Genomic DNA, 72,089 nt, shown 5'->3' with positions numbered 1-72,089 from the left:
TAGGAGAGAAAGGAGCATTTTAGCTCACAATGCCAGGTGCCAAGGCAGGAACTTGAAGAGCCACAACACAGTCAGAGCAAAGAAAAATGAATGTGTACATGCTTAACACTCAGCTAACTTTCTCTGCTCTTTACTAATTCAAGGCCCAATACCAGGGACCAGTGCAGTCACATTTAAGCTGAGTCTTCCCACAGTCAAGACAATCCCCCACAGACAAACCACAGGCCAAACTGATCCAGACAGTCTCTTGCTGAGACCCTCTCCCTACGTGATTCTAGGTTACATCAAGCTGAGAATTAAAACTCACCACCACAGAGTGTGACCACAGGGGGCAAGGATCAACTCTCTGCCCATGAAGTCTAACTCTGTCTGAGTTCTCAGAAACCTTCTGAAACCAAAATGTGCCATAGGTCCCCCTCCATGCAAACCCCTCAGTGTGTTAGCTTACAAAGAAGCCATCTGTCCTTCCCTCAGCTGGAATGATTTCATGTTCCGTCTACTTGGCCTAGAAATATGTCAAAAGCAGCGCTCAATCACCACTCTGCCCTCACCATGGGGTGAGCCCTTTAATTGCTTCCTGAAAGGAGCCCTTTTGGTGCTTTTCTGAGAGTCCTGATTAGAATTTGTAAAGAATTATAATTTCCCCAAGCAAGTTCTCATTAAAAGGCTGCAAATCTTACTGTTAGCACCTTAATATCCCCAAGGGCCTGGTCTCAGGGACCCTTTCCACATGACTTCCTGGGTATGTGGCCTTGACAAGGTCCTCATTTAATGCCTAAAGGTTGCTGCTTGGCTTGCAGGGGTGACATGGGAGGATGGACTTTTAGCTCTCAGACAATGTCTTGAAAAAATGAGTTCTTCACTTGAAGATAGCTGAGGCCCTAGGGACCAGCAGTCCAAACAGCAAATTTAGCATACATCGTAGGCACAGCCTGTAATTCAGAAGGAGAGGTCATAAGAACACAACCCCAGCTGAGGTCTTAAAGACTGCTCTAGGATCACAATATGTCATACTTTTCGAATTGGTATACTTTTTAAGAAAATTAATTAGTTTTTATTTAAAATTTTTATATAATATATTTTGATCACATTATTCCCCTCCCGCCAGTCCTCCCATATCTCTACCTTCCTACCCAAACAAACTTCGTGTTTGTTTCCTGTGTCTCTCTCAAAATAAAATAAAACTAGTAAGACCAAAATATGTGCACAGAAAGACATGGAATCGATGTTGTGTTGGCAAAGTCTTCCTGGGTGTGGGGCCTGCTGCGGAGTGTAGTTGATATGCCCAGTGTCACTCCACTGGAGAAAACTGGCTTTTCCCTTTTCCAGAAGGTCTCAGTTGCAAATAATATGTTGGTTAGGGGCGGGACCCAGCGTCTCCTTCCCCTTGTCAGGGCTAGAATTTTGTCTGCTTAGAACCTGTGCAGGTCTTGTGCATGCTGCCACAGTCTCCATGAGGTCATACGTGTACTAGACCTGTTGGGTCTGGAGGATGCTGTTCCCTTGGAGTCATCCACCACCCCTGGCTCTTACAGTCTTCCTGCCTCCTCTTCAGCGTAGATCTCTGGGCTTTGAGAGACATTTGATAGGCACCCCATTTAGGACTGAGTGCTCCAAAGTCTCTCACTCTCTGTGTGTTGTCCAGTTGTGGCTCTCTCTGATTTTTTACCATCTACTGCAAGAAACTTCTCTGGTGAGGGCCAAAGGATGCTCTGATCTATGGGTATAGCATTGTGTCATTAAGAGTTATTTTATCGCTATGTTATAAAATTGCTATATTATCCTTTAGCAGAATAATAGTAGTAGGCTCTCTCCTAGACCCATAATCTATCTAGTCTCAGGTTCTTGACCACTTTAGCAGTGCTGGGTATGGGTTCCATCTCATGGAGTGGCCCTTAAATCCAACCAGAAAGGGCCTGGCTACTCCTATGACATTTCTGCTACAATTACACTCATCTATCTGGCAAGCAGTTCAGTATGGTAGGTCACAGGGTTTATAGCTGGGTCATAGTATTTTCTCCTCCAGTAGCATGTGACGTACTTCCCATCACCATGAATGTTAGTCAGTGCGACAAAGCTTCTGGTTGGGCACCCGCTCAATTTCTCCACATTTGATGATTTAAGTAAGTGGTGGCATCAGCAGCAGGACCTTACCATCTGGTTATAGAGAGTAAACAGTAGACTTGGCAGTTCCTTGTGATTCTTATAGTGTGTGGGGGTGGGGGCAGGTCTAAGGCAGTCCTTGGCCAACACCTCAACAAGACGTAGCCCATTCCTGGCACTGGAAGTTCAGCAGAGGGCAGAAATCGGAGGCTGCTGCTGTACTTCATCCTGGGCACAGCACAGAACCTATTCCTTGCACCTCCACACAGGTGCCCCTCAGGTTTGACTATACACGAGAATACAAGGTGTGTGGTGGGGAGTTAGGCTGTGCACACATCCTGGCTATGTGATGGTGCTTGTTGCTTGTTGAGACATTGTCTATCCCATCATATGGTCACCCCATTTAAATTCACTTCATGTATGTATATATTTTAGGAAGCTCCTGTGGTAGGTTTCCTTATGACTTTTCAAAAGGCCTTTAATGTTAGTTGTCCCTCCCCATATTCCATTCTTTACATTGCCCTCCCACCCCCTCTCCATTTAATCCTCCTATGCTAGTCTCTCCTTTGTCTCTTTTTAACACTATATTTTAGTTCTCTTTCCTCAGAAGATCCCTCCTGTCACAACCCTGTCCCTTACTAGCTACCTAACTTCTGTGGTTCTTTGGATTGAAACACATCTATCTACAGCTTAAAAGCTAACAACCTCACATAAAAGAAAACACCCAATATCTGTGCTTTGGAGTATGGGGTATCTCACTCAGGATGATTGTTTCTATGTCCATCCATTTACCTGCAGATTTCATCTAAAGCCAACTGAGACCCTAGGGACCAGCAGTCCAAACAGCAAATTTAACATAAGCAGAACCTGTAATTTAGAAGGAGGAGGTAACTCACCTACGATCATAAGGTCATACAAACACAGTTGGATTCTTGAAAAGTATTCTTGTATCACAACATGTCAATACTTTCTGGTTTTGTGTGCTTTTTCTTTTTCTTTCTGGTTTATTTGTTTGTTCCTTGTAGCCCAGCCTGGCCTGGAACTAATTAGGTAGCCCTAGCTGACCTCTCCAAGTCATAACAAGACTCCAAGTCATTTGTTACTTCTGCCTCAGGCTTCCGAGGGCCGGGGTTGTGGGTAAACACCATCACTGTAGACTCCAGTACTTCTCCAAGCTTCCTTCTCCTCCCGTGATCTTCCACTGACTATAATGCAGACGGTGGAGTAGTATGTAGGACAGAAGAGGGGAAACCCAGAGAGCTTTCGCACTTACCATTAAGAAGACAGATAGCCGTTGCCCCATTTGAGAAATGAGAAAGCTGAAGCCTGAGAGCTTTTGGAACCTCAGTGGGGTCACAGTGCTCCAGGTGAGATCCCAGTCCACAACCACTAGACACTGAAGGCCACTGTTCTGTGAATCGGCATAGCCAACTTGGAGCTGTGTGTCCATGCATCCAGGACTCCAGGTATGTCTAAGATATAGTGCTAACTTGATGGATATGTGTAGCTAAATGTTTCAGTTCTCTGACTGAGGCTCTCTCGGTGAGTGTGATGGTCTTAAGACATGTCCACAAATCCTTAGGCACTCCTCCTTTCAAAAGATGGAGTTTCAGTCCTTCCTTTCCCACTTCTTTCTAATAGAGGCTGGACTTAAGGTCCTTTCTAATTGAAAGTTTGGAAAAACTGACAATCTCAAGACTAAATCATGTGCTTTCTTCTTTGATCTCTCTTGATCATTGACTCTGGAGAGAAGAGGCAGCCATGTTGTGCAAACACTCCAACAGTTCCCCACAAACACCTACATAGTGAGAAAAGAGCCCCTTGCTGATAAGCACATATAAGCCAACTTTGAAATGGACCTTCCAGCCTCTGTCATAACTTCAAACAGCCCTGAGACAGAGCCACCCAGTTAAACAACTTCCAAGTTTCCAATTCACAGGAATTGTGAGATAGTAAATAGTTGTTGTTTTTTTAGTTGTTTGTTTGTTGTTGTTTCTCTCTCTCTCTCTCTCTCTCTCTCTCTCTCTCTCTCTCTCTCTTTCTCTGTGTGTGTGTGTGTGTGTGTATGTGTGTGTGTGCATATGTGCCACAACTGCCATGTGCAGGTCAACTTTGTAGAACCAGTTCTCTCCTTCCATCTTTAAATAGGTTCCTGGTATCTAACTCGGGTCATGCATCTTGCAAGGCAAGCGTTTCCCCACTGGGCCATCTCACTCCAACAACTCTGTTATTTTAGAATAACCACAGATAATTAACTTATTAACACGGTTCACTTTCTCTACATAGTAACTATCCACGGTTCACCTTTTCTACATAGTAACTATCCACGGTTCACCTTTTCTACATAGTAACTATCCACGGTTCACCTTTTCTATGTAGTAACTATCCACGGTTCACCTTTTCTACGTAGTAGCCTTCCCAAACTGCCATGACTTTGGACAATAATCATTTATTTTGCAGAAATGCCAATGACTTAGCAATTTGGGGTGGGCTTGAAAGACTGGTTCCTCCATTCTCAGATGATTTTCTTCTCCCTTGCTGATGAAGTACAGGTAAACAGAGTAACTCTGTGTCTAGGGTTCCCTGGCCGTAACTTGACTATTGGGGAGAGGAACAACTGACTCTTCAGATGGGCTCGAGAGGCCAAAGAAGAAATTTCAAAGTCTTTTCGCTGGACTTCCTATGACTGAGAGTCATTTTTGATGTATCCCATTAGTCAAAAGAAGTCCCAGGGCCAGCCAGAATTCAAGGGACTGATAAAAAAAAATGTCTACCTCGTAGGGAGATAAACTGGACAGCTATGTTGCAGAGGAAGGTGTGGAGAAGTGGGGGCGAGTGTAATCTACCACAGAAGCTGGGAGTGTTTTAAACTTAGTAGCAGGTGCCACTGTTACCATTAAGGCAGATGCAGCCTATGGTCTTGTTCTCAGTTGACCATTGGAATAGACTGGAAATGAAACCGCACACACACAGGTCAGAGAAGGGATGTAAATTTTGCAGAACTGTTCTCAGCTCTGACTATGGATGGTGACAGACCCAAATGCTAATGGCTTCCAAGGAAAATACATCAGGAGACTATTCCAGGAACAGTATTTTGCTTCAGGCACTCATGGGTAAAATACAGAAGCAAATAAGAAAAAAAAAAATATAAAAAGTATAGAGGTGCTTTAGTTTTGGGCAGAGACGTTTGCAAAAAGCAAATATTCATGCAAATTCTCTTGATTGGCTGAAAATAGATAGTAAAGAACAGAACGTGATTTATATTAACAGCTGATGGAATAACTCCTGTTGAACTGCTATTTTCTTTTGTAACATGTATTTGACATCCATAAGAACTGATATTCAACTGAAAATTCTATTTTGTATCATATGCATAGTAAACATATATAGGTAAGTTTATATATGCATATATGCATGCTATCTATATCTATATGTATTTCATGTATGAACCATAGTTGTTTGTTATCTTTATATGCACGTGTGTATGTAAACGCATGTATGACACACAAATGTGTGAAAGTAAGAGGAAAATCTCAGTTTGAGACAGGGTTGTTGCTGCCTCCAATCTTACCACAGGAGTGCTGAAATTATAGACATCTGCGAATACATCAAGATTTATACAGACTCTGGGCATTTGAACCCAGGTCCTCAGACTTATGTGGCAATAATTTTATCAATTGAATCATATCTGTAGACAAAGAAATACTTTTGTATAAATATATGGCTGTATGCCATACAGGTGACCATATTTATTTTTCATATCACAGACATATGTGTTATAAATGTCATTACAACATAGATGTATTTGTATGAGAACTATGCATTACAGTCATATGAATAGGCATATACGTCCCTTTGGGAAATACCTACCATGCCACACACTCTTCTTCTGAACAGAATTGTCTTTTATGGTGCAGCCCTGTCCTTGCTACCAATAACTGTCAGCCTGACACGGTTTAGAATTACCTGGAAAAAGAGGTCTCAATTGAGTAATTGTCTTTATCAGTCTGGCCCATGGGCATGTCTGTGGGGATGGTTTTGATTAATAATGTGTGCTGGAGGGCCCAGTCCACTGCGCTGGTACCATTCCCTGGTCAGGTGGCTCTGGCTGTGTAAGGAAGCCAGCTACGCAGGAGCCGGTGAGTGAGCCAGTACAAGCAGCAGCTCCTCCACGGCTTCTGCTCTAGCTTCCTGCCTTGGGTTCTTTTTTGTTGTTGTTGTTGTTGTAATTTGTTCCTTTTTTTCTTTTTTTTTTTCATTTTTTAAATTTATTTATTAAATTTAATTTTACATATCAGCCATGGATTCCCTTGCCCACCCCCCATCCCCCCACCCCACCCCCTTTCCCCCAGCCCACCCTCCATTCCCATCTCCTCCAGGGCAAAGACTCCCCGAGGATTGAGTTCAACCTAGTAGATTCAGTCCAGGCAGGTCCAGTCCCCTCCTCCCAGGCTGAGCCAAGTGTCCCTGTATAAGCCCCAGGTTTCAGACTGCCAGTTCATGCACTGAGGACAGGACCTGGTCCCACTGTCTGGATGCCTCCCAAACAGATCAAGCTAATCAACTGTCTTATTTATCCAGAGGGCCTGATCCAGTTGGGGGTTCCTCAGCTATTGGTTCATAGTTCATGTGTTTCCTTTCGTTTGTATACTTCACACCATGGTAGATCGTGACCTGGAAGTGTGAGCAAAATAAACTCTCTCCTCCCCTACGTCGTTTTTGGTCAGAGTTTTTCATTACAACACCAGAAAGGCAATGAGGAAAAATGCTTTGTTTGTACCTGTGTTCCAAAAGTTAACACTGTGACATCTTGTGGCAGGTCATCTACCACAAGGTGTGTCAGTGCCTTGAGGACAGAGACAGACACTGTCTTCTGCTCCTTCACCCTAGGTCCTGGGAACTTACACACATGGGAAAAGTCTGGCAGTCTCAAATGTTCTTTCCACAGAAATACACCAGTGAAATGTAGGTCCACAAAAGTCTCAGTTTATTCTGTGTAGAGCTGTGTGTGTTTATAGGTGTGCATTTGTATACTTGTGTACAAGACACAGAAACACAGGACACCTCAGAGTCTTACACACATACCAAGGGTTGCAGGTGACACACAGCTTTGCTATGCTCCTGCAACTTGGGTACTTCAGAGCCTGTGCCCAGCAAGCAAAACATCCAAGCTGGGGGTGTGAAGGACAGACATGAGTCTCAGGAGACTTGAATCTGAGACCTGGCCTAGTCACTACACAGTTAAGAATTTCTGACCACATCTTTTCTGTATTCTGATTCTTTGACAGATAAGGGCTGGCTGCTCCTAGGGAGACTCCTCACTCCCAGACATAGAAAACAGTGCCTCTGGAATGGAATGCTTCAGAAGCAAACCTACCATGAAGAGCCCAATGCCCTCGACCACCCAGCATTGGGCTATCACTCTGGGTCAGTGCCTGTCCTAATCAGCCAGACTCACCAGAGGACTAAAGAGAGCTTGCACATACCAAATTTCACCAGAACCCTTCAAACTAGCCAGGTACAGGCCTCTTTATCCTAATTCTACTGCTGCTTCTTTGGAAACTCCAATAAAGACTAGTGTTCCTGGAGGATAGATTAGTTGATAACCTGCTTCTTGCACAAGCCTGAGAACTTGAGTTCCATTCCCAGAATCTATGTAAAATCCAGGGACAGTATCACTTGTACATGGTTGTATATTCCTGCACTGGGGAGGCAGAGATGGGTAGATTCTTGGAGCTTGCTGGCTAGCCAGCCTAGTCCAAACAATGAGCCCAAGGCCAATGAGAGACTCTGAAAAAAGGTAGGCCATAGTTGAACAATGAAATTCAAGGTTGTTGTCTTGCTTTCACACACATGCACACTCATGCATACACACACACACACACACACACACACACACACACACACACACACACACCTTCCACATGTGAATACTACTGCCCACAGATCTGGGTCTTTAAGCCCATCCCATTACCACTTCTGACCAACCCAGCCCTGGCCTGGGTGGCTTCTCCATGGTATACCATGTCCTCTTCTTTGGGAAAACTATGAGTAACCACTTATTTTTTATGACAGATATCACCTGACCTATAAGCCTGTTTGTACCTACCCTAGGCTCTCTGTTAGTACTCATTGGTGGTTATGTCCTCACCACAGGCTTCAGTCTCCTGACCTAAATAAATCATAGGCCATGGACAAGGCCAGCAGCTTTCTGGTTTTATTTATTTTCCTTGGTGGGAATTGAATCTAAGGCTATATGCATGCCTAGAAAGAGTTTTAGCACAAAGCTATGTTCAGCCCTCTTCTAACTTTTACTTTTGAGACAGACTGTCCCTAATTCACTCAGGCTGATGCTGGAGCTGAAAGCTTCCTGTCTCAGCTCCCTTGTGCACCTTGGCCACACTTTAATTTTGCTGATTTGAGTCAGACTCTACATATTCCTTTAAACAGACTCACTTTTTAAAAGAAAATAATGGACCTAAAAAGGAAGCCTTATCCAAATGCAAAATCACTACCACTTGCCATAAATAACAGGCAAACATAAAAACAAATGCAGAGGTTACAATAAATACAATGAGCAGGGGCTGATTGTCTTTTTTCCAGCTCAGTGCCTCCTGTGCCAAAGGGAAGTTGGGAAGCTTGGGAGAGGTTTAAGGCCACTTGTACCCATCTGGGCATTCTTTATGACAGGAGAAGAGAGGCAAAGGAAGTGGAGTGAGAGGATGTGGCACACATGAGTTCTGGTATCTTGGGTCATACTGTGTCCATATAAAACTACTGGGCAACCACCAGCACTCACAAACCTCATGATTGGAAACAATGAACACATTCATCTTTCAGTCTAAATGTCTGCTTTCTATTTCAGGACCGTGGGCAGGATGGGGGAAAAGGGAGGCAATGAACGCTTAAGTCTTGATTCATTATAATAATATAGCAATGTCTACTAAACACAAACCCTGCCCCCAGCAATTGCTTGGCTTCCCCAAATTGGACATTATCTCTGGTTTTCTGTGATTGTATCTCAGTCTATTTCTCCATTTCCCTATCAGAAAAAAAAGAATTTTTAGCTAGATACTCAGGAGGCTGAGGCAGGGGGATTGCAAGTTCAAAGCCTGTCTGAACTCCAGAGTGAGCTCAAGGCTAGCCTATGTAAGTTAATGAGACTCTGCTTTAAAATAAAATGTAGAAGAGGAGAGGGGCTGAGGGAAGAACTGGAGAGATAGTTTCATCAGTCAAGAGCTTGCCGTGCAAGTATGAGGACCTGGGTTCAATTCCTACCATACGGATTAGTGAGATGGTTCAATGGGTAAAACTTCTTGCCACACAAGGCTGATGATCTGAGTTCAGATCCCCAGAACACATGTTAAAGCTTGATACGGTAGTACAAAGTTTTGTAATGCCAGCACACCTATGTGAGAAAATAGGAGGCAGAGACATGAGAATATCCAGAAATTAACAGGCCAGCTAGTCTGTGTGCAGCATTTGAAGGGACCCTGTCTCAGAGAAAGCAGGAAGGTAAAAACTGGCAGTCGTTTGTCTTCTAACTTCCACCTGTACAACATGGCATGGATGAACCTGTACCAACCTCTCTCTCTCTCTCTCTCTCTCTCTGTCTCTCTCTCTCTCTCTCTCTCTCTCCCTCTCCCTCTCCCTCTCCCTCTCCCTCTCTCTCTCTCTCCCTCCCTCCCCTCACCCCACCCCTTGGGTGTGTATGTGTTTCATACGCACATACACCCACACATGAAAAGCCAGGCATGATGGCATGCATTTCTAATCAGAGCACTGGGAAGGCAGAGACAGTTCACACAGTACTCACACAGGCTAATTAGCTTCTTTGTAAAAGGATTGAAGATGTAACACAGTGGTAAAGTACCTGTCTAGCATGCTCAAGGCCCGAGATTAACAATCCCAGGACACCAAAAGGAAAATAAATAAGAGAGGAAAGGTCCCTATTAGTACCTGTTATCCAAAGAAGATACCCCAAACAGGTACGTGAAACAGATGCGTCCTAGCTGCTCTGTGAACACACATTCCCACACTCCCCCAGTGGCCTGTATTTGCCTCAGGGGACACCAAACAGGAATTGCATTTAGTAATCAATTGACTCCCCTTGACTTGGTTTGGTGCCTTTTCTAAATAATGAGCCTGGCAACATCAGAGCCTCACAGCCATCTTTATTAAGGAAGCGCCTGGCGCCATGCAGAGAAGACACGGGCAGCGTATGCAAACGTGGGAAGGGAATTATTTCCATCAGTACCAGCTATTTGAAAGCAATTGAAAAGTTTCCATTTGAAGAAAAAGTAATTTTCCTGATGTGAGTTTCGAGAGCTTGCTTGTCTGCCCCCACCTGACGCTGGCTTCTTCAGCTCCGGGCTTTCTGGATTTTATTAAACCACAGCTAAGTGGCATCATGCTGGTAAAATATTGTGTCGCCTTTTAAAGTGATATCATTACCTAATAATTTTGAGCGCTTTACTTTTTTTTTTTTTTCCTTTGCCAAGGAAGAGAAATGGACCAAATGGCTCGGCTGCAGCCTCACAACATTGGGAAGATGAGAAGAGCTTGATGTGGTGTGGTGTGGTGTGGTGTGGTGTGGCAAGGTGTGGCAAGGTGTGGTATGGTGTGGTGTGGTGTACCATGACACAGTGTGGCATGACATGATGTGGCATGGCACAGTAGGAGCCAAGGAGAACACACACACACACACACACACACACACACACACACACACACATACACCAAAACAAAACAAAACAAAAACAAAAACAAAAAAACAAACAAAAAACCCTAAGTTCCTTACAGAAAGAATTGAGCAGAATCTTCCCTGGTTCCTTACCATCCCATATTAATAGAAAATTGGGATATACATACCATGCAGCTTTTTCATCTGGACATAATCAGTGCCATCTTAAGTCAGAACAGCCATGGTCATCACATGAGGTCAGGCTCACAGACATTTCCCTGTGCACACTGGGCGATGCAGCTTCATTGGAGAGCCCTTGCCAAGCCCACATTAAGCCCTGGGTTCAATCCCCAGCACCTCATAAACTGGGTGTGGCTGAGCACACCTGGAACACCGGTAAACTCAACTCTGCTGATTTGGAAGCGATAGGACCAGAAATACAAGGTCATCTTTGGCTACACAGTGAGTTTGAGGCCATTCTGGGCTACATGGGTCGCTATCTCAAAAATCCTTATTCCATGAATGGAGGGAGGGGGCTCAGGAGGCTTGCATCCGAACAGGAGATCCTCAGGCAGCCCCTCTCCTCCTCAAGGTTACACAGACATTTTAAAAAGTGGAGGAGGTGGGCCTGAGGATGGATGCAGACCAGTGGGAGAGGACCTTCCTAGGATTCAATAGCCCTAGGTTTGATCCCCAACACTGCTAAAGAAACAGAATTGACAGTTGCCTGGGCTGGAGCCTTCTGGTAGAACCCTGCAGTTGGCTGCCTGCGAGTCATGCACGGTCCTGTAAGTAACCTCAATAACGAATTCACCAAGTCTGTCTGTCAACGCCGTCTATCCGGGGTGGAGAAACAATTCTTCACACCTCCCTGCAATAGCAGGACTTGTGTATACTCCCTGGGAGGAGGCAAAGCCCAGCCCTTTGCTTTCTCCCAGCTTTCCTATGCACCTCCCATCACAGAGCTTGGCCCACTGTTAGCACATACTTATTTTCTGTGTGTGCATATATTTGAATGGGGAAGGGTGGGTAGAGACATAAATCTATCATCATTCTCATTTTAATTTAAGAGTTCACAGAGATGCTATTGAGGCAATCAACACAGTCTTCATTGTTAACCCCTGAGAAGTCCCTCGCCTCATTACAATATCACTATTAAGGCTGTTATCTACTTAAATAGTGAAAACAACCACCCATTATCCAAAGGAGCCTGTGTCTTAGTGTGAAATAAGGAGTTCCTTTACATAGATTACCTCCTTCAACACACAAGGCAATCTTCAAAAGCAAGCGTTCAAGTGGATTGATTTTAGAGACAAGGGACCTGGTTAAAAAACAAAACAAAACAGAGAGGTTCCCTATTTACCCAGGGCCACACAGCTGGAATAGGAACCCAGTTCTCCTTGAGTCTTTGTTCTTGGTCATTGCATTCATAACACCACACACACACACACACACACACACACACACACACACACACACACACTTACTTAGGGGATAAGAGAGAGAAAAAGAGAGAGAATGAGGGAGAGAGAGGAGGAGGAGCCTTTTAAACTTGAACACGAACCTAAGCTATGGAGATCACTGGGAGCCTCAAAGACCTCATAGAGCAGGCCATGCCCAAGGAGGCAGCACCCTCCCAGACTCCATTTCCAAGAAGGTGGACCAAAGCAACTGCCTGGCCACAATCGCCATTTTCAATCACTCACGCCAGCCGGTTTGGACTGTATGTTTAAACGGGATTTTCTTTCTTCCTTTCCATTTTTTTTAAATTGGAAGGGAGCTTTAAACTCTTTGAATGTGGCCTCTGGGACCAGCTCACAGCATGGTCTGCACACCCTCCTTTTGAGGCAGGAGTCCCTGCAGCCACATTGCCAGCTCTGTTTTCAATTACAAAAGCTTGTTTGAACATGGGCTGTCACAGAGGCTGTTCAAACAGGCTTTTGTAATTGAAAAGGAGGAAAAAACAAAAGATTTCTAACCTTCTAAAGCCAGGGCGGGAAGGAGCTGGTTTGAGGACCATAGGAACAAAATGGCGCCTGTGATGAGAGGATTGAGGGCAGCCAGGGAGGCACCTGGGGAAACACAGCCAAGAGGGCAGCGAGAACCTCAGCCAGCATCTGTCTGGTGTAGAAGCCATGGGCCCTGGTGTAACTCTTCATTGTAGGACACAGGAACCTGGGAACTTGAGTGGGTGCCTCTGAACTCAGATCCGCCTAGAACAATCTGGCTGTTCTATTTCTGTTTTTATTTTTGAGGCACTTTCATGCCATTTTCCACAAAGACTACCTTCCTACCAAAGCTGTACAAGGTCTTGTCTCCACATCTTTACCAGTACCTTTTTAGAGTTTATCTATCTACCTACCTATCTATTTGTGTATGCAGGTAACGGCATAAACAGAAGTCAGAGGACAACTTGCAAGAGTCAGGAATCTCCTATCATGTGGGTTCTGAGACTTGAACTCAGGGTGTTAGGTTTGGCAGCAACCACTTTTACCCATTGACCTATCTTGCTGGACCCTCTAGTTGACTTTTCAATAACGTCTCATGCAACACTTCTAGATCACCATTCCCAATTTCATGCAGCATTCTGGGAAGCTAAGATGGCAGCCTCTGGACCTTCACATCTGGCAACAGTTGGAGATGAAAACCCAGTGGTGGCTGAAGTCAACAAGCCACCTTATACTCAGTTTGCTTACAGTGCTAATGGTAACGCTCCAGCAAAACTGTTCTCTACCTACACATCCTTAACCGCTATTACTTTCTTCTCTCCCTCTTCAACAAACACAGTGTGATGATGAATAAAGACTGTCAACTTGACAGGCTCTAGACTCACCAAAGGGATAAGCCTCTGGGCATGTCTGTGAGGGAGTTTCTAGACTTGGTTAATTGAAGTGGGAGGAGGCACTTGGGATGTGCAAAGTGCTTTTTGCTAGGCTGTGGTCCTAGACTCTAAAAAAGGAGAGAGAAAGCCAAGCACCAGAATTCATCTCTCTGCTTCCTGACTGAGGATGCATGTGACCATCTGCTTCCTGAGGCCACGATGGCCTCTGCCCTTGAGCTGTGGGCTGGCATCAACCCTTCCTCCTTCAGTGATTTCTCTCGGGTATTCTGTCGTCTTGGTAAGAAAAGTCAAAGCAATTCGGAGCAAGTCTCATGCTAGGAACTCTTAGGAATCTGCTTTGAATTTAGTAGCAGTTTTTGTTTCCACCGTGTGTTAAGGAAAACAGTCCCAGTTCCCAGTTTAAATGTTTGTTTAAACATGAAATGAGCAACAGGGCTGGAACATGAAGTGTGGCAAAAGTCACACTGGTATATGGATAGGACAAAAACAAAGCATGAGATCTTGAGAAAGTGGCCCAGGGACACTGGTTTGTTAGGACAGTTGCAGAGTGTGGATTGCTATTCCAGGTTGTTCACACCCCAACTCAAGCACTGCACAAATCTCAGTACCTAATCTACAAGGGGAGGGAGTGAGAAGACTCACCACAGAGGCTGCTCTGGGATTTACCCAGGAGCAATCAGTGATGACTGGCAGACTCTGATCATCATCCACAGAAGTCTACTATGCAATGCCTAAGATCTCAGTTATTCAGGATGCTGAGGCAGGAGGACCATTAATTTGAGAACAGGCTGGGCTACTGAATGAATTCAAGACCAGTCTGGGCAAGTTAGCATAACTCTGTTTTAAAAACGAAACGTGAAGCAGGGTCTGGGTGTACTCAATGGCAGAGCACTTGCCTAGCCTACAGGAGACCAGTACTGCCTGAGCGCTAGCTGTGTGTTCCTGAGCTTAAATAGTGTGCACACTTCCCCGGAGGTGGCTCAATGGTTAAAGTACTTGCCACACCAGTGTGAGGAATAGTTCTGAGTTCTCAGAACCCAGGCAAAGGCCAGGCACAGGAAAGCGCATCTCTAAGCACAGTACTCCTGTGTTGAAACTGGAGGCAGAAACAGAAGAATCTCTGAAATCCTGAGTCCAGCCAGTCTTACACATGCAGCAAGGATGCCTCAAACAAGATGCAAAGTCACATCTGGGGTTGTCCTCTGACCTCAGTGAGTCAGGTCTTCCCACCCCCCACACACCCACGCTACACAAAAAGAAAATATTAAAGTTAACGAGTGGGGCCTGGTGGTGCAGACGGACCTGTGGTCTGAGCTCCTCGGTCAGCTGATACAGGAAATTGTTAGTTTGAGGCCATCCTGGAATAGATGACTTCTGACTTCAAGGCCAGCCTGGAAAACTAATTTAGAAGATTCTGTCTCAAGATTAAAAGCAAAGACGGGACTGGGGCTGCAGTCTCATCGTGAGCACTTGCCTGGTGTGGAGAAAGCCCTGGGCTCTATCCCCAGAGCTGCAGGAAGGGCCAGGATTTACCAACTGCCCCATGAAAGAAGTAGCCCGTGGACCTGTATGTGAATGACCCTTATAGGACTTGATTTGTTAGCTGTAGGTCCAGGCCTTGCAAAATAAGGTAGTAACAGAGGTGGATACAAATCAGCCAGAGTCCCCCACACACTTTTGAGTCACAGTATTGCAGATTCTATGTTTACTTATCTTTCAGAAAAGGTTGAGGTGGGATAATGGCTATGGGGTCTGTCCTACTCTCCCCATTGCCTTCCCCCTACCCTCAAATTCCAAAATTCCCCCGCATTGATGTGATAATCCCAAATTCCAGCACACATTTCCAGGGATCCCCTAGGGAGGCAGTACCTGGTTCTAATACAATACATCTTTGTCCTCTTCCAAATTCCCACAGTAGTGCCAATAATATTTTAGAAGATTTCCATATAGAGGTGCAATATTCATGAGTGGATTCAGAAGGACCTGGGTTCTTTTTTGTATAGTTTTGAAGATATAAATTTTTAAAACTTTTTTAATTGATTCTTTATAGATTTCGCATCATGCATCCTGATCCCATTTGTCTTCCTATCCCTTTGTATCTGCCCTTTGCCCTTGCAACCTCCCCCCAAAAAATAAAATAAATTTTAAAAGAAAAACAAGACAAAACAAAAATTTCATCATGAAAGCTGTAGTGTGTGACACTGTGAGTCACACAGTGTATCCTTTAGTCCATATTATCTTTACTTGCAAATGTTCCTTGAATAAGTCATTGGTCTGGTTTGAGGCCTCTGGGATACTTGATCCTCGGCCCTCTCTGGGACTCCTCTTGGATATCCTGTTGTTGTCCTATGTCATGGAGATCCTGCAGATTTGGATTCTCCAGCAGTTCATAGATGAGGTAGATGTTGGGGTGGGCCAACTCATAACCCTCATTCTGAGCCTGGGTGGTAGCTGGGTCGGTCAGTCTGCCAGCTTTCCCTTATCATTACTTCCCGGGTGAGCTCTCCAGCACTGCCCAGGCTAGCTCACCCAGTGCAGCAGGCATCAAGGAGCGGGGCCAGTTCTCCTGCTCTCGTGGCCTTGGGTCTGGCTCACCTACAGCCACACCACCAGGGCTAGCTCTACTGTTTTGCCCAGGTAAGGTACAGGGCCCACTCTTCTGAGTGCTGCAGCTGAGGAGGGGCAGAGCCAGCTCTACAGCAACTGTGTTTCCCTGGGCAAGGTGCAGGGCCTGCTATCCTGAGTGCTGCAGCCAGTGAAGGGCAAGGTCGGCTTTCTCAACTACAATAGGTGTGGAGGGGTGAAGGGAGACAGGGGGCATCTCTCCCTTGCCCATGCCACCATGTGACAGACAGTGGAGCTGGCTATCCCAATTTCACACCTTCAGGACCAGCTCACCCTCAGTACCAGTCATTGGGGACAACTCGACTGTGCTGCCTAGGTGAGGTGCTGGCCCAGTTCTCTCTAGTGCTGCAGCCTGTGAGGGGCAGGGCCAACTCTGTACAGGCCTGTCCTCATTGCCCTCAGTGGTAGCAGGAGCAGTGGACATCAACACACCACAGTCACTGCAGGGCCATGGACCCAGGCATAGCCCTTGGTAGGAGCCTAGGCCCAGGAAATACCATGGCCTCTGGTGGCAATTCAGGCCACTCAGATATATATGGCCCCAGCAGTGGCATGGCCCTCAGACACTAACATGGCCCTAGGTGGTGGCCCACACCCCTGATATCCAAGTGGCCCTTGGTGGCAACACAAGCCATGGATATCAACACAGACCCTGGCTGCTATTGGACCACAGACTCAGACATGGTCCTTGGCAGCAGGCCAGGACCAGATGTCACCATGGCATAGGCTGGCAGTGCAGATGACTCAGATTGGCATGGGCCCAGTGGCAGCATGGCCCTCAAACACCAACATGGCTCCAAGTGGCGACCCAGATCCCAGGCATCCTCATGGCCCTCAATGGCAACATGAGCCTTAGACATCAATGCAGACCCTGGCTGTGGCCAAGGCCACAGATCCAGACATGGCCCTGGCCACAGCCAGAGTCGGCCACAGCTTGTGCCCATATGATGCCATGGCCCTGGGTAGCAGCATATGTCATTTATGGACCTTGTTTCTTTTAAATGTCACATGATTAATTATTAATTACACACAGATATCATTTCAAAGTGTAACATGCTTGAGTAGGATGACATCCACTCAAACTATTCCCTCCACCTTTGGAAAGATTACTAAGTTAGAATTCTGGTAGCTGTGATAGAATACCCTGGAAAAGGCACTTAAAGGAGAAAGGGTTTATTTGGTATACAATTCCAGGTTCCAGTTCATCACTGTGAGGAAGTAAAGGATTTGAAGCAGCTAATCATATCACATCTACAGTCAAGAGCATAGTGGAATGAACTGAGGCATGCATGCTTGCTTCCTTCACTCTTACATAGTTCAAGATCCCCTGCCCAGGGAATGGTGCCACTCACAATGGGCAGGTATTCCCACTTTGATTAATGTATTCAAGATAACCCTAATGATACACCTAGGGACTAGACTAATCTAGACAGTCCTTCACAGAGACTCCCTTTCTAGGTAATTCTAGATTGGGTCAGTTGACAAAACTAATCGTCACAATGACCCTCGACCTTTAAGTACCCTGATACTTGCATAATGGTTGATGTTTGTCCATCTACCTTGCAGCTTCTGAAGCTAAACCCTATCCCAGGAGGGCAAGGACCGAGCTTCCCTGCCTGACCCTGTTGTCAGAATATCACAAGTGGGGAAGGCCAGAAGGTCACTATGTGTTTGTTATGAAGTGAAATCAGAAAGGGGAACTGAGATTGTAGACTCTGGGTGTCCACGTGTGGCAGTGAACTCTGCCTGAGGAGCCAGTCCAAGAGGAGACAAGGCAGTCATGACAGGCTTGAAACTGCAGGTGATGCAGGGCGAGAAGATAGAAAGTGAGGTCTTTTCTCCCCACTATGAGGACCACAGCCAATACCCCTATAACCAGACAAGCTTAATCAATTCATCTGATTTTAGTTTTATGTAACATGGAGCCTTCAGAATGAAGACTCACAGACAAAGAAGGAAATATCTACTTTACACTTAGACTCCATGGATCAGGGTCATTTGCAAGAAATGTGAGTGGGCAGAGCGTGAGGTAGTGGGAGAGGCCTGAGGCAGAAACCAGTGAGCCTCTCAGACTGGAACTCTCTTGGTCTCTTGATGGAGGCATTGTTTCTTCTTGGGTACCAGGTAGAAGCTCTCTGCAGTGTGGGTCTTGTCACCATCTACCAGACAACACATAGGCCAGAGAATTTCTTTATGACCAGTTCCAAGACAAAAGGATGGGAGAAGAAAATGTGAGTGACTTTTTCCAAAAACGATTTTATTTTATTTTTTAAAGTTATGTGAATGTGTGTGTTTGTATGAGGGTGTGTGTTCATCAGTGCAAGCACTCTTAGTAGCCAGAAGAGGGTGTCAGATCCCCTGGATCTGTAATTACAGGTGGTTGTGAGCCATCCAGTGTGGTGCTGAGAACTGAATTCAGGTCCTTCAGGTCCTATGCAAGAGAAGTGTGTGCTCTTAACCACTGAGCCATCTCTACAGCCCTTAGAGTGACTTTTAAAGCCTAATTTGGTGGTAACATATGTAGCTAGAGTTTTCCTGCCTGGCCCATAGTCAGGACAAATCTCTCTCACCTGCCAGTCCCACAGCTGCTCAGACACAACCAAGTAAACACAGAGACTTATATTGCTTACAAACTGTATGGCCGTGGCAGGCTTCTTGCTAACTGTTCTTATATCTTAAATTAACCCAAATCTATACCTTGCCATGTGGCTCGTGGCTTACTGGCATCTTCACATGCTGCTTGTCATGGTGGCGGCTGGCAGTGTCTCTGACTCAGCCTTCCACTTCCCAGAATTCTTCTCCTCCTTGTCCCGCCTATACTTCCTCCTGCCTGACTACTGGCCAATCAGTGTTTTATTTACTAACCAATCAGAGCAACACATTTGCCATACAGAACATCCCACAGCAAACATATGCATAACATAAAATTTAGAGTTTCCACATGTGTGGCTCCAGGGCACTGAGTACGTTCACCAGGTTGCACAGCTACTACCACTGTATGCTTGCCGAGTAGGTGCTTCACCCAAAAGAAAGCCCCACACCCATCAACATCGGCCCCGCCCACACTTCCTCCAGCTCCTGGCAACCGCTCATCCACTTTACGTCTCTGCACTTTTCTGTTCTAGACATTTTATACAAATGGAAACCTATAGTAGATGACCTTCGGGTCCAGCTTTTCTACTAGCAACCTGTTTTCAAGGTTCATCCTCATTATTGTGCCTGGAACGGAACTTCATTCCTTTGTAAGATTGAATAATACCTCACTGTAGGACAGAGCCTGTTTTGTTCAGCCATTCACACATTGATGGACATTTGGGCTGCTTCCACATTTTGGCTTTTATGAATGGCACTGCTGTAGATCTTTGTGTTCAGGTAGTAGGAAGTGTGGGGAAACCTCATCTCAATGGCATACGGGCCTGAGGACCAGTGACTATGGGAGGTGACTTTTAACTTCAGTGGACTCAGTTGATGGGGATCAGAAAGCAAGGTGGCCCTGGACTCTAACTGGACAACCCAGTCAGTGCAGGAAAAAGACAAGGGCCCCTCACGCTGGCTTAGGGGTTTCCACCAGGGTTTTGCTTAGAAAGGGGTTCCTCTCTATGCCAGGCTGTTTGGCTGAGCAGACAGCTGCTCTGGCATTCCTGTGATTCACAGCATCATAGCAGCTCCAGGGATGCTAACTCAATGATAAAGATGGGAATAAAGAAAGATGAAAACAGAATTATAGGATCAGAGTAGTTCTTGGGATGGCAGGAAAGGTCTCTAGGCATCATTTAAGGCAAACAGCTGAAGACATGGAGGCTAGTGCAGCCTGACATCTTCATCTGCCCCCTGCCCTGGTGTGCCCTTGGCTAGATGCTGTGACCCCCTGAATGTCCCACCCCTGCTTGTGTGGGGGCTGACTCCTGGGGCTCTTATTACTCCCCAGTCCTAGGCTGCTTCCCCACCCACTGAGGACTTCCCGAGTCTCCTCACACCACAGTCAAGGCCACACACAGCCACTCCCATCCTCCCCGTTCTGGTTCTGTTCATTTAGAATTGATTATTTTTCTTATTTAAATTGTAAATTTTCCTTCCCTGGAAGCCTTGCCTAAACTGCCCCATTACCACTCCATTAGCAGCCCTGCTTCCCCTCTCCGTACAGATTTTTCTGGTGGCTCCAGGGCATCACTTGGTGGACAGTGAAATTACAGACTCCAGTGGGCGACCCTAGAGGGTCCTGGGGGACCTGGCGGGAAACTCTTTGGAAAGAGGTGAAAGGGGCTGAGGGCACTGGCTGAGCTGTCCCTGTCCCTGCTCAGGCTGCCAGAGCTGAAGAGGTAGGAAGAGCCAGCCTCCTCCACCCAGCTCGGAGCACATCCAGCTCAAAGGCTGGTGTCTGCCAAGCCCAGCGGTTGCAATCTTTCAAAGACTTGAACATTTTACAATTCCTCCTGTGGCCAGGCTTACATTCAGAATAGAGAGAGGAGAGCCATTCGCCCCTGAATTCCAAATCTACTTTAAGTAATTAAACTCATTTATTTCCATCTGAATACACGGTGGGGTTGGAGGAGTTTATGGACATCTGGTGAGGAGAATGCCTAGATAAATACACACTGTGGGGTGGGGTGGGGTGGGGTGGGGTGGGGTGGGGTGGTTCCTGGTGGGGGTGGGGGATGTTAATGGCCTAAACCAACAATAGATTTCTGCCAGAATGGTCTGGAAGCTCCACACCATGGGGACCTCTCTGCTGAGTCCTGTGTCCAGCGAGAGGGAGGCTGAGAAGCAGATACAGAGGCTGTGGAGTGAGGGAATGAGCGAAGGACTGCTAATGAGAACAGTGTTTCCGAGGGGGCTGTTAAAACTGTTCCAAAACTGAATCAAAGCTACAATTGCAAGTTGAGAATGCCCTACATAACTCCAAATCATACACTTTAAAATGGTGAATTGGGGCTGGGGCTGGGGCTGTAGCTCCGTTGACAGAGTGCTAGTCTAGCATGCACAAAGCCCTGGGTTCCATTCCCAGTACAGAATAAACCCAGCAGGATGACACATGCCCAGAATCCCAGGACTTAGGAGGTAGAGGCAGCAGGAGGATCAAGGTTACCCTTAGCTACATGTAAGTTCAAGGCCAGCCTAGAATACAGTAGCCTGTGAATGAACTAAGTAATTAGTTAATTAAATGGTGAATTTCATATCATTTTGAATTTCTCTTCAATTAACAACAACAAAAAATATTGTCTTAATCTTTGGCTATTGATGGAATTCTCATGTAATTTTTTGCACATGTAATTTATTTTCCAATCCGGGACACCATAGAATGGCTTCTATGCGAGGAGCATTACCGGAGTATGAGATTAACCCAACCTTCGGCAAAGTATCAAACATTCTCTAGAAGAGAGGAGGGAGTGCCTCAGTTACTCTCAGGCATCTGTGTAACATCAGTCACTGTTTGAAACTGCTACCATTCTCAGACACTAGAGAATGTGGTGGCCTGTGTCTCTGGGCCCCACAAACTGAGCATACAGTAGACACTGTCCCAGGTTCATATGGCTCTTCGTAATGGCTGTGTATCCTGCTTGGAAGGCTCTCCTTCTTCATCACTGGAAAAGTGTCATCCCTAAGAACTTCAGGTCAAAACACCCCTTTTCTGGGCTTCTCACTGCTGGTAAAAAATGCCTGGGCTTCTCACTGATGGTCAAGCCAAATTCCTTGAACCTATCACTGCACATGGACCCAGCTATGGTTTAAAACTAACACATCTTCAGGCACATGTTGTGAATGTGTGGTCCTGTGCTAAGGGTGCCTTTTGAGGGGAAGCCATGGAACCTTTAGAAGGTAGGGCCTCACTGGGAAAATCGCTATAGGCAGGCCCTGGTCCCTGTCTTGATCTATGCCTCCTGCCTGCCTCACTACCTCTACCGCATACTCCCTCTACTCCTGGCTGAGCTGACTCGCCATTCCTTCCCGGCCATGATGTCAGGAAACCCTCTGAAACCCTGAGGCAGACAAGCCCTTCCTCTCTCGAGCTGTCTCTTTCGGCTGCTGTGTCTCAGATACCAAAGGTAACTAATGCAGATCTGACCCCCTTGACCACGATCAGTGAAGGACTCAGCTGACTGTTATTGGAATTTGTGGTCCTAACCCTATGCATCTCTGGGAGATGTCAATGAATTAATGAATGAACATTAATGGAGATAGATATATATAGGCGTTGTCCATTAATTTAACCCACTTTGACGAACTGCTTCTTCTCTGCCAGGCACTGGTCATAGTGAGCCAGGTGGTAAGGTCGAGCTGCTCATTGTCCAGTGCTGGAGGAAAAAGGCAGACGTGTGTGGTGCTGACAGAGCCACGAGCTGCTGTTGGCTGTCCCACACACTAGAACATGAGGCCAGAGAAAAATGTTTCAAAACTGAAAAAAGGTGATTGTTTCATACCATTCTTGCACTAAATTGCACTGAACTGCACACTTTAAAACAGAGACTTGGGGTGGCAAGATCCAGGCAAGCATCCCTAAAAGATGACTGAACTTGGAATCTGAGTTAGAGCCAAGGAAAAGCGTCTCAGAGAGGGAGAGTGTGTCGGGGATGGAACAGACTATTTTAGGAGTCCTGAGAGAAGAAGACAGCCCCACCCAGGAACTGAAGAGGAGGCAGCATGGCTGGAAGAGAAAGAAAAGAGGGAGAAGGAAGGAAGGATGGGAAGAGGTGGGAGCAGGCCGAGGTGACACTACCCAAGGAACCACACCAATCCAGTCTGCACTTAGTAAGGGGCATCCTGGAACATGCTGAAAGTAAGCTAGAAAATACATATGAGGGACCAGGGGGAGGCTGTGGAGAGGCTCTTTTCAATATCCCAGTAGGAGATGCTGCCACAGACCAGGCTGGGCTCACACTAACCTGATTCCCATGAGACAAGACTCATGTGTGTATATATCTGGTACACAGCAAAGGCTGCCTAGGACTTCCTCATTTTCTATTCCTTTCCTTCCCACAAAACCTGTGTCCCATAATAAGACTCAGAACCACTGGGCATTCCCAACTTTGACTGGAACCATTATCTGGTCCTGGGCAGTCAGATAATCTTGAGAACATGATCTAATATTTCAAATATTATGGTCAAATATCGTGTGTGTGTGTGTGTGTGTGTGTGTGTGTGTGTGTGTGTGTGTGTGTACATGCACTTAAAGTTTCAGATCTCAAAAGCTGTTAGGAAAATCCAGCATCACTGTACTAGCAATATGTGGCCAAGAGCTGTAGTGGCCTCCTGCTGCAGATGAAGCCTTGAGCATTTCCGAGTCCATTGTTACTGATGTTGGCATGATTCCCTGACACTGGAGACCTTCCAGCAGCTCCTTTTCCAGGGTGTGGGCACCAAGCACGAGCACTTATATTGGAAGCTTCCCTGGAACCCTGTAGACACTCGGAAAACGCTTGTCTGATGTTGAGGAACAGGTGGACAGCCTGGAAGTGAACTCCCAGTTAAAGGCAGGGTAACGTGGGGGCTCTGACGACACAGTAAGGGGAGAGAGGGATCTATGTTGGGAACCTGTCTGCTTTGGCTCATCCTCACCCTGCCTGGGTGTCCCCTGTGCTCGTGGGTAAATCCAAAATAGCAGAGCAGTCCATTGGCTCACCCTTCGATGGCAGCTAAATGCCACACTAAGGCAGACTCACCCGCTAGGCAGGAAGCCTTCCTTCCTCCATCAACAGCAATCACATTCCTGTTTCTTCCTAGCTCGGAGGCTGTCCCCCACTCTCATAGCTCAGTCCTGGAGTTCTGCTTTGGAGAAGTTAAGCTAATAAACCCACAGTGTGGAGCCTAAGATAAGAGGCTTAGCAAAGGGACCAGGACTGAACCTGCACCTCCCTCACCTGACAACCACTTGTGGGATTTTGGAGGAGGGGAGAGGAGAATTATCTCTCCTGTCTCATTCTCAGAAATGAGTTCTAGGGCCAGGATGTCCTGGGGAACTAAGGCTTTCTAATTACGGCTGGAGAGCTTTACAGTTCAGAGCATCCAGGCCACCACCCAAGCTCAGGGCTTTGAGACGGCCTGATCTGGACAGAAGCAGCAGGGAAGGGACCAGAGCTCCCCACGATTCTCAGCTGAGCTTGTCCTTTTGAGCAAGGAAACAGGACAGGAGGAAAGCAGAGTAGTGAAGGGGCAGAGAGGGAAAGACAGAGACAGCAGAGAGACAAGGGAGCATAGAGAGGGAGGGAGGGAAAGAGGGAGAAAGTGAAGAGGAGTGACAGAAAGAGTGAGAGATGAAAGGAGAAGGAGGTGGAGAAAGGGTTGAGAGAGGTAGGTAAGGATGGAGAAGGAGGAAAGAATAAAAAGGGAAAGAGATACAGGGAGATAAAGGGGGAGAAACAAAGCAGAGGGACAGGAGAGACAGAGTAGAAAAAGAGGGAGCACAAAGGAGGGAGAGAAGGATGGACAGTGAAAATGAATGTGCCCTGTGGGAGCCCACAAACTTCCTGGTGAGATGGGAGCTCGCTCTACAGGGCAGCGCTGCATTACAGGGTGGCTTGACCACGTGTGTCCTTATCAGGTGTTTGGGATGGTCTGCACTTGGCTGTGCTGGGGGAAGGTCTTTTGCACCAACCCTTGGCATTCCTTTAAAAGCCCTTTAGCAGAGACAGAAGGGGCTGGTGGGTTTGGACCTCCGGAGGCTGTCCTGGGTTTCTATCTGTCTCTCTCTTCTCTATTTCTATCTACATATTCCTCATTCCTCCTTTCTCAAGAGTACCCTGGGAAAAAGAAATGGGGGCATGCGCCCCCCCCCCGAATCAAACTTAAGAAAGGCCACCCCCTCCAGAGGCAGGGACGAAGAACACTGAGGGTCTGAAGTAGGCCACCTGAGGCACTCTGCAGAAAGGACCTTGTGTTTTTGTCTGTGTTGTCTGCCAGAGCATTGGAGACTCGGTTTCAGTGCCACTTGGGTTTTCAGGTGTGGTCTCCAATTCAAGCTATCTGGTGTCTCTCATTGGTATCTGTGCTGGAGCATAAAATCCCACCGCAGTCTGTCAGGTTCTCCACAATCCAGTCTCACACCTACCGGGGGACAGGCACTGTTAGCTCCCTCGAAGGCTGCAGAGGCTGCTGAGACTCACTGCTGTGTACGGTCCACAGGACAGTGCACTCAACCACTCTGGGAGCAGCAATGCCAATGCTGACATCATGGACTTTAATGTAATAACAACCTGTTTGGCTCAGGGTGGTCATGTATCACATTGTCTTCTAAAAACCCCGGTTTCCCTGATAGTAATTTAGGTTCTTTTATAATACTTACTACATACTAAATTATATTTGTTTGCTTTCTTGCGGCCAGTCTTCCTCCTCTGTAATGTGGGCACCATGCCTGCAGGGAACTCATTGCCTCTGTCTCCTTAGAGTCAATGGGTAACTAGGCAATGTGTTGCTTGTGGCATAGATGAGCAGGCATCATTTAAGACATGAGTGGAGCTGAGAAGAGGGTCAGTGGGTGAAGGGTCTGTTTCACAAGCATGAGGACACGGGTTCAGATCCCCAGCACCCAAGTAAACTTGGTGGTGTGGAGCATATCAGTGACCTCAGCATAGGGATGGCAGAGACTGGAAGAGCCCTGGGACTCACTGGCACTCAGCCTAGCTGTGACAGTGACCTTCCAGTTCAGTGAGGAACTCCACACTGAAAATGAAAGTGGAGGTTTGCTAGAGGAGCATCCTTGATGCCAACCCTGGGTCCACACACCAATGAGGGCACCTGCACACATGGATGCCATGCATGCAAATCAACACAAGTGAGACACAAGCGGCATGCACTGACCATCTTGAGAAACTTAAAATACCAATGGAGCCAACAAACAATTACATCATCTAAACCATCCCTAAACCACGAGGGACTGGATGAGAAGGAAAGATACAGGTGAATCCCTGAGCATCTTGCCTTCCACATGAGGGACTTTTTAGAAGATTCAAGAAAACTACCTGCAATGGAGATGCATAGAAGGAGCAAAGAGAAGGGGCAGGAAAGGGTACCTTGGTGGGCAGACATTCTCCACAGCCCTTGCAGTGATCATGTCCTGAGCATCTCTGTACGAATACAAACTAACATGAAGGTGTATCCCTTACATCAGGCTATTAAAAGACTAGCTTTCAATTTGGACACACTAATCTGATCTCTCTTTCTCTCCCCACCTCTCTCACTGTCTCTCTGTCTCCTCCCACCTCCCTCTCTCCCAACCCCCGCCATGCTGTGAGAATACTCAAGTAGCCTCTAGAGAGCCCCTCATAAAACACTGAGGCTGGTCAGCAAGCAGTACAGGAGTTTAGAAGCACTTCTGCCAACAGTGATGGCCTGAACCTGGAAGTACATTCTAGAATTTTATCTAAGCTCTCAGGTGAGACTCCACCCTGGCTGCACAGGGGATCTTGCCTAGGGGCACCAGCTAACCCACCTTCTGAGTCTCAACACATGAAAACCGACAAGAAAATAAATAAATGTGGTTTTTTTTTATTATCTTAAAACTCTCTCTCTCTCTCTGTGTGTGTGTGTGTGTGTGTGTGTGTGTGTGTGCATGCTTGCATGTGTGCATGTGTGGGTATGGGTATAGATGTGTAGGTAAGAGGACAAATTGACAGAGTCAGTTTTTTCTAGGTTCCATAGGTCAAATTTAGGTCATCAGACTTGCTGGCATATTCCTTTACCCACTGAGCCATTTTGCTGGCCCTATTTGTTATGGGATCATTTGTTACACAGTAGTATGTGACTAACAACTGTGGGAAGACACTTTGCAGGAATGGATGGCTGGCCTGGAATGCAGAAATTGTCCTACATTTTTCTCAACCTGTTTCATGGTTTTATTCTTGGCCATCATCACTGAGTGGACAGTTTGGAAATCTCCAAATGACCTCATTAAAGAAGTCTTCATATCTCCATCTAGGAGTCAGAGATCTGTTGAAACATTGCTTTGACCGTTGCAAGATGCGTGGGGCCTGAGGAAGTCACTGAACATCTCTGAGCTTTTTTCCTTCAAAGGCACAATGAGGGTGATCTCATGATGCCATCAGAATGATGGAATCTCTCTCTCCCCTTCAGTGTGGGTGTACAGGTACTCAGCATGGAGTGTGGCACTTGGCACATTCTAACACCATGTTAGGCGCTATTTTATGCTTATTGGGTTACTAACAAAGGTCAAGGGCAGAACCCTTGGAGTTGTGGCTAATGGTCACTGTATCCACATTTTTGACCTTCTTGAACAGAAACCTGGTACCATCCCTTTGTAAAATCTAACCACATCACACTTAACAGCCAGGGAGTGTCTAAAAAGGTGAACCAGAGCCAGGGAGACGGCTTGAGGAGTAAAGGAGCTTGTCACCAAGCCTGAGAGCCTGGGCTCAATCCCTGGGAACCACGTGCTGGAAGGAGAGGAGTGACTTCCACAGTTGTCCTCTGACCTCCGTATGCATACCATAGCACACATGGGCGTGTGCACACACACACTAAATGAAATCTAATAACATTTTTACCTACACATGGGCATGTGCACACACACACTAAATGAAATCTAATAACATTTTTTATCTATTTACAATAAATAAATAATATTGTCTGTGAGAGAAATAAGATGGTAGCATGCCTCTGTCTCCGGAAACCTATTTTATAAGGCCACTCTCACGGAACTCTTATTTTACCTCCATGAAGCTGATTTCTAAGAAAAGGAAGAGAAGCCGGCATCACACAGAGCTGCCGGGTGTGGCTCTGAAGTGTCAAGGAGCTTGTCTAAGGCTGCACAGTCCGTGACGCCAATGTCTGACCTTGCCCTTGGGTCTTCTGGTGAGACATTGGTGAGAACTGCTCCCAGGTGGGTTAAGTCCTTTATAAATCTGGCCATCCCACGAGGCTACATGTCCAGTGTCCCTTCTGCTTTTGGGTCCCAAGGCCAGAACTGGACAATCTGTTTGCATGTCCCCCATGGACTCTTCCCTTTGTACTTCCTTTCCTCGTTAGAACTTCACTTTCATTGCCAAGCCAGCTCGCCTAATCTCATGTCAACTCAGCCGCCTCTAATTATTTCACTGTAATTATTTTTCCTTAACAAAGAAGATAAAACTAATCATAACATCTTTTTGTAAGCCTCCAAGAGCCATGCTTAAATTACCTCACTGATTTGAAAACCCCAGCAAGCAAATAGGAAATAATTATATTTTTATCTGGGTCGAAGCTGACATCTTGCCAGATACCCACTAAGTTTGACAGAAACAGCAGGTCACAAGTAAATAGATGACTTTGTCCTGAAAGTTACTCAGTATGACAGGGAGCATTTTTCCACACACTGGTGACATGGGGATCTGGGGTCAGGTGGAAGAAGCTGGGGTATCAGGGATGTGGCCATCAAGTCCCCAAGCCATGCTGTTTGTAGGGTCATCACTAGTGTATGATGACAGAGAAGCTGTTTCCTGGTCAGAAGCTTCCAGGAGGCTGTGTGTTCTACGTGAGTGTGTGTGTGTCAGTGGACTATGGGGAAAAGCACTGCCTTAATTGCTGCTTCTGTTGCTTGGTCTGTTACCTGACAAAAAGCAAGGTAAGAGAGGAAGGGTTCATTTTAACTTGGGGTACATGGAATACAGTTTGTTGGGGTTTGGGGGAGGATGCACAGCAGGAGGAGAAGGCAACTGGCCACATTGCATCCACAATCAGGAATCCAATAGTGACGACGGCTGGTGCTCAGTTGGCTTCCTCCAGTTGCCCTTCTCTTGAGTCTGGGACCTTAGTCCATGGCATGGTTCTGCCCACCTTTGAGGTAGGTGTTATCACTTTAGATAAACCTCTGTGGAAACACCCTCTCAGATATGCCCAGGCGTGTGTCTCCTAGGTGGTTTTTAAGTCCAATAAATGATTGAAATTAATTATCATCACTATGGATTCTTTCGTGCACTCATTATATGCTAAGCAATGTTTCTGGAAGTAGACATGCTTTGTCTCATTAAAACACCACATCAGCCATTGTCAGCATGCCCATTATCCAGTTAGATGAAAACACTGAGGCAAAGTATACAAGTTATACCACACTTAGAGTGCACAAACAGACTGACACCTCAGCCTCTCACCAAGAATTCCTCACTAGAGTCCAGCACTGGTGCAGGGGGCAGTGGCAGCGGTATCAAAGGCCCTCCATGCTCCAGCTTGCATCTTTGCTCTGAAGCCCTCTTCCTGGAGAGGAACTAAGAACATACTCAGTATTGCACTGAGGGGGTGGAGAGTGAGAGGCAGGGACAGTGGCCAAGGGAAGCTGTGCCAACTGCAGCATCCAGAGGTCTCTAAAGATAGGACTGTGGTGAAATATAAGACAAAGACCTTCTTCCTTGCAGCAGATCATCCATGATTAAGTGGTAACAGTCCACATCCTCTGTGATTGCTGGATGTAGTGCAGGGGGAATTCTTCCAGGGCTGAGAATAAACAGCAGAGACTAAACGGAGGCTTTGGGGATAGGGTGATCCGTGAGATGAGCTAAGAAGATCCATCTGCAGGTGGGTCGTCTTCTGCCAACATCTCCAGCTCTCACACAGCTGACTGATGACAGCTTTTGTTCTCTCCAACCAGGTGCTAAGGCAGAGACCCAACTTCAAGGGCTGAACCCTGGAAATAGCTGCAGGTCAGGAAAGGGAGTCAGACATGATTTGCATGAATAGGAAATTACCACTGAAGGAGCATAACTGTGACTTGACCCATTTGGGGCACATTGGCAGCCAAAGTCAAGATGGTCCTCTGCACAGTGGAGAAGGGGCCTGAGTGCTTTCGTGGTGTCATCCTTCTCTGAAGACTTCACAAGTTAGCACTTCCGGCCCTTACTGCACATGGGGAATGAAGAGCACCCCCCCATACACACACAAAAGAGACATTCCAAGACTGTAAGATAAATTCTAATGAATGTCTTAAAGCTGGGGTGATGGGCACTCCAGTGGCAAAAAGAGCAGGGCATCATTGGAGAGGCAAATCATTTTGCTCTACCAAAATAACAAGTCCCTTCCTTTCAATGGCTAGGCCCCGACTTAACCAAGTCAATTTGCTCCCTCTGGCCCAGCTTACCGGTATCCTGATTATTTCCTCCTAGCCCACCAGTTGTCGTGTGGTGCCTAGAAGAGGTGCCTACTAGGCAGGCCCAGGAGTTTCCTGGCAATCTTTTATCCTCCTGAGAGCAGAGGGACAGATGAAACTGACTCTCAGGTAGCCGTGGGATGAAGAGGAGTAATTTCTACTTGAGATGGGGTTGGTGCCTGGGAGATGCTACAGTGAGCTGTGGGAGCATGTGGACAGATGATGAGGCACTGTGGCCTTTCCTATTCAATGCTAGTTGGAAGTTCACCTGCCTAAAGGAGGGGAGGAAAGCAGGACCAAGAGCATGAGCCTGTACACTTCCAACTCCACTTCCCTTTCATTCAGTGACCCTTGTGTTCATCCTAACCTGCTACATAGAAAGGGCCCCATGACCCCTAGAGGGTGGCCAGGGAGACCTTCAGTGGCTTTCTAGGGAAATGCACAAGTGTCTGGAGGCGGTGATTCACTGTCAGCTTATTCAGGGATGAGATTTTAACCAACCTGGACTCTGTTCTTGGTGAGTGGGCACCTGGGCAGCCACCTCCTGCAGCTGACCTGTCAGTCTGATATCTATAGAGAAAGGCAAGGGTATGCAGAGGTGGTGTGGGTGGTCTCCAGGGATGCCACCAACCAGATGGAGGTGTGGCTCTTAAACCACACTCCAGGCAGTATAAGCAGTGCAAGTATGTGGAGCGGCTGACAAGGACTGGGGGACTTAGGCAGCCCATCCCTCAGCATGGCAGCTCTCCTCTACCACGTCTCGCAACTGCCCTCTCCATGAGGTCTATTTCTTTGTATCAAAGGGGCTGTGTTAGACAGCCAGGGATGGTGCAACATAGTGCTGTAAACTTGGGGACAAATATACAACAGAAATAGTGTACGTGTCCATGGGTGCTCATGTAATGCATGAACGTGTGCAGATGTAGGTAAGTGTCTATGGAGGTCAGAGGTCAGTCTTTAATGTCATCTCTAAGTGCTGTACAATCTGGTTTTTGAGAGAGGGTCTTACTAGGATCTGGAAAGTCACCAAGCAGATTAGACTGAGTGGCCAGAGAGCCCCGGGAAGCTGCCTGTCTCTGCAGAGACCACTCCGTTTTCACACAGGTGCTAGGAGTTTGAACACTGTGGGTACTTCACCAGCAGAGCCTTCTTCCCAGGCTCCCACAGAACCTCATCACTCACAGTTCTGGATGTTGAAAGGACAAGATGTAGGAAGCCTGTCACATGCCTCTTTCACCCCTCTGGCGCTTTGTTGACCATCTCTGGTTTTCCTTGTAGAAGCGTTTCCTTGACTCCTGCCACCATCTCCATGGGTCCCTCTCCTCCTGAGTTAATCTATGAACAAATCTCCCCTCTACGTGAGGAAGGCAGTCAGATTGGATTAGGGGCCCTTCCTGTTCCAGTATGACCTCATCCAATTGTATTTTTCAATGACACTAATTCTAAATGAGTTTAATGTCGAAGGCATTGGGGTCTAGGACTTCAACAAGGGAACACTAAGTGGACCTATAATTCATCTGTCAAGGTCAACACAAGTTAGATACCAGGTACCAGGTAAGACACAGAAACCGCAGGTCTTATGGGTGACCAACACCTCTGTCTGTGACCTGATTGCTTCCTGTCACTCAGTTTGTCAATCATGTTCCAAAGCAAAGTTACTGGTGACCATCTACCGGTGTAAGAGTGGACATAGAAAAGACACCTTCTGTGGTGTCAGTGGAAAAAGAGACAAATTCTCAATGGAGAGTTCTGGAATGTTTTTAAAGAGGCCTGTGGAGAATACACTTATTTGTTGGAATTGCTGTGACAAAGTCCCACAGACTGGTGGCTTTAACAATAGAAATGATTTCCTCATCATAATGCCTAGAAGTCCAAGATCAGGGGTCAGTGAGGTGGTTTCTCTTGAGTCCTCTCTATGGCAGCAGACACTGTTCGTCCCTGGTGTGTTGGCATGCTCTCCATTCTCTCAATATAATGACACCACTCAAATTGGAGGAGACCTTCTTTAGGACCTTACTGTACCTTAATCACTTCTTTAAAGATCCTGTATCCAAGGAGAACCATGTTGTGAGATACTGGGTTTAGGACATCAACATTAGAGTTTGGAGAGATATAATCTAACCAATGGAAGTGAGGCTGTGCTGAGATTCAAATGCATTGCCTGACACCCAATACTCTGCTTGTCTCAATTTTCTCTCTTAGTGGCTTTTGGGGAAAGTGGCTTCCTGGTTGCTCATCCTCTAAGGACACACACACTCATCCTGAAACAAAGCTTGCTCCTAAACACCTGTCTCCAAGTGATGGAGAAGGCTCTGTTGGAAATAGGCATCAAAGTCCAGGGGTGTCTTTGTATTCCGCCAGCTGGACTTACAAGGTAAAGTGGCTTGCAGATTTCTTATTTAATAAATTCTCACAGAAAATTAGTTTTTCACAGTGGGAGAATTTCAAGGCTTGCTGAGAGGAGCGGGCAGGATCTAATCACTGCTGGGGCTTTGTACATACAGCAGGCATCGCCGATCTCCGAATGATCCAATTACTCTGCAGAGGCCGGTCCGCCTTACCTGCATACTAATCGCCAGACAAGGGAACAGGAAACAGGCCGGCCTTTCAGGAAGCTCCAGACGCACAGGGCTCCTTGCTGACCTTCTGCCAATTATGCTCATCTCAATTCTATTAGCTCATCCTTTGCCCAAAGGTGACATATGTCTGGCTTTAGAGGCGTATGCTGCCTCTACCAGCCTCTGTCAGCAAGGAGAGAGGGTACTGGCTCCAGCAAGTGCAGGCAGGGTCACTCCTGTCCCTTGAGACTCCTGTGGGCCACTTTGACTGCTGATGTGGACAGTTGTTTTGTATGCTGGGTCCCTCCCTACCTCCTTCCTGTCCACTTACCTTCCATTTACTCCTGTCTAAATGAGAGTGGGTGTTTTATGGACTAAGCGAAAAGGAGAAATATCCAGTGAATGTGTTCAATAATTATTTCCTTTTGCAAATGAACATAGCCAGCTGGTGTGGGTTCTGACGGTATGTGAGCATCAGGAAGACAAGGGGTGTCAGGCATGGTTCTCCAGTGAAGGGAAGAGAGGGGTGTGACGGAGAGACCATGTTTAGCAGTGGGGTGGGTGGAAGACAAGCATTCCAAGAAGAAGTGCAGAGATGTGTGGAGACTATTGTGGTGAATGCTGATGTTGGGGATCTTCTTCCAAATAAAGCTGAATTGGGTTGAGGGGATCCATGTAAAATGCCAGGTGTGGCAGCCCACAGTGCACACATGTGACCCCAGCCCTGGGGAAGCAGAGAGAGAAAGACCCCCAGGACTTGCTGGCAGCCAGCCTAGCTACATCTACAAGCTCCAGGTTCTGTCAGAAGCTCTGTCTCAAAAAATAAGGTAGAGAGTGACAGAGACATGGAAAGTCACCTGACATTGATTACTGACCTCCATACTCACGTGTATTCATGCACATGCATGCCTATACACACACACACACAGCCATACACATGAACACATGCACATGTATACACCACATCCACAAATGTGCAGATCTTGCCTATATTTTCCATTACAGAGCATATTCTCCAAATACAACATTCACCCCTATGCACACCTCATACAAGTAATAAATCATCTCCAAGGATTCCAACAGGAGTCTAGGGACCCAATGGCCACTGTGGTGGGAGCCTAGAATTCCCGATGAATGGAGAGATCTGGAACCTTCTGGAAGAAGCCTATGGGAATGCATTACTTTGCTGAGGTCATTGTGTCACGGTCACACAGACTGGTAGCTTCAACAATAGAAATCATTTTATCACTGTAATGGAGGCTGGAAGGCCTAGGTTCAGGTTCATCAGGGTGCTCCCTCTGGAGTCCTTTCTCCACAGCTAAACTGCCATCTCTGTGGGTTTAAGAACAGGCTGGGAAGGCATCATCTTAGGGAGTTTTGTAAGGGGTAAAAGCATTCCGTTTAGTGTTTAAAGACATGCCAGACCAGGGGCTTAGGATGGAAGAGAGGAGAGTAAGAGTGGAGGAAAGAATTGATGAAGGCCCTGCATCTAGCACAAACACACAACAAAGTGAAGAAACGTTGCTGCAAAGACACTCACCTCAGCGTTACTCTAAGGGAATACAGGGCTTGGAGCTATCGGAGTTTTGGTTCCAATTCTAGTTGTGCCATTTGCCAATTATAGATTGTGGAAATGGAAACTGAATGTTCTTGAGTTTTTTTATTCATCTACAAAATGAGAGTACTCCTTGATAGATCTATTGTAAGTGTTGCAAACAATGTAAATATGTTTTCTAGAATGAACACACAGCAGGTGAATAATAACGTACTTGTCAGTTCTTACAGTTTAGAACCCAACACAGTGAACAGCAATGGTTCATTCAAGAACATCCATTGAGCCTCCCATGACCTATGACTGAGATGCAAAGTTAGAAGTAAGATCAGGAGTACCAAAGACTAGGACAGTAGTGAGGTAGGACAAGCCACTTCTAGATGGCAAGTCAAAAAATCTCCCCATGTGGACACAGCCCTAAAGAATTTGGCCTCTTGGGCTTGGACTTTAGTGGGCTGAATTGGAAGCAGAGGCAAATCCTGAGGAAAGGCACAAATGTAGATGTACTGAGGAGACTCACAGAGGATAGAGGCAGCCCACCACCAAAGTAAGGCTCCTGGTGTATGGGAAACAACTGATCAGAAATGGAAAGTACTGATCTCAGTCAGCCTGGTTGGTAGCTCCGCACTTCCCTTGGCATCAAACACCTGGGAATCAAACACTTGCCATTGGGCTGCTATGGCTGAGCCATGGGCATTTCTTCTGCTTTCAGTTTAAAATGTAATGCTCATAAGCAGTAGGTGGCCACCATACTGGTTAGCACACCTGTGAAGGCACAGCTACCTGAACCATCATTGAAACAAAGGAGTTGAGACAGAAAGGAGGCAGGATGGCTTTGCATTTTGTCTCCAGATTATAACCCATCATAGCCAGATCTGGAGAGACATGACTATCGATCGAGGACAAGATGACTTATAAAAGGACATTCCGACAATGAAGACATCAGACAACTAGGTCCTGATGTGGCCACAAGAGTGACAGTTGGAGTCTGTCTAAATCAACACAATGGAGAGAGTGGGACAGGCATAAGAAAGTCTCAGTCTACAGGCTTCAGAGGAAAACCAGCAGAGACAAGGAAGACCAGTGTGGCTTAGTTAATGCAGAGATGTGAGACTTAATCAGTGTGTGCCTCAGTTTCTCCTGCTGCCAATTAGAGTGTCCTCTGGAGTTGGTAAGTAGTAGCAACAGAGGAGGCAGGGATCCTGTGGCCCCAAAGTGGTTATATTGGGACCCCATTTTTCTCCTGTGTCCTATGCCCCCCTCAAACAGGCCCCAGCACTGTCAGACTCTCATAACAGGAAGATGTCTTTCTTGGTCCCTCGGGTCCCCAAACTGTGTAGACTGGCTGTGATCTCTTTCAGGAACAGAATGCTAACTTGGTATTCTTCCTGCTGCCTGTTCTTCTGATGTCTCCCCTGGAGCCTGGGGCCCGCTGCTAGTCCCCAAGAATATCACATCTCTTGCTAAGGAGAAGTGATTTGTTTTTGTCCTGTTGGCTGCTTGAAAGGACACAAACAAATTGCTGGGCTGGAGGGTTGTACTTGGGAGAATATGGATGAGGAGATGGCTGCACGTGGTGGGAGGAGGGAGACTTTGATGAACGAGCCTGCACCAATGTCTCCTGGTGGACTTCTAGTCATCAGGGCAGGAGGGTCAGAGGAGGAAATGAAATCTCCACCTGTTTATGCACAGGTGCTGAAATGAAAGTCTGCAGAAATACTGTTGTTTGGAAAACTGACTCTCCCTTTCTCCCTGCTTTAATGCATACAATTCTCTATACCTGGAAAATACACCTCTTCTCTTCACACTCTTTGCTTACAACCTCACTCATCCATAAAGCAATCAATAGGGAACCACGCATCTACCCTGTGCCCGGTGTATTATAAACTTGCCACCCCTTGGTGATAGCATTCCATGTCAGACAGACATGGTGGTGTGTGTCTACTATATAAGGACTAGGAAATAGAGGCATGAGGACTACAAGGTTGAACTCAGCCTGCACTACTTAGAAAAAACATGTCCAGAACACAAAATGAAAGATGGAATACCACATTCCCACCCCAGGCATGAAATCTAGAACAAAGTTAGATATTGATCAATAGACAGTCCTAATAAAGATACTTGGTCAATAGACAGCCCCTGTAAAGGGACTACTGCAATCTAAAATGATGTTGTGGAGAGTCACTCTGCCCTAATAATGTGCTCATTCACATGTACCCAAGGTCTGTCCTGGAGCATACTGGAATCTCCTGGGACTCACATGAAACAGATTCCCAGTCATGGTGATACAATGGGGGATTGTGGACCCACCAGATGGCTGGCACCAGAATGGTCCCTGGTCCTTTCCTTCTGATCCATCTACTCTATGAAACCCACTGGGTTCAAATGATTGGCCAGGCTTCTCCTTGCCAGCAAACCTGTGAATTCAGCTCACTACAGTGGCTGTCATTCATTTCTTTTAAATGTTCCTGCCCATCACTCAAATGCTCTGCTACTGTCTTTGAGGCTTGGGGACATCATGGAAGAAGTATAGGAATGCAACATTGGGTTGAGAGAGCAGGCTGGAGTGTTGTGGAATGCTGTCCAGGCACAGTGTGGCTCTGGTAGTCTTGAACTTAGAGCAGCCACACAAGATCTACAAAAACATCTGGCATGGCTCTTCCATGCAGGACAGAGGTGCTTATGATGCTGGACTCCCCCTGAGGATTTGCAAGCAATGACTCATTGATAATGGAGGAGGAGAGGTTTTCTCACAGTGGTACAAACACTGGGGAGGTGCCTATGCTCTGGCAAATAACCCCTCACTCGTGCAAGTAACCCCAGTGATGTTCATTGGCTCTTTAAAAAAAGGAAGAAAAGAAAGAAAGAAGGAAAAGACATGAAAATATAAGAGAGGCTGGTTGGGAAGAAGATAGGAATCAATGAGGGTGGCAGTGGGGCAGGGTGGAGATGGTGTCGGGAGACTGTGATCAAATACACTGTGCATGTATGAAAATGTCATAATGGAACTCATCGTTAGGTATAACTAATGTATATAAAACCACTTTTTAAAAGCTTTGGGCTCAAATTCTGGTCTATCTACTGCCTGAGTGTGTGAACATGGATGAATATTTTAATCTCTCTGTGCTTTCGACTATTCATCTACAAAGTAGTGTAGTGAATTATATCTACACACATGGTGGAAAATTTCATTGCAATTTTTCGCATAGGTTCACCCCTCAAAAAACACCTCTACTGTTGAACCCTACTGCCGCCCCTCCCTCTTGGAAGTCAGATAGTGCTGCAGCTCTAACCTCTGGATCATTCTCTAGGGGAGGGCTAGTTGTTCCATGCATAATCAGGAAGCCCCTAGTATCTTTCAGAACCCTGTAAAGCTGTCCTCTGTCCTCAGGGAAGAGTTGAACCTTGCCCCACAATGCACAGGAGATATTTCTTAAATTCCTGGTATATTAAGAAATGTGAAACATTCCTTTGGAAGCTGGGAGATGGCTCACTTGGGAAAACGCTTGTCTTTGTAAGCATGAGGACATGAGTTTGATCCCAAAATCCAAGTAAAAAGTCAGGCATGGTGGTGCACACCTGTAATCTCAGGGCTGAGGAGGCAGAGTAAGAGACATGTGCTCCTGCATACACATGAGCATGCACATGCATACACACAGGATGAGAGAGAGAAGAAAGGGAGGGAGGGAGGAAAAGATGGAGAGAGGGAGGGAGGGAAGGAGAGCAGCAAACCATCTGGAGTTACAAAATTCAAGCAGGTAGCATTCCAGTGTGCAATGAGGAGTTGAGGATATCTCAACAAAAGGCACAATTTATTATTAGATGGCTATTTCTCCAAGTTAGATATGACAACCGCCATCTTGAACCAGGGGAGCTGTCATCATTTACATCAGAATTTCACAAGACTGGGCTCCTGACTTACCCTCCTAAAACAGGGGTCATTAGTCCCTCACCTAAGATTCCAGCCACCCACTCCCTCCAGCCCTACAGCTCCACTTGTCTGTATGTGTGTGGTGGGGAGGTGGTACTCAAGCTACCCAGGGTGGGAACTCCAATGATGCACCTTTTACGACCCAATATCATTGCTGTGGCGGGCAGGTACTTATGTTGGAAAGGAGTGGGCAGGCACTGTACTTGTGTGATGCAACTGAGAGTCACCTATGCTCTGTAAAGGTCCCCATCAATTCTCTGGTTCACCATGCTGGACTTACATGAAACCCTGTCTTCAGTCTGATGATGCCCTTTCTATCTGGATGAATAGATGCTTCCTCACACTTCCACAGAAGTAATGCAACATGTACTGATTGTCTTGAGGTATACTCTCATGTACTGCTACAATAGGACAGAAAAAAGGAAGTTGGGAGACAGTGAAAAGACTTCTTCAAAGTGAATATTCCAGCCTGGGCTTAGCACTGTCCTAGGTGCTGAAATGCATGCTCACAGGGTTCCTGGTTTCTGGTTAAGTGGAGCAAGCCTGGAGGGTGCCTGCTCTTTACTTTCCCACATGTTTTTGTTCATTCAAAGCTCATTTTCCAAAATAACAGTGATCTTCTTGCATGTTTCCCACAAGGTCATGATGATAAGAGTATGAAATATTAAACGCGGAATACCTGAGAGTTCGGTGAGACACAAAGGGAAGGGCCAATTGTTCTGCTTCAAAGTTCGGTGTGGACTTGCAGTAGTGGCAGGTGGCCTTTGTGCTTCATGGAAAGGAGTTGGGGTCTGACAAGATTGGCTCCACTGGGGAAAGCGTTTTTCACTGGGGAAAGCGTTTGAATGAAGAACATCCCTGCAGAGACTCATGCATTTGAACTCTTGGTCCGGGTTAGTGATGCTGTTTATGAAGACTATGGGTCTTTCAGGAGGTAGAGCCTTCCTGGATGAGCTCTCTCTCTCTCTCTCTCTCTCTCTCTCTCTCTCTCTCTCTCTCTCTCTCTCTCTCTCTCCTACCTGTGTAAAGATGAAATGCGAACACTGCTTTCTGATGACTGCCAAGCCAGCCTCACACTGCTACCGCCATGTCTTCTCTGCCAGGATGGACTGTATCCCCTCTGGAACTGTAAACCAAATAAACCCTTTCTCCCCCAAACTGATTTTTATCTGGTCTTCTATCCCAGCAACAGAGAAGTAACCACACAGGCATGAGGCCCTGAGTTTGATTCCCTAAGACTCACACTGGGCACTCATGTACATGCCTTCATCCCAGACTGGGGAGGGAGCCAGAGATAGCAGGAGCCTTCAGGATTTCCAAACAGCCATTCTAGATGAATTGGAGAACTTCAGGTTTAGTGAGAGACCTGGTCTTCTGGTGGCAAGCTACTAAGTTGCTGACTCTTGGCTTCAACATGTGTGCATATGCATAGATGCAAGTATGCACACACACACACACACACACACACACACACACACACACACCAAAGAAAGAACAAAAAAAGAAAATTCATTGAATAGTTTCAAAGGAGGAAGGAAGAAATAATGGACAGATTTGAGAAGCTGCTGGAAAGGACAGAAAGTGGGGAGTTACTCCCAGTGTTTAGAAGCACAAGGATGCTTGGGTGTCTCCACAATTTCCTCTTCCTTCCTTCCTTCCTTCCTTCCTTCCTTCCTTCCTTCCTTCCTTCCTTCCGTCCTTCCTTTATTCCTTCCTTCCAAGAGGCCCAGTCCACAAAGGGTGAAAGATAGTGTCTCCTCCCAATGGAAACCTTTACATCTGAAAAACTTTGCCGGCCTCTTCACTTTATGCAAACCTTGGCCAGCAGCAGAGTGAAAAAGCCTAGACCCCTTACCCCTGGGTAAGACAAATTTTTGTTGATATTTGCACCTGAGAGTCCCTTGGCCCTCCTTGTATGATCTTTCTATAGCTAGAACCCCCAGAGTCCTGGATCGGCCTTTTTCCTCTCTTTTTTCTCTTGCATGTGTATATTCTCATTGTGTGTGTGTGTGTGTGTGTGTGTGTGCGTGTGTGTGTGTGTTCCCTTGTTGGGGGGATGTTTGTGTAGGTATGGGATGTGTATAGAGGCCAGAGGCCAATCACAGATGTCATTTCTCAGGAGCTTTCACCTCATTTTTGAGGTAAAGTATCTCTCTCAGACATGAGGCTGGCTCACTGACTACACTAGTCCCTCCAACCTCCTTAGCACTGGGAGTAAAGCCTTACACACTGAGCCATCTCGCAGTCCTTGCCCTTTCTTTACATCTCTTCCAGCCCCTTCTCCAAAGAGCACCACTCTAATTATGTAACCGGAACCTCTCCCTTTGCAGCTGCATTCCTGGGGTGTCTGGCCTACCACAGGGCATCCTGCATGATGGCAGTGATGCTACCATCCACATCCAGTTCCCCCTGCTCTGGGATACAAATGTAGCTTTCCCCTTCTCTTTGATTTAGAAGCATTCCTCATAGATGGTGATCACACCTTAAAGGCAAGATTAAGGTTTAGTGGGACAATTAAACAGCTCTCAGACTACTATCAGAATTGGAGCAATACATACCATGTGCTGGATGTCTGGATGTCTGGATGCACTGTCTCAGGTGCTTAACATATGTTATATCATTTAATCCTTCTTACAGCCCTACAAAATGACACTTCTACGTGGTAAACAAGGAGACAACAGAATCAACAACAAGGCGGTTTTGCTCAGAGTCACAGAACACATTAACTGTTGAAATGTCACACCACATAGGTGTCATCCCCAAAGCTGCTTTCTATGCATCAGGCCACATCGGCCCTCTCTCCAACTCAAGAAGAATGGAAATCAAGCTGCCAGGCTATCACTGCAGAATAAAATAAAGAGGGTCCCTCAGCCCGGGTATTTCAAGCACATACATTTTCCTCTTCAATGACAAAGAGGTTGGCACTTGCTGGAGTCCTGCTATGAGTTGACTCAAATCCAGCTCCAGCTTCCAGGGCTCATCTGAGAAATCTAATATCTGAGGCAGATAACGTAATGGACTGTGAGTCACCTCTTGCCTGGGATTTTCTGAGCTCCAGTCTTGTATTAAGTTATGAAGACAGGCACCTGGACCACATTGCTTTAGCTCCCCCAGGAAGCCACCTTAACTAAGTTAAGATTCAGTATTGTGACCTCAGCATTGGCAACAGATGGGGTCAAGAGATGCTGGTGTAATGATTCTTTTGTTCACAATACTGCATTTCTATTCTGAAATGCATCCCTTAAACGTGGGTCCTCTCTTTCTAAAAGTTCAGTACTTATGGGTGTGTATGGTTACAAAGAGCATGTGGGAAAATGGAGTTTTCATATTTTCATATTAGATATGCAAGTAGATAAATGGATGCTAGTGATGTAACTAGGTAGACACAAATATGAGATGATAGACAGATGACAGACAGATGAAATGCATAGAGATAGATGGATGGATAGATAGATAGATAGATAGATGATAGATAGATAGATAGATAGATAGATGATAGAGAGATAGATAGATGATAGATAGATAGATGGCAGATAGATAGATAGATAGATAGATAGAAGATAGATAGATAGATAGATAGATAGATAGATAGATAGATAGATAGATAGATAGATGATACATGATAACTAGTCCCAGAGAGCACCTATCTTCCCAGTGCTGTCACCATGACTACCACCATTAATAAATTCACTAACATCCCCATCTGATGACCACCATGGCCTCCTAGTGAGAGGCCCAATTTTTAGATCTGGTTCCCCCTCATTTCTCCTTCAGGACAACATGTTGCAACCACATTTGTCATTGTCGTGATAAAACTAGTACATTCTACAATGCTCTGTGCTGCATTCTCCTGTTTAGAGTATCTCATAGCAAACAACCAGTGCCTTGTTGCTTATTCCCATTGGCTTATGAACACTGTGTCATCTCCATCATCATCACTATGACCACCACAATCGCTGTCACCACCATTATCACCATCACATTCATCATCACCATCACAATCATCACCACCACCATGGCTACCACCACCACCATCATCCCAATGGTTAGTGTTAAATATCAATTTTCCACAGCATAGAATCCCCTAAGAAGAGATCCTAAATTGAGGAATTGTTTAGATTAAGCTGACCTGTGAACATGTTTGTGGAGGATTGTCTTAAGCCATGACTGATGTAGGAAGACCCAGCCTACTACAAGCGGCACCGTTCACTTACTTGTGAGTCCTATATTGTATAAGAGTAGAAAAGGCTAGCTAAGCTACTAGAAAGCAGGCAGCATTACTCTCTGTTTATGACTGTGGATGGGATGTGACTAGCTTCATGAACTCCCACCTTAACTTCTCCTCAATGATAAATTGTAACCTGGAATTGTGAGATAAAATAAACCCTTTCCTGCCCTAAGATGCTTGTTATCAGGATGTTTCTTCACATAAAGAGAGAAGTGAAACTAGAACAATAATCATCACTACCACCATAACCATCATCACCACCATAACAATAATCATCACTACCACCATCACCATCATCATCATCACAACAATAATCATAACTATCACCATCGACATCGTCATCACCATTATCATCACTCTTACTTCATGCCAGGCATTTTATAAGCACAAATCCACCTCAATAACTTAAAACATTATTCTTCTGACTCTGGCAATGAAGATCTGAAACATAAAGTGTAATCGTGGAATGACCACCCAGAGAATAAGTGATGAAAATAGGATTCCAAGCCAAATCTGCTCCAATAACAAGCAGAACTTTTAATCACACCTAATCACACTTAATCTCCAAGATCCCACTAGGTTGATGTCCTGACCTCGGTCAAGTATTTCATCAAGCCTTCCATTCTCAGGGACACCAGCTAACAATGTAGCTGCACCTGGTCCTCCCAACCCCATCCAGTTCTGCTTTTTCTATTTGCCTTTCTCACATTCACTTTCAACATCTTCCATAGTGTGTTGTGCTTGTCATTCATTGTGTGTCTGCTATAACATAAACTCTGTAAGGAAAGAGCAACACTGTGTTCACTGATGTACCCAACAGAAATGCAATAGGTATATCTTCTGTTCAGTGACTGCATGATTAGTATTCAAGAGACCAGGGAGGTGGCATAGTTGGCAGAGTACTTGCCTATCTTGCACAAAGCCTTGGGTTCAGTTGACCCCCAGCATCACATAAAAGCATGCATGGTGAGATACACGGGTAATCTCAGTATTGAGTAGGTAGAAGAAAGGAAATACAAGTTCAAGGCCAATCTCAGCAATGTAGCAAATTGAAAGCCAACATGGGCTACAGGAGCCACTGTCTCAAAATAAATGAATATACCACATCCTCTCTGGATCTTTAAGCCTGGGAGCCTGGCATGCACTACCAGAGAGAAGGAGATAAGTTGGAACCTACTCTTGAGTGAAAAATGTATGATTCCTTTTCAGTCACTCTAAGGAAGCAGCCTCCAGCCTTGTGCCAATGTGTGCCATTCCCAGAATCCCTTGGGATTGGGTGGATGGTTATGGAGTATCATCTGCAGTCATGAGCAATCTGGTTTTCAGATACCAGAGCTCTTTGCCTCACCCCAGCACAACTCAAGAATCACCTTTCCCTGTTGCTCTTCTCTAATGCACTCACATTTTACTCAACTGAGAACCCCACATTAATCCAGATCCTACCCTTCCTAGGCATGGAGCCAAGCTGGAAGACTCACCCCACTCATAACTGATGCCCTATCTTACTCCCCACCTGGCAGTGAGGTGGGCAGGGCCCCCTCTACAATTTTACCTCCTCATGCATCCAATTAAGTGGGCTCATGGTGATGGGGAAATGTTGGCTGTTTCCTTGACAGCAAATACCCAAACTGACTGAAACAATTAGTTTGTCTATTTTAAAACTGAATTCCAGTGCTTCCATGGCAACCGAAGTTATTAAAAGATGTAAATTAAAGTGTTGCACAGGAATGATGGCTTGGCAAGAAAGGCACTTGTTTAGGGGAAATAGCACAAAGAACCTCAAGCTAGAGGCATCCCTCTGCCCCAAAGCCCATCACAGTCATGGGAGGGGCAGTCCTACCCACGTTCCTCAATTGCCTTTGGCTTCTATCCCTGCCTCATATCAGGGATACCTGTCCATCACACAGGAGAGCAAGATAAGGGACTTTGCTTTTCTGAAGGCCAGAGAGGGGATCTTCAGAGGGTGGAAAGGTAGCAGAGCCAATCTTGACATACAGCCAGCTTGATTCCTAATAATAATGACTTATTGTTGATGTGTACTGTGCTGGCATTCCTCTGAGAGACTTGAATGCATTCTCTCACTGCTTGTTGTATTGGATGTAACAGGATCTCGGTGAATTCACATTTCACAGATGGAGAAATCAAGACCCAGCCAAGCAAAGCAACTGAAGGAGCCATACACTCTATAAAAGATGGACATGGGATTGGAATCTGTACCTATGGGGTCATATTAGACTTCTGGAGTGAGTAACAAACACTGTAGAATGGATCACTCCAGGGATATCCTCTGCCTTTTGTTTTGTTTTGATTTCTTGTTTGAAGTCTGCTGCATTTGAGGCAAGTATTTCACCCTAAAGCAACATCTCTAAATCTCATTTTGTTTTGTTTGAGACAGGATTTTATGTAGCCCAGGCTGGCCCTATACTCAGTATGTATGACCAGGGTGACCTTGGACTACAGATCCTCTCTCCTCCATCTCTCCAATGGTGGGATTACAAGTGTACACTAGCACACCTGGTTTATGTGGTGCTGGGGATTGAGCCCAGGGCTTTGTGCATGCCAGACAAGCACGCTGACAACCGAGCGTCATCCCTAGCACGCACCATCCTATGGCCTTGATCTCGGTTTTGCTTTTTCTTTAGAGACAGAGTCTCACTAAGCTGTCCAGACTAGACTTGAACTCCACCTGCAGCTCAGGCAGACCTTGAACTTGTGATGGTCCTTCTTCAGTCTCTCTATTCACTGGGATTACAGGTATTCCACCAACTCAACTCTCTATACCTTTTAATGATCCCATGTGGCAGTGTTTGGTGATAAACTTGGACTCTCCAATGAGATAACTGTGATCTGATTATTCTCCCTTCCATGGGGGGAGAATGCTCTGTAAAAAAAAGATCTTGAATGAAGTGATCTCTGGAGGCTTCTTAGGATATTTATTGTCCATGAAGCTGGGACAGGCTTACCCTCCCCCAGCTGACATTTAGCAGTTTCCTAAAATCAGGTTTTAATGAACTAGCTTGGGAAGAGTGGGTGCTTTGTGTATCTGGTGGGGAGAAGCCAGGGAGATTGCTCAACACTATGGTGCAGGGTAGTCTCCTGCAACAAAGAGTGGCCTGACCACAGTCCCTACAACAATGACCTTGAGAAACCTTAGTTTATGTAAACAACTGGTCAGTGGATGGATGGATGGATGGATGGATGGATGGATGGATGGATGGATGGATGGATGGGTGGGTGGGTGGATGACTTGAATAATGAATCATACTCCAGTTAACCACCCAATGGTTTTCTTACATACAAGGTGACCAGATACCAGTTTTATGATAATGAAAACAGCTACTGTGAACCCTAATAACCCTTGAAGAGAGGAAGCACCCCCACAATTCCAGAAGCACATGTCAAAAAGGGTTATTTACATCTCCCAGAACTTCTATTATAACTTATGATAACAATATAGTGAAGCCTGCCTGTGCCCTGTGCTGAGTACTTCAAATTAACCCATGTATTTAGTCCTCATGTCCATCCACCAGGGCTATGTTACAGACCAGGAAATAGGGACACAGAGATGTGAGTTAACTTATCCAGTGTAACCCAGCTACTAAATGGAAGAGTTTAGATAAGGCATTCCAGAACCCATCAAAGTGCTGGCACCCAGCAGACACCCCATGAGTGAATGCTTATTGATGAATACATAAGAAAGAAAATCACTGCCTGTCTCCAGCCTCAATGGGTAAATACAATGCACTGCCTTATTTGAGCTTTCAGAAAGAGTTTCCCTGGGAAACATTAGCACAGAAAAGATTCTGCAATTGAAGAGAGTTGAAAACTCAAAATAAGACAGGCATCGTCTGGGGCCCTCAGCTGTGCCCCAAACACTCCAAGCATCACTTTGAGGACAGAAAAGAGATCTTTTAAAATTCTGGGTACGACGCCTCTTTCTGCACCCTCTCTGATTCTGTTCCCTCGGCACAGGTTGCAAAAGTTCACATTTTAAGCTAACATTTTTCCGATGCTTTTCTTAACCTTCTGAGTTGTTATTTCACGAGCAACTTCCCTTTGGGGGCATCTGATGGCAGAATGGATGATTTAAGGGGGGGAAATGTAGTCGTATTTGAATCTGATTTTTTAAAGCCTGTAGGAGTCTACTGTGACATTCTGGGTAAGAACAAGGCATTATGTCGATGCATGTGACATCTCTCTAATGATGTATGAAGCCTCTCTACAGTGGCAGACCTCTGCGTGGGTGGAGAGCAACTCCGCAGGAAACCTGCTGCAGCCCAGGACACTGCGGCTGCCACCCTCCCCTCAGAAGTAGGAGAGATGGAAAGGTCTGGAAGCTTCTCTGTTTGGAGAATGCTCATACATGAGGGACCCAGACAGCATCTGCCTCAGCAAGCAGTCTGTGTAAGATCAAGAGTGACTGAAACCTGGCATGCAGACTCTTGCAACAGTGGTCCCCAGTTACAAGTGTTTCCTCACACATGGCCCTACTGACTTGTGGATGAGGCTACTGAGAGCCTGGGCCCACAATTGCCTAGCAAAATGGGGAAGGATTTTCTTCCTAATCCAGAGATACACTGTGCTGCCAGGAACCATGTGCCCCAACACAGCTTCTTGTAAGGAGCTGCTCAACTACTTTTTCTTCCTCTACCCATTAGGTTGCAAATTTACCAGACTATGGAGGCAAGAGTACAGTAAAAGAAGCTTTCTCATGGAAGAGGATCAAAAAGAATCCAGGAGCCAGAGGAAGGGGTAGCATCTCACAGAACAAGGTTCTCCAGGCATGATGTGGCCACTGCACCTTGAACCCTCAGCATCTGGAATTAGATACCTGCCTGACTTGCACAATTTTGGGCCTATCAACATCCTTGTCCTGGAGAAGGGAGGGGCTGATGAGGCCTCATCCCTCCCTGAAGATGAACAGGCAGTATAAAGTAAGTTGGGGGAAGGGCCCCATGAGGCCCATTCCTCCCTGAGAATTTACAGACAAGGAAGAAAATCCTTCCCCATTTTGCTAGGCTATTGTGGGCCCGGGATCTCAGTAGCCTCACCCACAAATCAGTAGGGATGGGATGTGAGGAAACACTTGTTTCAAGAGGTAAGGTAACTGGGGACCACTGTTGCTGGAGGAAAGAGAGACATTTTCTTCAGTGCTGAGCTCATGTAACTCCTCACCCATACTCCTGTAAGAAAATCATTGGTTCATTAAAAAAAAAAAACAGCAAAGGATGATAGGAAAGCAAAAGGGAGAGCAGAGACGAGGTGGGAAGAAGTGTGTGCTCCACAGGAGCGGGAGGACAAGAGAGGCAGTGAGGGGGAACAGAAAATGCAAATCCACGTGTATGCGTGCATGAACACATACACACCCTACAGTATAAATCTCCAAGCTGGGAAAAGGACTAGCAGGGAGGAGAGAGGTTGAGAGGGATGAAGGGATAAGAGAAGGTGTGTGGGGGGGGCATGACTAACCAGAATACAATATATACATGTGTGAAATTGTCAGAGAACAAAATTAACACAAAAAGAAAAGAATTATATTAAGAAGGAACATGTGAAAAGAGATGAGCCACTGAATCTTCTTAGTTCAAGGCAAAGATGGTACAGGAGAGCCCCAGTTGATTACCCTGTGGGAAACATTTTTAAGCAAAATTAAAAGAGTCTTCCATGGCTTCTGTAAACACTCTGTTGGACAGAACTCAGTCACATGATCCTACAATTGCAAAAGAAGCTGGGAAATGTATTCTAGCTGTGTACCTAAGAGGAATGAAGGAAACAGGTTTGGGGGAAATTCACAGCTGTCTCTGCCACTGGACATTAAGCAAAGATCTGGAAGGCTCAAATTAGTCTGGGGAGCTGGACTTCCAAATTCACTGTCATCCTCACTCATCTGCTCATTTGCATGCCCTATCTATTCATCTGCATCCCTTGTGAAGAAGGCAGAGAGGGGAAAGTGATTTTTGGGGCATTACCCCAAATGCTGCTTGGGTTTTAAGGTACCACTCGCCAACAACTTGGCATGTGGCAGCCAGTGTGACCAATGCTGTAACTGCCTTCTTTCATTTAATCCCTCTTCTAAGAGAATTATACCATGGCATGATCACCCCCACACTGTAGATAAGAAAATGAGGTGTCACAAGCTGGCACAGTAAGTCATGAGAGGACCCTAAATCACCCAGGACACTATCATCTCAGAGGTCACACTCCTAACACATCTCTCTTCATTGTGACTCATCTGTCAGATTATGTATTGTTCCTCAGGAGATGAAACATCAAGGTTCCTACTTCCTAGTCATATTATTTAAACCACAGTATTAGCTCATGGGAAAGAAAAATATGTCATAAGAAGTTCAGAATGTGAGCTTTGAAGGTAAACAGAAATGGCATGCCTCAAAGTGACTTTCTTCCCTAACTTTCATAGGCGATGGATGCTGTACATGAAACAGGAAAGAAGGAAAGAGAGAATGGGAGGTAGCAACAGAAACCCCATTAGTTAGGCACAGTGCAACCTCCAGCAGACAGGAACTCCTGCAGGCTCCTTAAGCATAGAGACCCCTATGATTACATCTCTTACTCCCAGCCATTAGAGGATCCCAACATCAGGACCATGGGTGCTTATCGTTTACAGCAGGGATTGCACATTACAGGAACAGTTTCCACACCAATATGTTTGGATGGGATGCCAAGACACAGATTACCCTCCCAACTTATCCAACAGCCTCATTAATACTGGGAGAATTTGAGGAAAAGAAGTATCAGAGACAGTGTGATCAGTGCTAATTGTCAACTTGACAAATGCTGTGTTCACCTGGAAAATGGGTCTCTAGTACATACCTCTGGGGGACTACACTGATTATGGTAATTGATGTCAAATGACCCCTTTTAGTTGTGGTTGGGACCACTGCTTGACTAGGGGACCCTGGAATGTATAAAATGAGGCCAGCGAGGTGAACACTAACAGGCATACAGCCCTCTGCTTCCTGATTGTGGGTGTCCAGCTGCTTTGAGACCCTGCAGCCTTGATTTCCCACCATGACAGATTGTACCCAAAGACTGTGAGCTGAAATAAACCCTTTCCCCATTCAGTGGCTTTTGTTAGAGTATTTTTATCTCTACAACAGGAAAAGTAACTAAGACAGACTGCGTGGTATTTGTGGCGCTGTATTATTGTATATTGGTTTATTTTCTCTTTCTCCCCAAGAATGGCTCTTTTCCATGTGCACATATTTTAAAAAGAGATCAGAAATACCAGTGTGTTTTTAAATGAGTGAGCATTTAGTGCTGAGTGGCTTTTATTCCCTCACTCCTGCCCCCACACACCCTGAACATTAGAGACAGGCTGAGATTCAGTATAAGCTCACAGCATCTAAGAACAGAAAGATTTATAGCTGGTGGTACCATATAGCAGATAATTCAAGGATCTACTTCTCTTGCCCTGTGGACCTAATTCCATGACAATGCAGTGGCCACTTCTAAAGGCTTTATGCAGAAGATTCTAATACAAGGGCTGGCCAACTCTCTCAAATAGAAACTACAAATCAAACAGAGTGGGAAAAAGCCAATAACCACTTTCCAATTTCCTTAAAAAGAAAAAAATCTAGGGCTACACTTTAAATATTCATTTAAACATATAGTAATAAACCATTATATATTTTAATCTGTTTTCTGTTTGACAATATTTCATTTGCAGCCTCTCTGTGGCTTATAAAAATAGACCCAGAGTCCAAATCCCCACAGCGTGCGATTTTTCACATTCTCTAATTTGCAGTAATGTATTTGTGTCAAATTCAGTCTCAGGCCTCCCCAGAGGAAAGCATTGGCAATTTGTGCCTCTGAGGAGGGAGGCTGAAGTGCAAGTCTCAGTACCACGCTGTGCTGGGGCCGGGATGCTGTAGGATGCAGAGTGAAGGCCTCCTAAATGGCTGAAGATTGACTTTGATCCTGAAACATGCCTTTGAAAGCTATTTTTATTCTTTGAAATTTTCATATGTATACCATCCTGATCTATACACCCCTCCTCTCCCCTCTTACTGCCCTTGGTTCCCCACCCAACACATGCTCCTCCCACCTTCATGTCCCTTTTATTGTTTTTTTAATAACCAACTGAATCCAGTCAGTGCCTCTTGCAAGAGTACAAGCCACTTCCCAGCAACCACACTTTGGCAGGTGTTGGGGCCTACATGCCAAGTGCTACGGTCAGCGTAGTGCCTCAAACATGGCGTCAGTTGTGCTAATGTCTGAGGGCCTGTTACACTTTAAGTAACTCTCTCTCTCTCTCTCTCTCTCTCTCTCTCTCTCTCTCTCTCTATTTCTCTCTCTCTCTATCTCTATCTCTGTGTGTGTGTGTATGTGTGTGTGTGTGTGTGTGTGTGTGTGTGTGTGTTTGTGTGTGTGTGTGTGTGTAACCTCACTCAGATACCTTTCTCAGGTGCCCTCTATCTTGGTTTTTTGAGAAAAGGTTTCTCACTGGTCTGGAGCTCACTGATTACTCAACTGGACAGCCAGTCAGTCTTAGGCATTTGTCCATCTCCCCCTACTCAGCACTGGGATTATAAGTCACACTGCCACACCTAAGTTTTGGTTGTTTTGTTTTAATGTGGATCTGTAACTCAAACTCAGTTTCTCATGTTTGTGTGTCAGCATTTCAGAGATTGAGCTCAACTCTTGTCCTTTCAAATGGGCAGAGAGGATATCATGAGAGCAACTAAGACCAAATGGATGAACACATAAGGCCAGACTTTACCTTTTCTATCATTTGTGACCTTGGACTCAGTTCTAGACTTTGATTGAAGAAGAAGAGCAAGGAACAAATCCAGAGCCAAGGTTCTTCACTGGCAACCCAAGCCCCTCCCCCAATGTGCCACCAAGTAAAATTCATTAAATCTGTGAACTCGAATAAATAAAGTAACAACTTTACTTTTAAGATTCCCTTTAATTACACACGGGAACAACAGAATCACAGGCACATTACTGCCACCTGTGACTGTCAACAACAGAAATAACAGATTATTTTTAAGTCACATTACATTATAATTATCAAAGATATCTCCAAATATCATAATGCTTATTGCTACTTCCAAATCATGTAATTACTAGACCTGCTTGTTTAATGTGTTAATACAGGAAATAAAGATTTGACTGAATTTTTTTTTTTTTACTCTCTACTAAACACATTTCAGTCTGGTTTCCTTGGTGATTCTTAGTATTTAGTGCTATGTCTTTTTACATTATTTTTTATTAGCAGTGTGCAGGGAAACATATTGCTACAGCACACACCTGTGAAGGTCAGAGAATACTTTCAGCGACTGGCCCTGTCCTTCCATCTTATCGTGGATGGGTCTCTTCTTTCCACTTCTCTGAGTATTCCAGGCTTGCTGGCCCAAGAGCTTGCAGAAATCACCTGTCTTCACCTCCCACCTCACCACAGGAGTTCCAGGATTAGGGAAGAGTCCAGCTGTGTCTCCTTTCTGGGGGGTTCTCACCTCCCTGGGCTTGGGTGGCAAGTGCTTTTACCCCTGGGCCATCACCATCCCACCAGCATTGTGTTCTAGGCTTTTGTGGTTGTTTTGTTTTGAATTTGTTATTTATTTTTATTAGTTATTCAAGAGTTTCACAAAATGTGTTTGGTCACATTCACTCCTTTCCCCAATTCTTCCTAGACCTACCCCCTTCCATACTCGCCTAATTTGGTGTCTACTTCCTCCCCTCCCCCTGTTTTTTCAACCTGTCAAGACCAATTTCTGCTGCCCACATATTCTTGGATGTGTTGTCTTCCCCTGGAAGATGGTCAGCTTTAAAAAACATTGATCCCGGAGTGAGAGGTATATATCTCCCAGGTGCCCAATACTATCATAAGAGGTTAACAAGCTTGGTTACCTGGTGTCTTGAGGACCCTCAATCTCATATACAAGCAACTCAGTCTATGTCTGAAGGTTTGTTGGTGGTTGCTAAAGTGTCCTATGGTGGCTTTCTTTCTTCCTTTTTTAGCTCCCTGTTATTTCTGATATTGCATCCATGAAGACAATTCAATGTTGTTCTTCCTAAGACCTCTGAAGATTATTATGCTTCTAATATGAATCACGTGGATCTGCTAGCTGAAAAAAACAGATTCTGCAATACTGTGGGGGAGCCACCCTGTCGTCTTTCCGAGTTTATAAACTCTCTTCCTCTGAATCTTCATGAGTAAGCTGAAAGCATTGCTCACCTGCCATTCCTTCCAGAATGCTACCAGAGGGAATCCACCAACAGTGAAGCCACTCAATGCAGACCTGGATGGAATCCCCACCGTGTCCCTTACTAACCGCCACTGTGGAAAAATAGTGTCCCCTACTTGGGCCACTGATTCCTTATCTTTAGAGTGGAAAGAAGTGAGAGAGGACAAGCTATACCATTTAAGTTGCCTGTCAGAATCCTGGCAAGCAAGCTCAGGGTAGGGCTTGGTGAAGCATAAGAGTGAGCATGGATGACCACTGTCTTCATCGTCACAGCTCTCTTCTCCATTCTGTGCCAGGTGTTCTATTCCCGTGGAATATTTACATGCCCCTCACCTCCTTAGATGCCCTGACGTAGGTGATGCATTCCAGTTTGTGGTGTGTGGAAGGAAGTGGCATCTCTGTGTAGAGCTGATGAAATTTCAAGAGAGAATCCCCATTCTCTTTCTGTCTTCTCCATGTTAATGTTGGAAGTGTGAGTTAACACAGCAGAGTCTGAGGTAGAAGCACTCGATGCTCATTGACTGCTTGACACACAAGAAAAGCCACTATGAGGAGTCTCCCGAGCCTCAGTGAGCACGCAGTGTGAGTCAGAAACAGACTTCCGCTGGTGGAACACTGGGACTTCTAGTGAATGTATGACTTCAGCATAACCCCGCCTCTCTGTTTTTCAAGACAGGGTTTCTCTGTATAGCCCTGGCTGTCCTGGAACTCACTCTGTAAACCAGGCTGGCTTCAAACTCAGAGATCTGCCTGCTTCTGCCTCCCAAGTGCTGGGATTAAAGGTGTGTGCCACCACCACCTGGCTTAGCTTCTCTTAATATTAGTACAGCAATTTCCTCCCAGCTAAAACAGTTCATCATGGAGGAAACCTCTGTAAAGAAAGAAATTCTAAAGAGAATTTCCTTAATGATCAGGAAGTAAACAACTCAAAAGTCTCAGAAAGTCTCTGGGACTGACCAGATGAACAAATTCCCTCCCCACTCAAGGATTTTTAATCCAAAAGGATGTTGAGAGTCAGAGGCCATCTGAGATGCCTAGAAGAGGCACTCTCCAACCTGCTGAGGTGCCTGCAAGTTCTTGCAGTGAGCTCCAGGTTGCCAGGTTTTGTGAACCATCACCCATGCTGAGGTGGGTTTCTGATGATGCAGCTGCTCCTGTAAGTAACCCCTCACCCACACTCCTATAAGCAATACCAATAAACTCATTGGTTCACCAAGTTGGACTTTGGCAGTATTATTTTGGTCTTTCATTAGTGCCTTATGAGGTGAGTAGACATGTGTTCACATCTTTCAAGGAGCAGTGTCACAAAAAAATTAGTTAATTAATGAAACACAGAAACAAACAGCTCCCTTCAGAATGCAATAGCCAGATCTCTAGAACTCCCATAAGACACACTTGGAGGCCAGCAGGAGCCTGCCACCTACCTGCCAGGTCCAAAGGCTGCAGAAGAAGCCTGACTCTCAGCACAGTCTCTACAGACTCCAAAAACAACCTTGGCTCACCCACCAGGACAGAAGAAGATCTCTTGAGACACTACGCTTTCAGTCACAGCCCAGGTTAGCTGAAGCCAGAAGCTTGCTGTTTGCTCTCCAGAGATGCAAGAGGCTCTAAGCTTCTAGGTGGCTTCCCATTGGCTGCTCATCTTTGTGTGCTTGCATTGTAATGGGCCCCCAGACCTTAGCACAACTGGCGCCATGATGGAAGTACCATTCAGGTCTCAGAACCCAGCACATAGGCATTACCACCTGCCAAAAGGAGAATAAAGACCTGATCCATCAAAGTCCATAGTTCTGGGAAAGTCCTTAAATGTACTAACCTTGCTTTTTGGCTTCTGTAGTTCTGCTTCTGGCTAACTGTTCTTGCTAACTGAGCTGTGTCAACCCAGGATGTGGTTTTTGTGCTTAAAAGCTCACCCTGAGACAGGCTCAGGACTGCACTCAGGTCCAGAATGACTAATGTAGTAGCCAGCTGGCTAATAAAGACTTCCTATTGGCAAGAATCAGTGTCTGAGCAGTCTTCTCTAGTGGACACTTCACAATAGCATGTGTATTGGGGTGCACTTGTTCATGCTGGCACATGTGGAGGCCAGAGGTTAACACTGGATGTCTGCCTCAATTGTTTCCCCAACTTGTTTCTGAGTGGGGACTCTAACTGATCCTCACCATTTCTGTTAAGACTGTCTGGCTGCAAGTCATCCAGAATCCTCCTATCTCCTCCCCAACAACACTGGGATTCTGCACTTTCCCTGCCACACCTGTCTTTTCTGTGGGTGCCCAGATCCAAACTCAGATTCCATACTAGCAGCTCGCTCTTTACCCACTGCTGGCTGCCCATGCCCAAGAACTCCAACCTGGGCAACTGCTGTAAACGGCCCAGGGACAAAGCATAAGATGTAATTAACATGTTTCAAATCAACATGTAAAACATGTCAGATATCTAAGTATTAATTAATATTTTTTGCAAACTAATTACATTAAAATGACGAGCCCAGGAGGAACTAAAAGAGTTTTCAAATTCTGTTTCACTCCTCTTATTTAAATGTCTGCATGGATTACCACTTTATTCAATTTCTAGTTTTTTTTTTAATTTACCAGAAATGATCCAAACATCACACTATTTCACAGCCATCATCATTTATTCATAGCTCAATAGAGGAAGCCAGTATAGCAATAACTCTTTTTCCCCTCGCTCCTAATTGTCATTCTGGTGAGAGAAGAGGAATGCCAGCCTCAAGTCAAGGAACATTACTGCAGAGCATCAGCCACAGTCACCAGTTTCCCCCAAGCATGTTAGCATCGTTCATCATGAGGGGTTTGTGCTGAGCAATGCAGGCTTCTACCCACAGGGCCTTGCAAGCCCACTGCTCCTATCTCAGCTTGTTCAGGAAGCAAAGTGCGTGGAGTCAAATACTAACTTTGCCCACAACCGTATGGCCTTGGATAGATCCATAAACTCTTCTGAGCCTCGGCTTTATCATCCATTAAATGAAGGTTATAGCAATACTCTCCCAAGTCTGTTGGAAAGAATAAAAGAGGTAATCCATATAAAATGCTTAGCATGGAAGTCTGGATGCTTCAGAGATGTTGTCTGTGTTCATTGTCACCATCGCAGCCACCGTTGGGAAGAGGCCAGCACCAGGAAGATTAACCTTCAATGTCTTTCACCCACATGGACAGGTAGACCTTCATCTCTCTACTGCTCCATCATTCACCCACATACACAGCCATCCAAAGAAATCTCTTTGCTCCATATAAAAATGTCTTCAAAGCCAAGCATGATGGTGCATGCCTGAAATGTTAGGACCGGGAAGGCCGAGGCAGGAAGACCATGCGTTTTAGGATTTCCTGGGCTATATAGAATTCAAGACCAGCCTATGGTACAGAGACCATGTTTCAATAAATAAGCAAAACCAATGATATGAAAGCTATTTCTAGTTATGAAAATATGCCACAGAGTATTTAACCAGGTATGTGGCTCTCAGTGTTTTTTGGTTGGTTGGTTGGGTTTTTTGTTTGTTTGTTTTGTTTGTTTGTTTGTTTGTTTGTTTACCCTTGAACAGGTTACATGGGTGAGCTGAGTGGAGGAAAGAAAGGCCCATCACATCCAAAGCCTCTTCAGGCTTCCTAAAAGGAGCTTAAATGTCTTCTAGGGGATCAGCCTTTCACACCCGAGTGCCTGCCTCTGCTGTAACTTACCTGAAGGCACCTGTTTGTCCATCTGTGAGTCTCCGATATCACAGGCTCCTTGAGAGCTGGAACACAGTGTCTGACTCACGTTAAAGTCACCAGTGCCTTGAGGAGCAGCAACAACACGCTCTTTAAGTTCGTTGAGCAATGCAGGTCCCCAGGAAGTCCACTCATCAACAAATACGTTGTGTGCTCTGCTACTCTGAGAAACCCAGCCCACTTGGCTTCCAGCTCAGCCCGTCTTACTTTCCCCTGGCTAGAACTAGGGTGTCTATTCTTTTCTTAGGTGTTCTGTACCCCAAATGGATTCTCTTCATTCTCCTGGCACCTTGGAAATCTGTTCTTCTGTGTAAGTTTTCAGAATCAGGAAATTTACCTCCCCACCTCTTAGACAATTTCAAACATCCCAGCACTCTCCATCAATCGTCATTCCCACAGCCTTCTTGCTTCTTCTCCATGAAAGCCATGCTACCTGAGTGGATCCACATCTCCCCTTGCCATTGATAAAAGCATGCCAAATCATTGAAATTATGCACCATCACAGAGGATGACAGGCCAGCACCTCCACTGCTGGGCCTCATTTGGAGGACTGACTCTGTGAGCTGCGGTGATATGTGGCTGGGAGCAGATCTTTTGATCGTAAATAGTCAGGAGGTTGGAATGTATAATGCTATGGAAATAAATGGTGTCGAAACCATAGGACATAATTGATGGTGCTCGAGCAGATTTTCTGATCCCAGCGTACTCAGGAAGTCTTAGCACAGAGGCAGCCAGGATGACTGGGCTTTAGAGAGGTTGACCTCAGAAGAGAGAGTTTAGAAGAGGAGCGACTAGGCTTTCTGTCAGTGTCCCAAGAAGAAGCCTTGGCTCCTGAGGCAATTGGGTGACTTCTGACCTTGCTTTCCGGGCACCCTGCTGGTGCCTGACAGTCATCGATGTGACCCTGACTTGGCTCCTATTAGCTCTCTGAATGAACTGTGCTGAGCTAAGGTTTGCTCGTCTGTAAAATAGGGAAGATGGCAATACTAGCCTCATAGGACTCCTGGAAGGATCAAGTGATGAAGTATACAGAAGACGTGAGCAGTGTTCACCATGTGCTCACATACTAGTAGAAGTCGTCTCTGGTTGTCGCTGTTCCTCTTCCTCAAACACACCCTTTTCCTGTGGTAGTTTGCTTGTTGGTGACCAGATATGTGACAAAAAGCACTTGAAGGTGCAAAGCTTTCATTTGGCTTATAGAGAGAATACGGTCCACTATGATGGGAAAGTATGAGGCAGGGGTGAGAGGCAGCTGGTCACATTGCATCGGAAATCAGGTAGCAGACAGCAGATAGGAAGGCAGGCCTGCCTACAAAATCCCAAGACCCACCCCAGAGATCCATTTCTTCCAGCAGTGCCCCACCTACTAAAGGCTCCATCAACAGCGCCACCAGCTGGGGGCCAAGTGTTCCAACACATGAGCCTGTGGGGAGCACTTCACATTCAGATCATAATGTCCCAATGCAATTGTGCCAATGCCATAGCCTCAAGACCTCCCAGTAGCAGGCCATTTTTTATTTGTCTTTGTGTGTGTGTTACACATAAGAAACTCACAGAGGCTAGACGGGGGTGTTGGCTCCCTGGGATCTAGAATTATAGGTGGTTATGAGCCTCTTGATGTACGTGCTGGGAATTTAACTCAGGCCCTCCGGAAGATCAGCAAGCACTTTCAACTGCTGCACCATCTCCCCAGCCCAGAGCCCATTTTCATCTAGAGTACGAAGGCCAATTCCACAGCTTCTCACTGTCCATTCCCCAGCATCCTTTTAAAGGAAGATCGTGGGCTAAGGGGCTTCTGGGGACTCAGGACTGACACTTCCATTTGGCTTAGTCTCTGCGTTTGTCCTTGTTGACACTTGTTTCTTGTAGCACTTAGAACGAGTTATAAATACACCATCAAAGGTCACAATGAGTGGCGTATGTTCAGGGCTGCGTGTGCAGCAGGTGAATGTCAGTGGCCTCTCGCACACCAGATCATCCCATCTGCTGTCTCAGAAGAGTTGTAAGACTCATTCTTTACTCTAATTCTATTGGGGAGCACAAGGAAGGACGAGTCATCTGCCCAGCTTCTGCCCAGCTTCTACCACCTGCTAGGCTCTGCTCCTGGGGTAGCCTGTTATGGCTTAAATGTGAAATGACACCAACAGACTCCAGTACCAAATGCTTGGTTCCCGGCTGGGGTTGCTGTTGGGGAGGCTGTGAACTCTAGATGAGCTCAGCGTGGTGGAGGCCTTTGGCCCCAACCTCTCTCTGTGTCTTGGTCCATGGAGATGAGAGGAATCCTAGCCACTCTTCTTGCCACCAAGGCACAAGCTCCTCCACCACACCTTCTCCACCATGTTGGACTGTAGCCTCTCAGATTGTGAGCCAAAAGAAACCTCTTCTCCTGCAAGCTGCTTCCTGTCGGGTGTTCGTCATCAATGAGAAAAGTAGCCTAAACAGCAGCTGCTTGAGTTTCCTCGTGTGTGCCATGTAGAAAGCCATACTCATTTTGAGGATGTTCAAATAACTCAGTGTCTGGGATGCATGCATAGGCAGTGACTGAAAAAAGCCATGCCAATCAATGCTGCTGATGCTATTGGGGGGAGGGGGTCTTCCTACACCTCTCCCTGGATACTAGGTCTCTCCAGGTGTGTTTGCTGTAGGGGTCTCACTGGTTAGTCAGCATGTCCCAGAGGCTTCAAATCAGCATCTCTGTCTTTCTGCTTAATTTTCATCTCTAACTCTCAATTCTGCCTCCACTCTCCTTATTCTCTGTGCACACACTTCCTTCTGCTCTTTATTGAGGAAAAAAGACTGCCAGGTTTTCATACCCTTCTCTCTCTCTCTCTCTCTCTCTCTCTCTCTCTCTCTCTCTCTCTCTCTCTCTCCATCCATATCCATATCCACTATCCATCATTTCTTCTCTCCATGTTAAGGAGGACATTGTCTCCAGGATAAATGTCCTCTACCCAATGGAAGGACTCATACTCAAGAGACACAGTAACAAGCAAAGTACAGTGCCCCTGACAGTTTTTTGGTCTCCCCTGCTTCCAGTACACTGGTGCCTGCTCTCAATCAACCCACACATCCTCTGTGGCCTATCCTCCAAGAAAATGTCACTTGAAAAGTTGCTTCCAGACTCTTACCTTGCCTCTAAGCCAAGGACCCATCATTCTCTTGGCTCAAGTACCTGCTTTCTCGAACGACTGTTCTGTCAAGTGGCTTATGTATCTTCCTGTTCACTTCTGAAGCCATACCCATCTGGCTTCTGCTTCTACCTACAATGGAAAGGCTTCCCTGGAATACTTGATATTATGCATTGACTGAACCTAGAACTACCAGCCTGGTTCTCATTTCCCTAAACTCCACTAAGGTATCCAATGTGGCCATCTCATTCTTCTCACCCTCTTGTTCCATGACTTCCATGAGGATATTTGGGTCTGCATTTTTAGGCTCATTACAAACATTTCCCTTTTCCACTTCTTAGAAGTATGGAAAGCCATTTCCTCACACTCGCTCTAACGTTATTCTCTGATCTGATGAGCCCTTTCTCTCCTATGCCTTTTCTGGTGCTCTGAAGTCTTCTTTGTTTGATGACAGCCTAGCTCATCTTCAGTGCTCCCCTGAGGATCCTCTGCAAATATACCTCCTCTGTCTAGGCTCGCATTTGAACTCAGATCCCAAATGATAAGGAGAGTGCTGCTGTGCATTTGTGGGAATCCTGCTCCTCATGAACTGTCTGACGCTATAGCACTTCTTACCCAGTCCTCCCCACAGGGTACCTTTATCTGAGGATGTGGCTGTGTATTAGAACTGTGCATGCATTACAGTGCTGTGCCTGCAATATAGTGGGCTGTCACATTAAAGCCCACCATAAAAGCACTAACCATATCTCCAAATGAGAAATCAGGGCCTTTGAGTTCAGGCCAGGTGATTTTTCAAAACTCTTGAAATGTCCATTTGCACTAGCTTTAAGGTCAGGGAAGACGATCAACATGTGATTTGGCAAAATGGGAGGATGCCAAGAATGCTACTGTAAAGCACCACTGATCTTCAAGGGGACCTTGTCCTTGAATGACAGAAGAGGTCATAAAACCCAATGTGAAGTAAACCATGCAAGGACATTCCTGCTTGGCAATGCTAAGAGATTATAAAATTGTGTTCTCAGACGTGGCTCTTAAATGATTTCTCATTGTGTACCTTGTTATTGTTATACTTTAGACAAAATATAAAGGAAAAGGTTTGTAGATAGAATTATGTAATAACAGGGGCTCAGTTTGTGAAGTGTACACCTTTCAAGCACGAGAACCTGAATTTGAGCACCAGAATCCATTTTTTGAAAAAGTGGGGTGTGTGGTACATGTTCACCATCTTAGCACTGGGAAGGCAAAGATCAAAGGATCCCCGCAGCTCACCGGCCAGGCAGTCTTGCCTACTTGGCAAGTTCCTATTCGGTAAGAGACATAGTCTCAAAGGCAGTGGACATCATTTTTGGGGAGTGACAGCTCTTACCTACACACACACACACACACACACACACACATACAGAGGAAGCCATCCTTGAAGACCTGCTTGGTACCAGGCTGTCATAGAGACTTTCTCTGTCTCTCTCCATCACTCTCTGCCCCATGGTTTGCCATGCCTCTGCCACATGTTTTCTCCACCATGACATCTGTCCTCACTGTGGACTGGGATCACAGAACCAGGAACCATTGATTGAATTCTCTAGAATCATAAGCTGAAAGACATCTTTTCTCCCTTAAGTTACATAAGATGCTTTGCCATAGTGACGAAAGGCTAATGCACCATTCTGTGTGTAAATTACCACCATACTTTGCAGATAAAAGACGAGGTGAGTGATTGACTTCGTCCCATAAGGGGTCAGCTGTGAACTACAAACTCCTCCAGGAGACACAGGCTCCATCCCCTGTCACCCTAGTGCAACAGCTCACTTGTTCCTTGTGAGAAGTGCTGGGCTCTCCAATGAGTCAGTGGCCAGAGCTGGTCTGCTCACAGCAATGGCAGCTCAGCCCCTTCTCCAATATAGGAGCCTCTTCTCAGGCAGACTAGACTTCTTCTAATTGGCTCACAGCCCCTGATTAGCTTCCTTGAGGCACAGACTTGAGACAGGGAAAATAAATGATTCCTTGACCTGGAATAGAGTTTCCTTTTGAAAGGAAGAAAAGGAAATCAGTAGGAGGGAGATTCCACCTACTTCTCCCAGAGCCTCTGGGATCACCACCTGTGTCGTTTGCCACTGCAATGATTTGGGCTAACAAAACGGTAATATCCATCAATCCAGTTCGACTGCTCTGCCCTCAAACAGAAGCCGTCCCATTTATCAGAATGGAGGCCCTCCACTGTGTCTATAGTGCCATTAAACTATCAACAGGCGATCGCTAAGGCGAAGCAAAATAAAAAACAACTGTTAACTGAAAGGAAATAATTTTCCTTTTTTCCCCAAACATCCTGGCCAGCAGAGTCCTTTGTCTGGCTGTCAGCAGAGCCAACGTGGGCTGGGTCTCAGATCTTTGTGTTTCCATGCAGTATGTGTTTGAGAGGCCAACAGAAACACTTGCAATGCAATGGCTGAGCCCAGGTAAGCGGGTTTCTCTCTCAGCAGGGCAAGCTGCATGACGATAAAAAGGGGGAAATGTGTATGCATTTCTGTGATAAAGCAGGCTTAATGATTCCCAAGGGGAAGGAACCTGGGAGCCATGCAGTCGCAACTTAGGTTCAAAACGGATCCACGCAGGGCCAATTAACGTGCAAATATGTATGTGCTGAACCTGCACTCCATCCGTCATGTGCGCGTGGAAATTGGGCCATTTATCTGTTATATTATGTATGTGACATCTTAGTTTGGTTCTTACAGGCTGCTTGGGGACAAAGAGGCCATGTGCTCTGCAGCTAGCAGAGGGAATTTAAGATAAATTCTTCAGCTGTCGTCAACGGTGCAAGGCACAGAATTCAGTTGGAAGATAAAGCTTTTCCGTCGGCAGGGTTTTAATGTCTCTCCATGGCCCGTGTGGTGTCTTATTAAAACTGTGTGTGGTGAGGGAGGGTGGCATATGCCGTGAGGAGTTATTGGCACAGACAGCTTGCTGTCATGTTTCCTGAGTCCGGATTTAGCAAACGTTATTCACATATTCGCTGTCAATCTGCGGAGAGAACAGAGAGCTGGCGAAGCCATTCACACTCTCGTTCTTCGGGCTTGTAATTCTTTTTGTTTGCCCTTAACCCACGTCTCTGCCACAGGTAGAGTCTGTTCTGCTCAAATTACAACTGTTTGTCTGTATTTAAGCAAAAAATAAAAAATAAAAGCAAAAAGTGATTGGAGACAGAAAGGGGCCTCACCCTCACCAATGCTGTTACTGAATCCATTGTTATTCACCTACAAGAACACAAGAACACGCTGTTTGTTCATAAATTTAAATCTCACATTAAATGATAGTGACCACTTGCTTTGATGAATTGCCATTAGAAATTCAATTAATAAAAGGTTACCTCCCTACAGTAGTGGAAAACAAATATGTTTGGGCTGCAAGAATGACAACTTAGACTTCAAAACAACAGTTAGGAAAACAGGAGACATACTGTTTAAAATATGTGTTCTACCTGGGGAAGGGAAACTCAGCAGATGAGTGAATGGACTGTGTTTTCTCTGTGGTTTCAGCTGTGTTCGGGTACTCACACCCTTAATTCTCGCCATCCCTCTACTCTCTCCCAATCCCAGCCTCTACTTCCTGTAGGCCGACACATGGACAGGTGTTTTTCTACCATCCCCTCCTGCACATGGTATCCTGCCCAAAATCAGGGGAACAAATGACCTCAGAATGAATCTCTGAAACTGTAGCCAAAACAAATCATTCTTCCCTCGTGTCTAGTATTTTGTCCACAGCCATGAAAGGCTATTACTTTCCTTCACACCTCTTTTCTCGCCTTCCCTCCCTCCTCTTCCTTCCCCCCAATCCTGCCTTCTTTCCTCTCTCTCCTCTTCTTCCCAGTCCTCCTTCCCTTCTCTCTGTTTTCCCCTACAGATTCATTTCCCTCAGTTCTGCAAATTACATACTAAAAGCACACCCACCTTAAACATAAAACCCATCCATTTTCCACATGGGAGTTAGCCATACAACATCCCCACCACCCAGAAAGGGCCCCCAGGGGCCCCCTTTAGTTTATCACTTGAGATGGGTGATGCCTGTTTTCTTGTGTATGCAAATGAAACAGGGTGCATTCTTCCCCTGAGGTCAGGTGCTTTCTCACTCAGCATCCAGTTCTGTGATTCATGAGGCCATCTCACATAGCCAGGGCTGAATCTGGATGGCAGCCTTGCAGCCACTGCATCCTACACCATGATTTGCTTATGAACTAGCTAATGGCTCATGCCATTTCCAGCATGGAGCCATGAGGATAAAACCTCCAAGAATAGTCCTGCCTGCATCTGTTGGTGGATGGTAGCATGCATTTTCCGTAGCTCTTCCAGGATGCAGGCTTGTCAAGTCGTTCAACACCGCTTCAATCAGGACACAAAGTACTTCTGCCTTCCAACCAATACTTTTTAATCAAGGCTAGAGTGATAAACATCTTGCCACAGAAAGCTGCTAGGAAATGGAAAAGGGGAAACAGGAAACATACAAGGGTTTACTTTTATTATAAATATTGTTTATTTGTTTGTTTGTTTTCCATTAGCTGAATGTTTTAAGTTGTCCTCTGTGACAAAAATGTGAGAGAATGCCTTAGGGAGGGGAAGGAAGGAAAAATGTCTAAGCAGTGGGCAGCTGTCCATGGTGCTGACCACAGGAAGCTGGCTTGTGGCCTAGTGTTGAGAAGTGGCCCTTAATGAGTAACAAAGTAGGGAACTGAACACGATGTGTGCTCCAAGCAGTAACCGAGGTGGTTTACACATCAGGGCAATCAGAGTTCAACACTGCACCCTGACAAACATGGCTCGGATTCATTCCTCCACTGAATGAGTCTTGGAAAAGTTGAGTGTTCCTTAGCCTCAGTTTACCTGTTGTGAAATGGACAACATTGTGATAGCAGCTAGAGCCCAAGATTTTTCTGAGCATTTTACAGCACAATAATGAAAACAATGGGAGCATCCCTGTAATACTGAGGACATGACAGGTATTTAATAGTGGAACTATGCATTGTGCTCCCTGCAAACTACCTGGGCAGTTACCACCGCCATCCTTTTCATGAGCTCAAAAGCCTCCTGGGTGGAGGTGTCAGCAAGATGGCTCAGGTGGCTGCCAAGTTTAGCAATCTGAGCTCTGTCCCTAGGCTCACATAGTAGGAGGGAGAAGTGACTCCCACAGAGTCGCTTCTGACCTCCACAACACATACACAAAATAAGTAGGACAATCAATCAATAAAATAATGTTTGAGTCTCTATGAGGGGTGTATGGTTATTTGTATTCTGAAAATGAGGAAATAATGCTTTCCAATGTAACTTATTCAAGTGATTGGTTCCAGGGCTACTGGGAGACAGGAGTTATTAGGAACCAGGTGAGACTGGGACTCCTGGTCTCCACACCATCTCTGAAACTCTTGACCCTTCCTGATGACCTCTGTGCAAATCCTTACCTCACTATTCATGTTTAGTACTGACCTGCACTGCTTATGTACCACACACCTTGAGAAACAACAAAGAACTATCCTGCCCATCAGTGTAGATACTGGCGGGTCCACTCCCGAGTGGCCCCCCATGTTTGTAGAGTCTCTCAGATCCCCCTCCATGAGCTTTATCCCACAACAACCACATGACAGAGCAGAGGAGGTACAGTTTTCTTTGAGGTAGTGAAAATGAGGAACAGATGGGCCCCCAAGATCCAGGTCACCAGATTTGATCTCCAGGTTGTGACTTCAGAATAAGAGAGGAGAGGCTCTGTGGATGCCCTCTTGAGATAGCCACGACACTATGGACAGTCTCCAGCCAGTGCACACTTGGCTGGAGACCCATGACCAACATCTACTAACATATTCCTCTCCTATGGTGTCAGCAGCTGCCAAAATTCTCATCAGGCCCTGGAGGCTGGATGGGGAAAAGAAGGACTTTCCAAGGCAAGTAAGGAGACCAGCTTTGAAATCCCCACCACCATTCTAGGCTGCTCAGAGCATGCTCTGTGGGCAAGGGGTCAGCCCAACCCAGCACCACAGAAAACATACCACAGACAGCAAACCTAAACACCAGCCCCAGGGAGAAGAAGCACAGCCAGGAAGCTGAGTACACTCCAAAGAAGGAACCCACTTCAAAATGTCCCCAAAGACAGCAAAGCCATGTTTCCTACCTCAACTTGGCCAGCAGCAGGACTCGCCAAAACCTGCACATTAAAGAAAAAAGACATTAGTATCGATTCAACAAGAAGGTAATTGCATTAATTGTCTTTCTAAAGGAGCTGGCATCAATAATTTGTTATAACCAGAGGGGACTAGTGGACAACCCACAAGAGCACGTGCAGACACACATACACACACAGAGGCACAAACATATACACAGATGCAGAGTTGCACACACATATACACTCTTACTTAGAGAGACACATAGGCATAGAAATATACCCACAGAAACACAGACATTCACACACAGGCACACACAAACACACAGAAAGGTACACACACACATACACACACACACACACACACACACACACACACACACACACACACACACACACACTTCCACCAAATGCAGCAGATTCATCTTCAAAGTCCTGTGAAAAGGTGAAGAGGATAATTAGTATTTTCAACACATTATAGCGAGCTTGCCAGGAGGCAAAAGGGGGAAGGCCATGTGCAAAGTTGCACAGTGAGGAGAAAATGAACACCAAGGAGCCAAAGGCATTGATGGCAATTTTTTTATTAATGACATTTTTAAGGTATTTTGTTCCTTCAGTTCTGAGCCAGCCTTATGAGAGTTACAGTGCCAGCAACAACTACAGCCTGTGTTAGCAAAATGCTTCACAATATTGTGAAGTAAGGAGTCCTGGAAGGCTTTGTGCCAGATTCTTCGTGGTGTTTTTTCTCATTTAACCCCCAGAACAACTTTTATTATCCCCTCTTCATAGATGAGAATACCAGGGCTTAGAAAACTTAGGTAACTTTCCCCAAGATCTGGAAGTTATTAAGTGGAGAGAATTAGATTTGATCCCAAGATGAAGGCACCTCAGCCTCCTACCCAGAAGCCCACAGTATACTGGAAGTTCAGATAGAGACACCAGCCACTGAGTTCACATTAGCTTTAGTGAAAGGATCCTCTTTGCAGGGGTTAGTAGGATTTCATATGATGTTTGTGTGCGTGTGTGCATGTGTGTGTGCATTTGTGCGTGCATGTGTGTGTGTGTGTGTGTGTATGCATGCATGCATATACATATGTGAAGAGGAGGACAGAAGAGGACATTGGACCCCCTGGAGCTGTAGTTACAGGCAATTTTGGGCTGCCATGTGAGCACTGGGAATTGAACCTGGGTCTTCTGGAAGAGCAGCAAGTGCTCTTAACCATCTGATGTGGTTGATATATTGTTCACCCCAATAAACCTATCTCGGCTTCAGAGAACAGAACAGCCACTAGATATACATAAAGGCCAGAAAATGGTGGCACTCACACCTTTAATCATTCCAGAGGCAGAGATCCATCCAGATTTCTGTGAGTTCAAAGCCACACTGGAAATAGCCAGGCAAGGTGACACATGCCTTTGATCCCAGGAAGTGATGGCAGGAAGCAGAAATGTATATAAGGCATGAGGACCAGGAACTAGAGGTCTTCTTAAGCTTTTAGGCTTTTAACAGTTCAAGTGAGATCCATTCAGATGAAGACTCAGAGGCTTCCAGTTCGAGGAAAAAAGACCAGCTGAGGAATTGGCAAGGTGAGGTTGGATGTGGCTTGTTCGGTTTCTCTGATCTTTCAGTGTTCACTCCAATACCTGGCTCCGGATTTATTTTTATTAACAAGACCTTTTAAGATTCCTGTTACAATCTGAGCCATCTCTCCAGGTCCATGTTGTTTATGTTGTTGTGTTTGTATGAGTATGCACATGTATGTGTATGTCATGCATGTATGATCGCATATGTGAGCATGTGTGTGTGTTGAGGTCAAAGAACATTCTTAGCCTCATTCCTCAGGCACCAACCACCTCAGTTTTGGAGACAGGGTCTCTCACTGAGACTGAGGACTTGTCAACCAGCCTGGACCAGATAGACAAAAGGCCCCAGAGATCCATGTGCCTCCATCTCCTCTGAACTTGAATTATAAGCACATGCCACCATACACAGTGTTTTTTTTTTTTAGATGAGTTTTGGATATCAAATGCTCATAGTGAAAGCAGTTTATTGACTTAGTCACTTTCCCACTCCCAGGGATTTGTGTTTTCAAATCACTTCTACAAACTTTCTGCCTGCAATTTTCCTGGAGATTTGAGACTGAGTCAGACAATCTCAATGACATTTTCCTATCAGAAAATCAGACTACCAGCTGGTCCAGTGCTGCTTGTCTGTCATCCTGACTTATCAGAAAGTTGAGGTGGGAGAATGGCCTTCTTGGGCTACAAAGGGTGTTCAAGAGAAGTCTGGCAACTTATTGAGACCAAACCTCAGAATAAAATGTGAAAAGAGGTTGGGGACATATCTCAGTGGAAGAACACTTGCTGAGCACAGGTAAGGCCCTGATTTAATCTTTAATACAATGTGGGGATTTAAAATGAACAGTGCTAATAAGTTCAGTGTACACTGAATTAAATTCTCCAAAATCATACATTGATGTCCTAATCCCTGTATGAAGATGCTTGGAAGTGAGACCTTAGGAAACGGCCACACTGTCCATTGAGAGGACATCACAGGGCAAGGTCTCTGGTGTCCATATAATAGAACACCAGAGGCTTTGCTTCCTGTCCACACCCACACCCTTACTAAGAAGGTCATATAGGGACACAGTGAAAAGGCAACTACCTATAACTCCAAAGCTCTTGTGAGGTCTTGAACTTCCATCCTACAGAACCACAAGACTCCACTACCTGTCTGTGTGTCTCTATAGAAGCTGACTTGGACATTGACTGGTACCAGCTCACAGCCGTGAATCCAGCAAAGGACTTAGGAAGGCATGGTCCCTGACTTAGCAGACCAGCCCCCCTGCAGCTTACTGTATCTCAGCCCACCCTAGCACTGTCTCACACGCACTCACCAGAAAGGCATCAGCCCTCCCAAGAGCCATCTGCCCCAAATGGGAGGGGAGCAGACATAGCTCCCACCCCACAGAGAATCTTTCATGTCTCATTATCTTCCCAAGCCAGAGTCTAGCCTTCAGGCTGACCTCACCCAACAGCGTTCATGAGCCATGGCCAAACACTTAATAGGCTGGGATCTATGAAAATCACCATGAGGAATAATGGTGGTCACAGACCAGAGCTATGTCATGCCTCCCTCCCTACACAGCTCTGGAAGAGTCTGGGATGCTGCAACCATCGCCACATCCCTAAAGTCCAAGGAGATCCCTCAGCTGCATAGCCTCGTGTGTGTGTGTGTGTGTGTGTGTGTGTGTGTGTGTGTGCATACACTTTTACTTTGCCTGTAGTCCCCCAAGAGCAGTAATGAGGGATAAATCTGATGTTCAACAGCTGCAGGTTTCAGGCAGACTCAGCTTCTCTCTCCACACACAAACAAGGGCAGCGCAGTCCTCAGCCGACCCCTCACAAGCATGGGCAGCACAGTCCTCAGCCGACTTCTCTTGTTTCCTCTACTTCATCATCTGAGTGTGTTTCCTAACATTTTTGTGCATTTCTTGTTGCAAATCCCTTGATCAGCCCCCCCAAATAGGCAACCTCGCTCTTCACAATTATTGTAAACACACACTAATATGGAGAAGCATGCACACAGCTCTTGTAACAAAGGTTAACATGATACTATCATGATCAAAACACTATAGAGGCTAAAATATAGGGTTACACACTCAGCTACCTATAAGGGAACAAGATGATCGAAGCAGCTGAACTTATGTGGAACTAGAGATTTCCTACCCTAACTAAAGCCATTTGCAGCAGCTTTTAACGGGCAACATGTGGCTCCAGGCAAATAAAGCCTAAGTACCCTAGAAGTGGCTGTTGAACATCGAGTTTATGATCCAGTGTGCTTCCAACCTGCCACTACGGGGAGCATGTGGCCCAGGACAGCTGTGAATGTGACTTGACACAACTGTAAGCTTAAACATTCTGAAGTCTTCTCTTGGCGACTTCTCTTCATAACACTATTGCATGATTCTCGATTGTAAACTTCGCTAGACGATAAAGTTGAATTGCAATGTCAAAATGTTAGACATGCTTGCAGGCCCAGTAAATAGGGATACATCTATACTTTAAAATAGGATGCAACATCTCCACATGTGTATGTGTACAAACCTACACAGACACGTGTGCAACACATACACACACACACACACACACACACACACACACTAAAGGAAAGAAAGGTGCACTACACACTGCAGACATAAGACCGGAACAAATACTAACATAGCTAATGTCTATATACATTATCCATCCTCCCCCCATACAAGTGCAGGTGCCTATCTGAAAGGAGTCTGTAGGGTACACACCAAGATGATGAAAGGTTCATCTCTGAAGAACAGCCTGGAACTTTATTGGAACCTGGTGTGTTCCTGAAAGCGATGGAAATTTTTCCTTTCTCTCAGTCATTTGAAACTTTCCAACAGAGGATGTATTGGTTTATAAAGCTAACATTCAAAGCAATAAAGAAAACATAGCCTAACAATATTACTAAAAGACCTTTTAGGAACCCTGGGGTTTCTTTTTTTAACCACAGAGGAGACAAATAAAAATGACTCTCACCTGATTCTATATAGCCGCACACTGTACAAAGTAAGGCACAAAGTCAGGGAGATGGTTCTGGCAATGAAATAATTGCTTGCAGTTATGGGGCCCTGGAATCCACATAAAATGTTAGATGTGGTGTCATGCACTGACGATCTCCAGACAGGAGAAGTGGAGACAGATGGCCCTGGGACTTCCTGGCCATCTTGCCCAGCCTACTTGGAGAATTCTAGAGAAATCAGAGACCTTATCTTAACAAGCAAGGTGGATGACATCAGAAGAATGAGAGCTGAGATTGTCTTCTGGCCTCCACATGCATGGGCACCTGTGCATGCACTCACAATAAAACAATGCACAGAGTAAAGCAGTGCAGAGCTGTGGGGCTTGCGGCCAACTGGGAAGAAGCATGTTTTATTTATGACCTACGATTACACTTTGGGTAAACATACTAAGAAACAAATGGCAAAATATGATAGATCTGGGTATTCATTTCCAATGCTCACAGCTCAGGGCTTACTCAGGAAGGTCCACCCACAGGCTGATGGCCTGTCTGTCCCCTGTGACGGCTGAGTGCAGACTGGACACACCAGAATGAGCCACAGAAGCCAGTGGGACGAGGGCTCTTTAAAGGATGGCAGGCTGCGGCCCTTGGCTTTGATCTTGTCCAAGGCAGCAGCCATCAGAGACTGTGCAGTAGGGGGCTGATCTGATTAGAGGCTTGCTGCTGGTGGGCCATTCTGCAGACCAGCACAGGGCACAGAAGGGACATGGGAAATTCCCAGCAGGACAAGAGGGAACGCTTTGTTCCGGCGTTTCTTTATTCCTTTAATCATTTCTCTTGCTCTCCCCCAGTTCCCAACTTGCCTTTGAAATCCCAACATAAAGGCTTTCCTCTCCCCTTGTGCTAAGAACTTGTTGTCCAGGGTTCCATTTCAACTCTCACCTCCAAAATGCACTGCCATATCCCATCCACAGACAGGGAATCCAAGACTGGGGACTGGAAGCCTTTACCTCACATGACATCAGGAGTGTCAGAAGCTAGAATGGAACCTAGCGCTGACGATGGAAGAGACTTCAGGGCAGACAGACATTTTGGTCCTAAAGATCCACAGTCACCAGGGCTAAGTCCACTGCTATTGAGGAAGCCAAGGTCCAACCAGTCACCTGGTCTCACTCCACATGTTTCCAAATGCTGTCTGGGGCCCTAGCAAGTCTCTCTGTCACCTAGACCCTCTGTGCTGACAGCCTGTGGCACCTGTCTGGAGGCCGTGCACTTGTGCTACCCAGGTCTCTTGGTCCCGCAGGACAGAAACTTGAAAGGATTGAAGCGTGGAGAAGAATGTGTTCACATGCTGGATGGAGCTCACTGTAAATAGTCCAGATAAGATCAAAGAGGCTTAATTACTTCTCTGGCAAGTGGAGGGACTGTGAGCTGAGCCCCAGCTTTCCACAATGAGAGATGCTGCTCTCTGCACAGCTTGGCCATACTCCAACCCGAAAAATAGACCTACACAACCACCTCCCGTTCCTTAATGGAACATTATTCCATCCCCATCTTGTTGATGGCTATGGAGGCTCTGCTATTGCCCCTCCCCATGCTCCAGCATTCACTTCTGGGTCCTTATGGCTCACAAATGCTACTGCATGTGGCCTGCCAGGCAAGAAGACAGAATTATCACATCCCTTCTTAAGCCCTGGCATGCTGGGTCTTCAGATCTCTCTCCCCATCAGTAAATGTCACCACGGTGCTGAACAGGTAACCCT

The sequence above is a fragment of the Peromyscus leucopus genome, chromosome 8b (genome assembly GCF_004664715.2).
Source record: "Peromyscus leucopus breed LL Stock chromosome 8b, UCI_PerLeu_2.1, whole genome shotgun sequence".
NCBI classification, from domain to species: domain Eukaryota; kingdom Metazoa; phylum Chordata; class Mammalia; order Rodentia; family Cricetidae; genus Peromyscus; species Peromyscus leucopus.
This window is presented reverse-complemented; position numbering follows the sequence as displayed.